Here is a 67,026-nt window from a genome sequence, read left to right as displayed (position 1 = left end):
TAATCCCTTCTCTACTGTCTGTTTTGCTTTGCTTTTGATTTCAAGGCTTCTATCTTCTTGACCAATCTCTGTTAAATATGGTAATGTATTTCTGTATATTCAAGCACACTTACAACTGAATTACAAACCTGCTCTTATAGAGCTCCTACAAGATTATAATATCAGCATTGTAGCTTGAAAGTTCATATTTACATTCTGTCAAGATGAGTGTGATCCAGCTGATGTGAGGCTGGAAAGGTTAGTGGCTACAGCTCACTTAACACTCCCCCTCAAGTTGGGGAATAGATGTCTCGCATACCCAACTTGTCTAGTGAGCTGTGGAACACTTTTCCAGAAACTGCTTTGGTCAGGATATCTGCAAGTTGATCTTCAGTACGCACATGTGGCATGTTAATGGTTTCTGACTCCAACTTCTCTTTGATAAAATGTCGATCCACTTCAACATGTTTTGTTCTATCATGTTGAACTGGATTGTGTGCTATATCAATGGCTGCTTTATTGTCACAATACAAATTCATAGCATGCTTGGGTTTGAACCCTAAGTCTTTCATCAAATGACGAAGCCATAGCATTTCGCATACTCCATGAGCCATTCCTCTGTACTCAGCTTCTGCACTGGATCTAGCAACCACTTTTTGCTTCTTGCTTCTCCACGTGACCAAGTTACCTCCCACAAAAGTAAAGTAACCTGAAGTAGACCTTCTATCAGTGATAGAACCAGCCCAATCTGCATCTGTGTATCCAGCTATGTCTGTGTGGTTATTCTTGGAAAACATGATCCCTTTACCGGGATTTGTTTTCAAATACCTCAGAATTCTATGTACCGCATGCATGTGATCTTCACTTGGTGCATGCATGAATTGACTTACAACGCTTACAGCATATGCAATATCAAGTCGTGTATGTGAGAGATAAATGAGCTTGCCTACTAACCTTTGATATCTCTCTTTGTTAGTAGGCACTTGGTCTGGATATTCTGCTAATTTGTGATTTTGCTCCATCGGTGTATCTGCTGGTTGACATGCTAGTAAACCAGTCTCTATGAGTAAGTCAACCACATATTTCCTTTGAGATAGGGAAATGCCTTCTTTTGATCTAGCCACCTCAATGCCCAAGAAGTATTTCAATCCTCCAAGATCTTTCATCTCAAAAACAGATGATAGATGTGCTTCTAGTTTCTTGACTTCTTCTGGGTCATTACCTGTCACAATCATATCATCAACATAAATGATAAGTGCAGTAAGTTTATCTTTTCTGTGTTTCAGAAACAGTGTATGGTCAGAGTTGCTTTGTTTATAACCAAATTGTTTCATAGATTGGCTGAATCTCCCAAACCATGCCCTGGGGGTCTGTTTTAGTCCATAAAGGGATTTTTTCAACTTGCACACCATTCCTGCTTGTGAAGGTAGAGAATAGCCAGGAGGTAGATCCATGTAGACTTCTTCCTTCAAGTCTCCATGTAGGAAGGCATTTTTTACATCAAATTGCTTCAGAGGTCAGTCAAGGTTAGCCGCTAATGACAGTAGTACTCGAACAATATTCATCTTGGCCACCGGGGCAAAAGTCTCTTGATAGTCAATACCATATGTCTGAGTATACCCTTTAGCAACCAACCTGGCTTTATATCTATCCAATGTACCATCAGCTGCGTACTTCAAAGTATAGATCCATCTGCACCCTACTATTCTTTTCCCTGCTGGTTTTGGCACTAGTTCCCATGTTTGACTCTTTTGCAAGGCTTCCATTTCCTCTTCCATAGCTTTAGTCCACTTACGATCTGCTAGAGCATCCTGTACTTTATTTGGAATGATAATAGCAGATAAATGAAATACAAAGGATGCATATGACTTGGATAACCTATGGGATGACATGTAATTGCTTATGGGATATTTGGCCTTGGCTTTAGGATCTGGTTCATATTGAACCTTTGGTTGACCTCTATTTTTTCGAAATGGCAATTTATGACTTGGTTCCGTTTCAGTGTTAGGCTCAGAATTTATATTATCATGAAATTCAAACACAGGGTTATTAATTACCTCTGGATCATCCTCAGGGAGCATTGGTGTTGATGGGATAGTAGAAGGGGAAGAAATCTTTCTTACTGGTGATTCTGGAGTTGGCAGCTGATTTCCATTTTCAACGATTCTAGAGTTTGCTTCTGATGTCGGTAACTGGTTGCTCCTTTCAGTATTTCCATGTTCTTGGATGTCCATGGGTTCCAAGGGTGGACACAAGCAATCCCTCGAAGACTGCTCTTCCTTAATATCATTCTCCCCCTGAAGAGTAGTCTTCGGGGAAAAATGTAGATCATGTTCATGGAATGTAACATCCATGGAAACATAGGTACGTTTAGTGGTTGGACTATAACACCGATATCCCTTTTGAGTGGAAGCATAGCCAATAAAGATACACTTTTCAGCACAAGCATCCAACTTGGTCCTCTGGTTTCGATGGATATGTACATAAGCTACACAACCAAAAATCTTTGGATCAAGGGCATGGGTAGGTGGTAAAGGTAAATGACTGGCAAGAGCTTGAATTGGTGTTTGTGGTGGTGGACTGGTTTCCTTAGATGTAGACTGAAGGGCTTAAGTAGGAAGTCTATTTATGAGGTAAACAGTAGTTAGGATGGCATCCCCCCAAAACGATTCTGGCATATGAGCTCCGATCAACATGGAGCGAGCAACTTCAAGAATGTGGCGGTTTTTTCTTTCCGCCACACCATTTTGTTGAGGAGTTTGTGGACATGTGGTCTGATGAATGATGCCATGGGTAGCTAGATACTGGTGAAAGAGATGGTTCACATATTCTCCACCATTATCTGAACGAAGGACTTTAATAGGTGTTTGGAACTGAGTTCAGATCATGGCATGAAAAGTCTGAAAAACTGGGAAAACATCACTTTTATTTTTCAGCAAGTAGATCCAACTCATTCGGGTGCAATCATCGACAAATAAAACAAACCATTTCACTCCAGAGGGCGTTGGTGGACAAGGTCCCCAGACATCAGAGTGAACAAGATCAAAAGGGGCAATACTTTTTGTTGAGCTCAATGGATAGCTGACACGGTGACTCTTGCCTAAAATGCAAGTGTTGCATTTAAAGGCGGATGGTTTATTATGTTGAAACAATAAAGGGAAGAGAGTTTGAAGATAACCGAATGATGGATGTCCCAATCTCTTATGCCATAACCATATCTGTTCTTCATTTGTGGAAGTTCCTTTTGAATCTGATGCACTTCACTTACACGATGATTGCCAGCAGTGGTCATCTCCATATAGTATAATCCCCCCTTCTCAATACCCCGCCCAATGATTTCCCCTGTTAGGATGTCCTGAAATATACAACACCACGGGTAAAGAATTACACAACAATAAAATTGTTTTGTTATCTGTTTGACAGACAAGAGATTATGAGATAGGGAAGGAACAAGTAACACTGTATCAAGGGTAATGGAGTCTGTAAGAGTGACAGACCCAGCACCTGTAATTGGATAGGAATCGCCATTGGCATTAGTTACGCCAGACCGGTGAACTGAAGTTAAATGTTGAATATTGCTAGAGTTATTAGTCATATGGTCCGTTGCACCTGAATCTATTATCCACATATCCTTCCAATTAAAGTCAGAGTGACTCGATAGCAGAGAGTAAGGTTTACCTGAAGTGGTCATGAAGGTAAAAGTGGAGTTACCAGAGTGATTCATGAGAACTGAAAAAGGTGCTTTCCTGGGTGATGTAGATGAAGAAGGCTGGAAGTTACGAACATGCGGCAGTCTGTATCGAGCAGCCATGGATCAGTACTGACTAAGTAAAGAGAAGAGAAATCGGATCCTTGGGTGTTGCCTATCGCGCAACCTTTCAGTAACTCCTTTTAATGTAGCCAGGTAGTAGAGGAACGATTTTGGCGGAGCTCAGCTCACTTGTTTAGCAGGGGACGAGACCCTTTGCTAGCACTTCTCGTATCAAATCAACCTAGACACCACATTAATTGGATAGACCTATGTGGTTGAGCGAGTAAGCTCGACGTTACAAGGATAAAATTTCTAATTTTTTTTTTTTTTAATGTGAAGAGGAAGACAAGAAATGTGGGTTTCTTCTTGGATTCTCCTCTGCGAGATGTTCCTATGCAAGATTCTCTCTCTCTCTCTTTTGTTTTGTTTTTTTTTTTTTTGGTTGTCAAAAACTTTCTTCACGTGGTCATCATCATCATGCCTTCAACTTTTTTTTTTTTTTTTGTCTGTAGCAGGCTTGCAATAAAAGGTGGGGCTTTTGGTGACTAATGTCTGCCAAAAGGTGTGGCTTTAAAGAAAAAAAAAACGGTAAAGGGTATTAAAGAAAAAAAAATGGTATTAAAAAAAGGTGATAGGTGCCAGCACAAAGCATGTCCCCTTTTTTTTTTTTTTTTTCCTTTTTGGAGAAAGCTTCTCTTTTTTTTTTCTTTGCTTTTCTTTTCTTTTCTCCGGACCTTGCACGCCTCCTTCTTTTTCGAGAAATCTTCTCCTTTTTTTTTTTCCTTTGCTTTTCTTTTCTTTTCTTTTCTTCCTTTGAAACTCACTCCTCTCTTCTTTCTTCTCCTGCTTTTGCCGAGACCAGCCCTTGTCTCTCCCTCCTTTCTTTTCTTCTTTCTTCTGTCAGCTGAAACTGAAGTGGAAGTGCAGATCGGAGAATGGAGTGGAAGGCGCGGTTCGATCGGAGATGTTGCAGATCGGGCTTCGTTGGTGGGAATGGAGGTGGTGCAGTACGTCCTGGGTCGAAGGAGGATCCGAGCGGCGGAGAGGGTAGAAGTTGACCGGACTGGAATCGGAAGGTACTTCGACTTGGTTAATTCTTATTCGAGCTTCGATCGAGTTCGCTGAGGATTCGCCTCTCTGCACGGAACCAATTCCCAGGTGGTCGATTCAAGAAACTGGTGAGTACTTGCTTTCGGCTTTTGAAGCTATGGAGGTCGATAATTGCAGGATTGAGAACTCGGATTCCGAAGAGGTATGGTCAGAAAGGTGAGTTTTTGGTACTGGTATTTTTGTTGGGTAAAGCTTCTGCTCAATTGGTATGGATATATTTTCTGGGTAAAAAGATGAAGAACAGAATTGGTTCTTGGTATTTTTGTGAGCTTCTGTTCAATCTTTGAGCAAAAAACTTGGTTATGGGTAATGGGTAAGATGAAGAAACAAGGTTCTTCTTTTGATATTTTTGGCAGCGGAGTATGGGTATGGGTAATCTAGATTTCTAGAGGTGGGTATCAGTCTCAAGAGCAAAACTGCTCTGATACCATGTTAAATATGGTAATGTATTTCTGTATATTCAAGCACACTTACAACTGAATTACAAACCTGCTCTTATAGAGCTCCTACAAGATTATAATATCAGCATTGTAGCTGGAAAGTTCATATTTACATCCTGTCAAGATGAGTGTGATCCAGCTGATGTGAGACTGGAAAGGTTAGTGGCTACAGCTCACTTAACAATCTCCACCATTTTTCTTTTTTGCCTTATTGTCATCTTGCTACCACACCGTCAAGTGTTTATCTTAATACTTCTCGATTGCCATAAATTTTTCTCTGTCTTTAGCATTCCATCTAAAAAAATTGCTCATTTTCAGGAGAGTTCATTAAGCTAGGATCACAAGTCAGTGAAAACAGTTCCAGTTAGATGACGGGTGAATGGACAGTATAGACCATATGTGATGAGCAGAGTTCTGTAGAGTACCGACCATGAGCTAGCTACATACTGGGAGCGATAGATACGGGATATCTCTTCACTCTTAAGGCGCCTAACATGCATAACTTATTCACCTTTGTTGAGAAAGCAATTAGATTTCACAGGTCAAATCTGTACTGTAGAGTAGAGAAATATAAAGAAGCTGCACAAATAAACAGATTTGGGTCGGGATTCCTCCATATATGTGGTCTGAGATGCTGTGTTATATATAGAAAGCAGCTGGAACGTCAAATATATCAGGTGCAGGAGTGCATACAGTGCTGGATTCAAGGTTTAGTTTTGTCACAAAGATTATATGGGTTATAATTTGTAATGTGTCTTATAATGCTAGCTGCTACGGCTAATTTCTCTGTAAAACTATGACCCATATTGGCCATATATATATATATATATATATATATATATATATTAAGCCACTAACTAGAGCGTAATTGTCCTCATTTTTGAAATGAAAGCGTGCTTTGAGAATTAATGACCATCCCATATATGTGTAGTACATTATTCATTATTTCCTATATAGAATATGCCTATTTTTCCTCTCTGGTTTCCTCCAACATCCACTGTAATTGCAATTAGTACTAACTGTACTATATCATCAGTACTTTGCATAACCTCATGTTTGAACAGCAATTTCCAGCAAACAAAGAATCAAATAGGCAAGGCATCCAGTCCCAAAATGAATAACTCTGCTTTCAAAACTCAAATTATGTATCATCAATCAATTATGGTAACACAACTGTTAAGCTTCTAATATGTCAAGGATTATTTCATAGCCTGTAAATGTTTCTGTACCATATAAACCACCTTCACACAAAGATTGTGAAGATAAATACCCTCTAATTCACACCAATCAATTCTTGGTCCATCACTGCTACGTTGTTTTAATTTCTTCATCAGAGAAGTAGGGACGAAGACTAACCAATCCAGTACACTTTGTGAACACCAACTACCCATTTGGACAGAGCAGCAGAGCTTGCATGTGCCATAGTTTTGACTGAAAATTTTCCCAACTTTGCTTTGAATTTCAAAAAACCCCTCTTTTTCATCTCAAGCCTTCTTCTATATATACCATGAACTTTCTAGATCTGATATGTTCCCCATTGTGCCACCAATTCAACACCACCTTTGTTTCCCCATCCGCATATAACCTTTGCTTGCTTTTGCCTTATAATGTTGCCACCGTATCCATCCAAGTATCCGGTATCTCCTCCCCCACCGGAAACTATTCTCCATGTTCAGCTTGCAACATTTTCTTCTCATCTTTGCAAACTCTGCTCCGTCTTGAGAAATCCTGATTTTCATATGTAAATTAAGCTAGGGTCACAAGTTAGAAAAATCCGATGGAGTGTCACAGGTGAAGGCCATTTAGAGAAGGAGAAGTGAGAAGCAAGTTGGAAGTTTGATCAAGTTGACCGGATAATGTCTGCTCAGGCTCACCTCAATCCTATTCCGGCGGTCAATATAGCCTTGCTACTGTTTGTGGTTGGGCTGAGCATGTGTACTTCATTTTTAGCTGAGCCTTGTCCACACTCCACAGAGCCATCAACACAATTTTGGGGATGGTTTTCCAGATCCAGCTAAATCCAGAGGTTCCCAGCTACACAACTAAATAAAAGGTTTATTATTTAAAGAATCTTTACCTTTCAGACCAGAAATCACAAATCTGCCGCCAAACAAGTTTATTAAACAAATCAAGCTTTGCTTCCTATTTCTTGTTCACACACTACACAATTTGTTCTTCTTTCGGTGTTGTAATATTGGGGATCTGAATGTTATTTGGTTATTTGGCCATAAGTTGGTCACTAGATGCAAGTGCCAACAGTCCCAACGTTAGAGAAGGAAAAAAAAAAAACTGCTGAAATGAAGAAAAACGAAGACAAGGATGAGGAGTTCGGTCCTTGTTCATTACATTTGAATTTAAACTACGAAACCTTAGCGTTCTTATCAAAACAGAAGATTTTGGAGCTTGATTTGGCTTATATGCCTCTTACGACAACTATGTGGAGTTGCTGCAATGCAAGGTGCTCATAGAGAATATACGAGATAGATTAATCAACTGATTCAAAGCGTTTGGTTCCTTCAATAGTAGTTCAAAGGTATACAATTTGCAAATATGAAAATTGGAATTATATTTCAAACGTTGTTCGGAACATAACAAATAAAATCAACCCCGACATAAAAAACAGGGGGTCTCGAAACTCCTAAACTAAAACTTGAAAAAGGCCTCCAAAGTTAATAATTTTGGGAAGACCAAACCAAAATACTAAATGCAATCAATTTTTTAAGATCAGCCCTATATACTTCTTATGTATAGGGTTAAATCCCACCAAGAACCAACAGACACTAGGCAGCTCTTGGGGCGGTAACAAAACGAACATCGCCAGCCTCCGACAGGGCTGCCACAAATGGCCGCAGGTTCACTTGTTCGGTGCCATTTCCAGACTCTGCAGCACCAATGCAATTCTTGTAGTCCAAAGACTCGTCATCATAAATGTCCCACCATTTCTTCACCAACATCTTGATGTCTTCTCGCTCCATGTTCTCCCCTTCTCCATTGTACCTCCATGGCTTAGAACCCTAATCACAATAAAAACGACCATTAATTCATTGTTACAAAATCAATCAAATTGGTGATCATAATGTACTTGGTGGATGGTATACTCACATTAGCACAATAGTGGACAACTTTAACCTCCTCTAGCTTAATGTTTTCAGGGTGGCGCCAGAGCATAGCCAACACAAGGTTGTAGTTTGAAGGGATAGGCACGTACTTGTCCCTAAAGAACACATTTAAGAAATCCTGCGAAGTTCCAAAATGGTAAATTTACTGTCAGATTAAAACCCAATTGAGCAATAAATAACCAAAAATTTACTGTAATGACATTTATTTACCTGCTCAGCAAACGAAGTCGGAGTAGAAGTCTTGAGGGTGCTCATGAGATCATGGTAAGTAGACAAGTTTGGCTCATAGACAAACATGCCAGCATTGAAGTATAGAGGAGGCTTGGGACCCAAGCTGTTGTCCCAATGTACCCTGTCCGGGCACTGCTGGCAGTACCCAATCTTGAACTGGGGACTGTCCCTCCAATTCGACTCACAAAAGCAATCCATCACAGCGTAAAAGTAGTTGTCAGGGTAGTCAAACAGGTGGTCAATGTTCTGAAAGACTTGGATATCTCCATCCAAGTAGATCATCTTGCTATACTCCACAAACTGCAACAGAAATAACGATCACATAAGAAAACATCAAAACCATAACAATCAAAGGAACGGACACGTGTCAATAACCCATTAAAGGATACAAAGGAAAAAAAAACTTTACCTCCCAAATTCGAAGCTTGGAGTAGTTGATGACGTAGTACGCCATGGCGTACTGGGTCTGGTTCTCAGGAGGGTGAACAGGCTCAATCTCTCGGACTATGCAGCCCTGGGACACTAGGATCTGACGGTGCTCTTCAGGCACATCAGGCAAGATGGCCACAACTAGTGGGTACTTGCTCTTCACCTTCCTTAAACCCTTGGCCAGACCAACCACACCTTTGACGTAGTCGCCGTTCCCGGCCAAGAACGTCACATAGGCCCGGCTCGGGGCAGGGGCGGCCTTGGTGGAGAGGATAGTGGTGGTAGCGGCGGTGGTGATATCATGAGGAGCCATGATGAGTGTTTGTTTGGGATGGAAGAAAAGGATTGGTGTTAAGAATAGAGATCAGCGAGTGTTTACAAGAGGGAGTGGTGTATGCTTTGAGAAGGCTTGTATGCAATGTTTTGGATGATGAAGTTGGTGTTGGGGTTGGGGGGTTTATATAGAATTGGGGTGCGTAATAAAATAAGGAAAATGGGGTCGGGTTGGTTTTGATTATGAAAAAGAAATGGTAGGTTTAGGGTAAATCCCGTAAATCATTAACTAGTACGTGTGGGTCTTGGAGGAAAGTAATACGTGGATGGGTCTGAGGAGACTGATGAGTCTCATTTTCCCACTGATCAATGGTGATTAGAAGCATATCTAATTCTGTCATTTAAGTCAAATTGATTTCGATTTCGATTTTAATTGGACAATTATAGAAAGGATTGTTGGTTTGGATATTTCAATAAACTGGATTATCCTCCAAGCCCACCATGCTTTTTGATAGGACTATAATATCCTTGTGATCTTCTCATAATATCGACTTCAAATCACCCTTGATCTTCTGAGGGTTAACATGTAAAGTAGTAAATCCTTCATTTCCATATTAATATCATAAGTTAAAACCACCATAAATCAAAAGATTACTACAAGAAATCGTTCGTTAATTTTGGTATTATTGTTGAAATTTTAAAGATTAGTGAATCACTTATTTATAAATTTTAATGAAAATTAATTATGTCGCTTAAATAGTGATCTGGATCATAAATAAATATTTAGGTTCATATTTGATTTTAATTGGACAATCCAAACCAACAATCCTTTCTATAATTGTCCAATTAATATTCAGATCGCTTAAATAGTGATCTGGATCATAAATAAATATTTAGGTTCATAAGCAGTAGTTGAAATTAGGAGGCTAACTGAATTACGAGCTCATTCTTTTTTTCTTTTATTTTTAAACACATAAACCGTTCGAATTATTAAGATCAAAGGTAGAATTTAAACCAAAAGAGAAACAAACATCAAAAGTAAAATTAATAGGATTTACTTGCACAAGAGGATGATGAACACGCATGTAGTGGTTGAACCTAAGAATATCCGAAACTAAAAGGGCGAAGCGGTAATTACACAAAAAAATGTTAATCTACAGCCTCCCTCTAATAACCACCGACAAGAGGTGGCTCGATCTTCCTACCTGAGGCGAAAAAGACTGTACTAGCCTCTGATCCCCATACACGGAAAGTCCCATCTCAACGCCACGTACACAACTCCAGACACGTGGCTCCCTCCCAGTCCGCTAGATACCAAAGTGCGGGCACCGATGGCTTAAGCTCCACGGAATCAAACTAACTCCCCCAAAACCCGGTTCACTTTTTGGTCTATTCTAATCGAGTGGGACCCCTGCTCCCTCTTAGCTGTCAATCTACTGACTGGTGTGCGACCACGTGGCCGCATCTGGCTCAATGTAGTAGATTGTCGCCACTTGGCGTAACGGAGATGCCCCCAGAAGAACACCCCATGCATTCGAGGAACGGCGCTTTCTTTTTCGGTTTAGTTAGTTGGTTGGGCCGAAATAAGACGCGTTTAACTTTAATTACGGAGGTGGACGGCGTCGTATTAATTGTGTTTCTTAATATTGGATAAGTAACCCGACCGACCAGAGGTCTTAGTATTGGATAATGTGTTTCTTTGACTCTGGACTACTATGGTAGTAGGTATATTCCGTTTAATATTCTTGGAGAATCTTCTAATCCTTAAAAATTTGGTAGTATGATTCAACCGTCAAGATTCTTGGGATTTCTTTTTATTATTTCCATCATTTTGAGCCATTGATTGTGTCGATTCTTTTACGTAATTCCCTTAAAAGTTTTATTCATTTCCCGTACGAATTTTCCATCCATGGAGGATTTTTCCTTTCAGTAATTTTGGCTATCAAGAATGATCATCTCTAATTATGGAAAAAGAAGATGAACCGAGAGTTTGGGTAATTAATGTATGTGATTCTTGTGGAGGCAATCTACGATGTTTAGGGAAAGAATTGGAATTGGCACATCGATTATAATCTAAAATTAATTGGAACAAATTTTGGGGCCGGGTCATTAGCTAGGGTTTACGTGTTAACATACCTCGCCTCTTCGATCATATTTCCTGAAAAGGTAATGGACTAGTCTGTTAGGGCTTAATCCATACTAATACTTCAGTTTTCCATTTTGGATATCTGAAACCTGGAGAAATTTTTCTATGCTACAGCCAAACCAAGTGTCAATTACACGTGGTTTGACGCTTTAATTAGATTTCTCCATCTGTACAATCATTACACATCAGTCATTAATCGGCATCCACAAGTTTCTGCCGGTAGCATAAGAGGTTAGCAAAACTTCGCCGTTAGTATCATCAGTGGCTAGAAGAACAATAATTTATAATGATCTTGAAAATTTTTGTCAATAAGATCTTACATCTATAGTTTTCTTTTCTTCTTCCCATGTTCTTTAAGAGAACTTAAGTTCTCAAGTGAGAGAGCAAGAAGGAGAACCACAAACTGTAATTGAAATGTTCTGAATGAAAACAAGGATTCAAAGTAACAGGGAAGGAGTTTAGGTGGATTCTCCTCTTACATACCTTAAATCATGGTTAAGATTGGATTCTAATGCTTTGTTTTCTATTGTATATTCTAAAAGAGAAAGTTTGAGTGTACCCGGGACAAAATGGATGCTCAACATTAGGGTTTTTCCTTTGAATGAAAATTCCATTTTAACGCATAATGATGGTCCAATTTTAGTGCTCATTAGGGTTTACGTGATTGATTCACTTCTACCATTTCACAGATGTGATATATATTAATGCAATGGGTGGAAAATCTCACATCTTCCACTATAAAAAAATAACTTGAATCTTAATTAATTTCAGGTTTTACTAGTACTGGAGTTCTTTGTTCTTGGAGGGATATGTTCCAATTTGTTTGGTTTCAATGATTTCTTGTTTCAAGAGGGAAGGCTTGTCTTCATACCGTTCACCGCCGGGGGGGGGGGGGGGGGGGGGACACTGTATTTATAGCAAGTGCAAGTTTGTTCTTCTCCTATGAATGAAATTATCATCAAATTTGTTCTGGGAGAAACAATCGATTGATTGCAAGATTGATCTGTTGAGGAACCAATTAAAGATGTAATTCACATCACATATACATTAATACCCATAAAACCGTCCCAATAAAAACAAGGGACTCAAAAGTACCACTTCAAACTCCTAAACTACGTACTATACTCCCACCAAGACCAAAAGAAAACAAACCAACACGTACGTACTCTTATTTAGAACACTCTCCTATATATAGTTTTTCTATATAGGAAATAATTCTCGAGCAATTAGAATTCGGAGGCACTAAGCAGCGGATGGGGCGCTAATATAATCGAGATCACCAGTCTCCGTTAACAGCGCCGTCTGGAAGGGCTGTAGGTTCACTTGCCGAGTTCCATTTCTAGCCCGAGGAGCCACAGTGTTGTTGTAATCCAATGACTCATCGTTATAGATATCCCACCACCTCTTCACCAGCATCTTAATATCTTCCCTCTCCATGTTTTCCCCTTCTCCATTGTACCTCCATGGCTTGGAGCCCTAAACAAATAACAAATATTTAACAGTTCAGTAACTAGGATTTTCGATGAAAATAGTTGATCCTTAAGTAAATGATTAAAGTACCAATTAATACTCACATTAGCACAATAGTGGACAACCTTGACCTTATCCAATTGGATGTTTTCAGGGTGGCGCCAAAGCATGGCCAAAACAAGGTTGTAAACTGAAGGGATAGGCTTGTACTTATCCTTGAAGAAATTGTTCAAGAAATCCTGCAAATCAAACCAGCAGAATTTCACGTCGTTTTATGACCTAACTGGGTAGAAAAACAAATTAGCCTTCAAAAAAAGAAGTCATATATTCATTTTACCTGCTCAGCAAATAAAGTAGGAGTGCTGGTCTTGAGGGTACTGAGGAGTTCCTGGTAAGTAGACAAGCAAGGCTGATAGACAAACATGCCTGCATTAAAATATAGAGGTGGCCTGGGACCCAAGCTATTGTCCCACTGAACCTTATCAGGGCACTGCTGGCAGTACCCAATCTTGAACTGGGGACTGTCCCTCCAGTTGGGCTCACAGAAGCAATCCTTGACAGCATAGAAGTAGTTGTCTGGATAGTCGAACAGGTGGTCGATGTTCTCAAACACTTGGATATCTCCATCCAAATAGATCATCTTGCTATACTCCACAAACTATAACAAAAAATGAGGATTAAGATCAACATAAGTAAACGGGCAAAACCCTAATAATCAAAATAAATGGACACGTGTCAGGGACCTAATATGGTTCACGTACCTCCCAAATACGAAGCTTGGAGTAGTTGATGACGTAGTAGGCCATAGCATATTGGGTCTGGTTCTCAGGAGGGTGAACAGGCTCGATCTCTCGGACTATGCAGCCCTGAGAAACTAGGATCTGACGGTGTTCTTCAGGCACGTCGGGCAAGACAGCCACAACTAGGGGGTACTTGCTCTTGACCTTCCTTAAACCCTTGGCCAGCCCAACCACACCTTTAACGTAGTCACCGTTTCCGGCCAAGAAGGTCACATAGGCCCGGCTACGAGCAGTTGAAGACTTGACGGTGGAGACGGTGGTGGCAGCAGTGGTGATACGAGGAGCCATGATGGAAAAGTGAGGTTTTGTGAGAAAGGAAAATGAGGCTTTTGGAGATGAAAGGAACTGTTTAGAAAGAGTCCTGTGTCTGCTTAAAGCTTTTGAGTTTTGAAGGTTGATGGAGTAGGGTGGAGGGTGGGGGAGTATATATAGGATTTTGAGAAACAGCAATTTCCATTTTTGTTTTTAAAATTTATTTTGGGATTGGAAAATGGAGTTGGTCGCTTCATTACTGTTTGATATTGTAGATGTATACACGTCGCTTTGGAGAAAGTGTAGAAGTTGATGGGTGTATTAGCCTATTAGTTCATTTTCTGCCATTACAAAGATGTGTGTTATTTAATTCTAATTAAATAAATGCTTTTTGATTCATTCTTATAGTTTACCTTTCGAGTTATGGATAGCAAATTAACAGATTAATGATTCATCACCGGATTTGGTGGTGGATCCGGTAAATTTTGACATTGGAGCTATTTACGGTCAATAAAATGTTCCTTTTGTATAGAAAAATGCAGGGTCACATGGTCGTAAAACGTTTGTTAGATCCACCACCACCGACTAAAGCATGAAAGCAAACATGACTGACCTCTAATCTCAGCACACGAAATGTCACTTCCTTTTGCCACGTTCACATATGCAAATACGTGGCAAGCTTATAGTTGCCTAAGTATCAAATGTGGGGCCTCTATCGATCACCTTGCTAACACGTCCGCACCGATAAAATTATAGCGAGATCAATTGTGTCACATACCACATTACATTAAACGCAATAATCAAATGCAATGTATTCGATCTTTGTAGGAAAAAGACCCTCAAAATGCACGTTTTCAGTAAATCAGAATTAAGTCTATATTAATTTCAATTCTATTTCACCTAAATACCGGATGCAGGCTCAATTAATCGTCATGTTAACACGTACAAGATTACAGTGAGAACGGTCATGTAACGTATCACATTACATTAAACATGACAATAAAATACAATGATGTTCGACCCTTGCAGCAAAAGCAGCTTGAAAATGCGTGTTTTATGTAGATCAGAGTTCTATTTCTATTTCATTTCTAAGTAAATATCAAATGTGGGGCCTCAATTGATCGCTTTGTTAACGCGTCCGCACCGACAAAATTACACTGAGAACGGTCGTTCCACGTATCACTTTATGTTAAATGTGACAATAAAAAGTAATGACTTCTGACCCTTGTAGCAAAAGTACCCTCAATATGCACGGTCTCCATAAATTAGTGTTACGTTTCTACTTCAAATGCATTACAGGTAAATAATAAATGTAAGGCCTTTATTGAGCGTCTTGTTAACACGTATGCAACGAGAATGATCGTGCCACGTATTACGTTATGTTAAACACGACAATCAAATGCAATAACTTTTGACCCTTGTAACAAAAGAACCCTCGAAATACACGTTCTCAATAAATTAGAGTTTTGTTTCTACTTCAAATTGATCCGTTAAAGCTCAAGATTACATATGGGGCCTTCATTAAGAGTCTTGTTAACACGTCTGCACCGACAGGATTATAGCGAGAATGGTCATATCACATATCACGTTATGTTAAATGTGACAGTCAAATACAATGACATTCGATCTATATAGCAAAAGAGCCCTCGAATTCCACGTTCTCAATAAATTAGAGTCATAGTTCCACTTCAAATTTATTTAAGATAAATATCAAATAAGAAACCTTCATTAAGCCTCGTTAACACGTATGCACCGATAAGATTACAACGACCACTGTTGTGCTACGTATCATTTACGTTAAACACAGCAATAAAATGCAGTGACCTTCGAGCTCTGTAACAGAGAAGTCGTCGGAATATACGTTCTCACTAAATCAGAGTAATGTTTCTATGTCTTTCGTATGTATACTCGTCTGAGCACGCTGGCACGCTTCAGTTTACTTTTGCATATGCTTATTGCAGTGGGCCCACTGACTCCATTACGTGTCCTGCTCCTGCACGGGGAGGGAACAAGTGGCAGCATCCAGTGTTCACCACTGCTTTCTGCCACCCGGCATAGATGGAGTTTCCTAGAAGTAATGCTAGATCGCTCTGTGTGTAAACCTTAATTTTCCGGTTTTGTTAGTTGGTCCAAAATGACGCGTTTAACTTTAATTCGGTGGGGACGTCATGGTATTAAATTTATGATAGCGGGTCTTATAGGATAAGCTAACCGACCAAATCTTAGTTAGTATTATGACTATTATCCAATATCCAATACTACATTTTTGGACCAAAGTAGTAAATATTTTAAGATAATCTTACAAATGGGTGACCTACCTTAGAGCAAGCCCACTGGTTTGCTCTTGACTGGGCATAGTCAAGAAAAACCTGACTATATGACCTTGAGATGGATTTTGCTCCTTCCACCGATGGTTTTTTGCCCGGGCAAAACCAACCCTTTCTTGACTACAGCCAAGAAATAAGTCACATCCATGACTATTTTCCTGACCGGTCAAGCCCAGATGCCAGCGGTTTCCAAGCCTGATCGTGGCTGACGTGAGGAGGAGCTCAGCAATGATCGTGGGCGACGTCATCACCAGACCCTCCACTGCGCCGCAAGGATTCACGTGGCTGGACGATTTGCTCTGCTGGGTTGCTTCGATCTCGGCCTAGGGAAGCTTCTGGGCGGTTTGACGCCACAGAGCGGCAGGACGAGGTGAGGCGACCTCGGGGGGGGGGGCCGGGTCCTTGGCCGGAGGACGGAGAAAAATCCTGGTCGGGTCGGACGAAAAACAACTGGTCTGGTGCAGCTGTGAGAGAGAGAACCGGAGGGGGGAAAACAGAAAAAATTAAAAATTTTCGTCCTTTGAAACAAAATAAATTTTTTTTTTTTTGCTATTTATAGAAAATTTTCAGATTTCAAAAATTCATAATAAATTCATACGAACTTCGAATATTGCGTTCCATGTATGCACGAGATCGTATCGACGATCTCTATAACTTTCATGAAGGAAGTTTTCCCAAATTATATATGTGTAAAAAGTCGATTTTCGAGACCCCCCTAAAATTATATAATAATGAACATTGTTGACCGGGCAAGAAAAACAACAGGTGTAAACTCATGTCCAGTGGCAGTGAATACTAACTTGACTGGTCGAATTCTTGACTTCTCGACTTTACCTTTTCTTGACTACGGGTGCACTTGCTCTTAGGGTTAAAAAAGTGACTAATGACTTTTGCACTTTGGGAATATTCCCTCATATATTCTTGGAGAATCTTCTATTCCTTAAATTCTGGACCAATCATCTATGATTCACTAGTCAAGATTGTTGGGATTTTTTTATTTTATTTTCCCTAATTTTGAGGTGTTAGGAGCCATTGATTTGTAGCTACTTTCTTTGTGTTTAAATCTTGGGATTTCTTTCCATTTTCTTAATTGTGACCTAAGTCCTAATCTTGAGGCTAAAGTAGTGTTTTTTGCTGTCGGCGAAATCAAATTCAAAAGGAATGTTCTATTCAAATCTCTCAATTTGTTATTTAGAACTTTCAAATAATTTTTTTCTATAAAACTTCCTATATTACCCTTACACTCACTCATACAAGATCCACCTCCACGTTCATCACTATCTTCATCTTCACACCATTGAAATCTTTCTTTTTTGGATGAAAGCACCTGGAAATGATGTCTTTCGAATTTCTAAACTCTTTTGGGATGAACCCACATCAAGCAAGTAAGCAACAAATAGAGGGAGGGAGGGAGAAAGGAAAAGACTTTTTTTTTTTGGTGTTTTTTTTTTTTTGTTGTTGCTGTTTTGATAGAAGGGTAAAAGAGAAATGAAATTTTAACAAAAATTATGTGAGGTTCAAATAGAAAATTAAGAGGCTATGAATAAAACCACTCAAATCAAAATAGAGGTATCTTTTTGTTCATAATTTATTCAAACTTGAGACCTCATCATCAACTATTGTGGAGTGATGAGGGTAACGGTTCTTGAACTTTTTGTTCACAGTTTATGTTAGTCAAGTTTGACATTGCTTCTTCCTTGGTTAGCAGTCATTTCATAGACCTTTAACTTTGCCTCAGAAATGGCAGTTAAATCTGGGGAATTGGTGATCTTGTTGGTTCAACTTGACAGATTGTATATATTTATGTCCCAATCCAATCCATTGTATCAAAGAAACCGTTAGTCATAGAGTTTACTTTTCAAAACAATGTATTGGACCTCTAGAGCCAATTTGCAGAGGGTACCTGGACTAAGCACTAAATATTCCAAGATAAGGTTTGGACATGTGGAACTAAATGCTTCAAGCTCTGAAGTAACATGGCTTGCTATTGACTAGCGAATTTGCATTGAGCCATTGATCAGTAAGCTAAGAGAACTTTAACATGGAACAAATTTATTTTTCTTGTATTATAGACTCGAGATGCAACAACATTACAAAAAGAAGGAACTTGATTTCCTCTTGATTGGATGGAAATTGATATACAAGGGAAATTACAAAAATCAAGGGAGGAAAGAGATCAGAGGACTAGCTTTGGAGAACAAGACTCTTGCCAAGAATGATGTCATCTGTTGAAAAATCTGCTGCTTTTTTCCTGAATGTCCCTCTGCCAAAGTCTAGGTTGTAGGAGTCTGCAAGACCTTCGACCAGGCCATATTCGGGTTTCCACCCAAGCACGCTCTTCGCTTTATCAATCGATGCAAAGAAATGATGCATCATGTCAACAACAGAATGTTAGCTTCATGAAGTTAGGAAAACTACATTTTCTTCAACTCATCCATATTCTTCAATTCTTATCCATATTTGGTTTGCAAGCTACACTGTGTGTATCCAGAAGGTAAACGTCTACACATCAATACTCACCCGGTCACGAAATGGAAATGCCTTCTTCTTCCCAAAGTCAAACTCCTTAGGGTTATAGTGAACAATCTCAGGCTCAGGAAATCCAGCAGCCTAGCAAAATCAAAGAGAAATCAGAAACTTAAAATTTCAGAAGATAGCGATTTCTCTTTCTGTCAAAGACCAACAATATCACCTTTGCACATGCTTTTGCTAATCCAACAAAGGTGACATATTTTTCTCCAGAGATGTTGAACACTTCCTTGTTGGCCTTTTCATTACCAAGAACCTTAATAAATGCGGTTGCTAAATCCTGCAAAACAAAGAAATCTTGGGGTTTAAATATATGGTTGTTGGTTGTCTTTACTTCGCAATATTCGGAGGAAAACCTAGGGTTGGAAAACAGAGTTTTGTTGCTTTGGCTTGTCTGGCGACGTTCCCGCGTCGATGGTGGCTTCTGGTTGCATCGGCGTGTGGTGGACGTTGCCTGACAGGTGGTGGACTTATTAGTTTCTTCTAGGGTGAGAGAGTTTCGGCGATTGCAACATCGAACGACGACGGTTTTCATTCTCAGGCCTTTGGCTGGGTCACGACAGGGGTGGAGGGTCCTGGTTATGGATCTGATGGGTGTGAGCGGCTGGGATGGTTTCACTCTGAGGTGGAAGGGTATAGAAAGGTGGAGAGTCAAAGGTTGGTGGTGGTTAGCAGATCCAGGCCTATGGTGGCGGCAGTGCAGATTGCTCGCTCTTTCATGGTTTTCGATATTCTTCTTTGTCAATGGTCCAGTTTTGATCCTAGATCTGGTCGGAGACTATGTAGAGAGTGGAGGTGGAAGGCCACACGACGGGCTTGGGTGGCTACAATGGGGTGAGATTGTGCTGCTAGGCTTAAGGCGGTAGTTTGCTGGTGGTTGGGGTCTGATGTTGAGAAAATTGGAAGTGTGTTGCGGTGACCGAATTCTCTTTTCTATTAGGTTTTTAGTTTGTGGTTTTTGGTTAGGTTTTTTAGGTTTTAGTTTTTGTTTAGGTATAATAAGTCCCTCCTCAATTGAGCGAGGGTTAGGTTGTTTTGGTTTCATGGGTGTGCCATTGTTATGGTGTCATCTCCAGGGACTAAGTGTTTTAAATTTGATGTTTTCTTCTTGTCAATGTAATGGGGAGATAGCCCTACACGTATAGTGGCGGTTTTGGTATATGGTGTTGGAAGGGGATTGTCTCTTCTTGAGGTTGACTGGAAGGAGGTATCAAGACTCCTGGGGTAAGTGGTTTGTTTGTAGCCTAGAAAAAATGGCAATTCATATGGTTGAAGTTGAGCCCCTTTCAGCTCATGATATCTTTAACCGTTGGTTCTATTTTAGGGGTATGAATAGATCATCTTCTCTAGTTGGAGTAGTTAGGATATTACAGAGTCATCCTTGTAATCTTTTGATTGTTTAATGAAATTTCATATCTTCTAAAAAAAAAATAAAAAAATCTTGGGATTTCTTTCCATTTTCTTAATTGTGAGACACTGCTTTGTACCTAAGTCCTAATCTTGAGGTGATGAAGCTAAGAGCATCTCCAACAGTGATAGCTATCTTGATAGCTAAAAGTAGCTAAAATTAGAATATAGCTAGTTGAATATTGAGTTATGCTCCAGCAAATACCTAAAACTCAAGTTAAATTTAACTTTTAGTTAAATTCTCTCTCCTCTCTAGCTAAATATAGCTAGGTCTTTTAGCTAAAGCTAAATTTAGCTAGTCTGTTGGAGATCAAACTTAGCCTCAAACTAGTTAAATTTCAAATTTTTTTTTGAAATAAGTATTCTGTTGGAGATGCTCTAAAATAGTATTTTTTGCTGTTGGCGAAATTAAAATCAAAAGGGAGGTTTTATTCAAAGCTCTCAATTTGTTTTTTTTTTTTTTTGAGGGGAAAAACGAACTGATTATATTGACCAATCAATGGGTACACTGGGAAGCAATAAAGCTTCTAATAGCTGGAGGGACATGCCCACTCCAAGATAAATTGAAAGAAGAAAGTAGAGCAAGTTTAGCTAAATTGTGGGCAGCAGTATTGGCCTCACGGTACACATGCCTCAAAGAAGAGCCAACTAGCACCTGTAGAAAGGAATTGATATCCTCAATAACACGACCCAATGGTGAGGTTTCTTCACCCCCAGACTCAACAGAAGAGACTAAGTGCTGACAATCAGTCTAAAAAATAATGGGAGAAAGATGATATTGGACTGCTAGGGAGCAAGCAGCCCTGCAAGCCATGGCTTCTATAGCTTCAGGAGAGGCAACATAATTAACCTTGATGCATGCACCGCCAATAATGTCACCCAATGCATCACGTATAACCACTCCTATCCCACCAGATTTAGATAACAAATCAAATGCACCATCACAATTGGCCTTAAGCCAGCCTGAAGAAGGCGGGGACCAAACCGGCCTAATCCTCCCAGAAGTCCTCCGAGTAGTAACCAAATGAGACTGAACCAACATAAAGGAGGATCTTATCAGAAACTGCAAGTGGGTCAAAGAAACAAATCTATTTGACCACACTCTCTGATTACGCTCCTTCCATACGAACCATCCAACAAACAGTAAAAGGGCCACATTCTTTTTAGAGAGAACCTCAAAACAAGATGCCAACCAAGTACCAATTGACGTACCTTCACTGCAAACAATCTGTAGGACGCCATGCAACTCAGGGAAGAAAGAAAGCAGATCCTTTACAAACTGACAATCCCTCGTAATGTGATTAATAGATTCATCCTGATCATTGCAAAACCAACAACCATCCTGGACCAAGACTCGTCTAGTGCGTAGAGTAGCAGCTGTGGGAAGGATAGAAGAGCAAACTTTCCACCAATGAACTTTAACTTTACCAGGAATTTGAGCAAACCAAATCTGCTTCCAAAAAGAAGAAAGATTACCCGGATGAGAAGTAGCTACCCCACTGTCATGAAGCTCACTAAAAGCCAAAGCATAAGCGCTTTTAGTAGAGAATCTTCCCCTCTTATCATAATGCCAAATAAGACGATCGGGTACATCACGCTGACTAAGAGATATGGAAAGAATCAAATCCACATCCTCAGTTGCAAAGTACTGATTAACAAGAGCCTGATTCCAAGTAAAACCTGGAAGTAACAAATCGGAAACCCTCTCTGGGCCATCCACACGATGGATAATAGGAAGAAAAGTAAAGGGTCTTGGAATCCATGGATCCTCTCAAATCCTTACTGACTGCCCATTCCCAACCTGCCAACGGACACCCCTCCTCAAAATATGTTTTGCTGCATGTATACCCCTCCAGCATGCAGAAGGTGATGAGGAAAGCTCACTAGACCAGAAGTCACCATTAGGGAAATACCTAGCTTGATACAATCGAGCCAAAAGAGAACCCGGATTACGAATTAACCTCCAACCCTGCTTTGACAAAAGAGCCAAATTATGTGAATGCAAATCCCGAAAACCCATTCCTCCAAGCTCTCTGGGTTGACATAATCGGTCCCAAGACAACCAATGAATTTTCCGATTCTCACCCTTACTGCCCCACCAGAACTTAGCACACTTCTGGTGCATTGAATCACAAAAAAGCTTAGGTAATAAAAAGCAACTCATAGTATATGAAGGAAGGGACTGAGCAACTACCCTTATAAGAAGATCCTTCCCTGCACTACTTAGAAGTTTGCCTTGCCAACCCTCAAGTTTCTTGTTCAAACTCTCCTGTATATAAGCAAAAGTCTCAGTTTTATTCCTCCCCAAATAAGTAGGTAGACCCAGATATTTGTCATGTTTGTCCACAATAACCACCCCAAGTGAACCTGCAATCAGTTGCTGCAAAGAAGGGCACACCTTCCTACTAAAGACTATGCTGCTTTTAGAGAAATTAACTTTCTGGCCCGAAGCTAACTCATAATCCAACAAGACATCTTGAATATGAGAACATTCCTCTAAAGTAGCCTTACCAAACAGAAGGCTATCATCTGCAAATAACAGGTGGTGGATAGTAGGAGCCCCTGAACAAATCTGAACCCCTTGAAGTTGTCCCTGAGTAACCTTATTCTCCAATAGAGCGGAAAACACTTCAGTACAAAGCAGGAATAGATATGGTGATAAAGGGTCACCTTGCCTCAAACCTCTGGTGGGTGCCAAGTAGCCACGAGGCTGCCCATTAATCAAAAAAGAATAACGGACAGTCTTGACACATTGCATAATGACCTGTATCCAGGACTCATCAAATCCCAACCGAAATAAGACTGCCTCCAAGAAAATCCACTCCATGCGGTCATAAGCCTTACTCATGTCAAGCTTAAGAGACAAAACTCCATCATTACTGGAACGGTTATTATGAATGAAATGAGAAACCTCATTAGCAATAAGAGTATTGTCAGATATTAAACGCCCAGGAATAAAAGCACTCTGAAAAGGAGAAATAATCTGGGATAGGATACCCTTCAATCTATTGGCGATCACCTTAGAGCAAATCTTATAGATGACATTACACAGAGCGATGGGACACAAATCTGACATGCAAGCAGGGTTTTTAATCTTTGGAATAAGACAAACGTGTGTGTAATTAATCGAAGCAAGTAACTGACCAGAGTGGAGAAAGCTCTGAACTGCACACACAACATCAGATCCAATAGTATCCCAATATTGCTGAAAAAATAAAGGAGGCATCCCATCCGGACCGGGAGCCTTGGTGGGATACATCTGAAAGAGAGTAGCCTTAATTTCAGTTGCCGTGTAAGGAGCACAAAGCTTGGAGTTCATTCCCGGTGTGACCTTTGGCTGAACCAGTGCCACTACAGATTGCATATGAGACAAATCAACCTCACTTGCACTGAACATCGAACCAAAATAATCCATAACCACAGCCTCAATACCCCCCTCCGTGGACTGCCAGACTCCCTGGTTATCAAAAAGCCCAAGCAAACGATTTTTTGCTCGTCGATTGGACGCCTTCCGGTGGAAAAACTTAGTATTGCGGTCACCTTCAGCTAGCCAAGTTATCTTCGCCCTTTGCTTCCAGTAATCGTGCTCCTGCGCAAGCAGACCATCCAATTTTGAGGATAAAGACAGACTCTCCTGTTGGTTAGATTCGGAAGCAGGTAAATCAAGAAGAGCCTGGAGTCTGCCCCGCAAGACCTCAATCTCCCTTCGTCTACATCCAAAAGTATTCCTCTGCCAATCATTAAGGGCGAAATGCGTATGCATAATCTTCCTAGAAACTTGGGACATAGGTTGGTTCCGTGGCTCACACACCCAACCAGATTTCACTACCTCTGCACAAGCTTCATGCCTTACCCAGAAGCTCTCAAAACGGAAGCGTTTACGCCGACGTTGAACAGTGGCTAGGGGAGACGGGTACACCCCCAAGAGGATGGGAACATGATCACCATGAATAGGTTTTAGATTAGAAACCCGAGCAGCTGGGAATATATCCGTCCAGGACGCCGTCCCCACTGCCCTATCTAGCCGGCATCTAATGCCAGCCCTACTCCAGGTAAAAGCCGAGCCTGAGAAACCCAGATCAAATAAGTCGCAGAAGGCAAGAGCATCACGAAACTGTTGCATCTGTCCTTCACGACGTACACTGCCCCCAGCTTTCTCTGCCACATGCAGAACTTCATTAAAATCACCCACCACAATCCATGGAAGCGCAGACTGCGTAGAGAGCTCACGAAGGAGAGTCCAGGTCCGGTGACGCTCACAGGTTGTCGGGTGTCCATAGAAACCCGATAGTCTCCAAGCAATCCCAGAACCATCTCTTTCCCAGACTTCAACATCAATGTGATGATGCGACTTTGACCGAAACCTAACATCAATTCCATCACTCCAAAACAATGCCAGACCACCGGACTGGCCCCGGCTAAAAACAGCTTCACAGTTGAGATAACCTAGCTCCAGTCTCAGCTTTCTCATGTACTCCGGGTCAGAGACCTTTGTCTCGCTCAAAAAGATAAAAGATGGACGATGTTGGGTAATCAATTGCTTCATAGCTTGCACCGCGGAGTCGTTGCCGATTCCACGACAATTCCAGGCTAGAACATTCATCTGGACCGATACCAGAAGGAGATACACGCACAAAATGGCGCCTAGGATCGCTAGAACAAGCGATCAGTGTGCTCTCAGAGAGAGAATAGCGCGGCTTGCACCTGAAAAAGCTGCAGCGCCGCCGTCGCAAAAAGCAACCGCCAAACTAAGCTAGAGTTTTCCTTGAGAGCTTTTTATAACCTGTAAAGCCCTGTTTGTTTGGTTCTCAATTTGTTATTTGGAAGTTGAAACTTTTAACTAAATTTTTTCTATAAAACTTCCTATATTACCCTTACACTTTACACTTCCACCTCCCACTCATACAAGATCCACCTCCACGTTCATCACCATCTTCATATTCACACCATTCAAATCTTTCTTTTTTGAGTGAAAGCACCATTGAAATCTTTGATTATAGGTGTAGAACAACTTCCTTCTTTGTCTTTTACGTACACAAAGAGAACAAAATGACACTAATGATGAAGAACTCATTTAACCAACCTATTATAATCCCTGCAATAGCTATCATGACATATGGCTAGTATTTACTCCCAATTTCAATCCCATTGTAGGTCATCACTGACAACGTACATAGGTGCAAATCCCTTGAAAAGCGTTGCCAAATAATTAAGCCCAGGAAACATTTGGACGAAAAACTTATCTTGATGCATCTTGAAGCTTTGCAAATTGAAGATAGGATCAAGAATTGACCTGGAAATGATGTCTTTCAAATTTCTAAATTCTTTTGGGATGAACCCAGATCAAGCAAGTAAGCAACAAATAGAGGGAGGGAGGGAGAAAGGAAAAGACAATTTTTTTGGTGTTTTTTTATTTTTATTTTTTTCTGTTTTGATAGAAGGATAACTTTTTTTTACAAAAATTATGTGAGGTTCAAATAACAAATTAAGAGGTATGAATAAAACCAACCAAATCAAAATAGAGGTATCTTTTTGTTCACAATTTATTCGGACTCATCAACTTTTGTGGAGCGATGAGGGGAACTGGTTGTCGGACTTTTTGTTCACAGTTTATGGACCTTTAACTTTGCCTCAGAAATGGCAGTTAAATCTGGGGAATTGGTGATCTTGTTGGTTCAACTTGACAGATTGTATATATTTATGTCCCAATCCAATCCATTGTATCAAAGAAACGGTTAGTCATAGAGCTTACTTTTCAAAACAATGTATTGGACTTCTAGAGCCAATTTGCAGGTGGTACATGGACTAAGCACTAAATATTCCAAGATAAGGTTTGGACTGTGGAACTAAATGCTTCAAGCTCGGAAGTAACATGGCTTGCTATTGACTAGCGAATATGCCTTGAGCCATTGATGGTAAGCTAAGAGAACTTTAACATGGACCCTTGCAGTTATGCAAATTTATTTTCTTGTATTATAGACTTGAGATGCAACAACATTACAAAAAGGAATTTGATTTCCTCTCGATTGGATGGAAATTGATATCCAAGGGAAATTACAAATCAAGGGAGGAAAGAGATCAGAGGACTAGCTTTGGAGAACAAGACTCTTGCCAAGAATGATGTCATCTGTTGAAAAATCTGCTGCTTTCCTGAATGTCCCTCTGCCAAAGTCAAGGTTGTAGGAGTCTGCAAGACCTTCGACCAGGCCATATTCGGGTTTCCACCCAAGCACGCTCTTCGCTTTGTCAATCGATGCAAAGAAATGCTGCATCATGTCAACAACAAAATGTTAGCTTCATGAAGTTACGAAAACTACATTTACCTCATCTCATGAAATTCTTATCCATATTCTTCAATTCTTATCCATATTTGGTTTGGAAACTATACTGTGTGTATCCAGAAAGTAAACGTCTACACATCAATACTGACCTGGTCACGAAATGGAAATGCCTTCTTCTTCCCAAAGTCAAACTCCTTAGGGTTATAGTGAACAATCTCAGGCTCCGGAAATCCAGCAGCCTAACAAAATCAAAGAGAAATCAGAAACTTAAAATTTCAGAAGATAGCGATTTCTCTTTCTGTCAAAGACCAACAATATTACCTTTGCACATGCCTTTGCTAATCCATCAAAGGTGACATATTTTTCTCCAGAGATGTTGAACACTTCCTTACTGGCCTTTTCATTACCAAGAACCTTAATAAATGCGGTTGCTAAATCCTGCAAAACAAATGACCAAATGAAGATCCAATAATGCTACTCCTCAGCCCTCAAATACACATTAAAATGAAATAGGTAGAACTGAATGTGGAAAGTATGGAAAAACATAAAGAAGATAGGAATATTTTGACATCAGTTTACCTTAACATGACCGAGTTGTGTTATCTGTATTCCCGAGTTTGGAACTGGAATTGGGCGGCCAGCTTTCAACCGGTGGAAGAACCACTCTTCAACAGGATTGTAGTTCAACGGTCCATAGATGTAGACTGGCCTTATAGAAGTCCAATTTACACCCCGTGATTCGAGCAAGCTTTCTGTCTCAAGCTTTCCCTTGTGCCTGCTCTTTGGATCAACTGCATCGGTCTATCACCGGAAATAGGAAAACATGAATAATATAGAGCAGATCCACAATAGTTGAGCCGGAAGAGTATCAATAAAATAATTGAGCTGGAAGTTCGCATTCCCATAATAAGAACTGACCTCCCTATAACTGATATGTAAGCTATTTATAACATCAGGCATACCTCAAAGTGAGGCAGTTGATCAGATTTGAGATAAACACCAGCTGAAGAGCAGTATATGTACCTGAGAATCAATAGAATTCTTAAATCATCCAAAAATTTGCTAATATAAATTAGAGGAAATAACAGTTTGGAGTCAAAACATGAGTTCCGCCATTTTAGTATTTGAGCAAGTCTAAGAGCTATCTATCTCATCAAAGCAGCAGCAATTCATAATTCCGAAAATCACTTTTTCAGTTCATGGTTGATTTCTTAGTTCCATTGTGTCACAATTACATTTCTCTATCTATGGAGTTACCATTGATCTTCTCTAAAATCCCAACTGTGTCAGCTGCTTACACTATCTTATAACATGTTTGACAATAACCAAGCTTATTCATAATTCCTTACATGTTTCTGAGAACATAAAAATGACAAAGTCAAAAAAATGGTGTCTGATTTTACAACAGAAAGATAGTAGAATTTCAATCTACTGACCAGTTATCTTATGACATCAACAAAATTCAATTCTTATTGTTAAATAAGAAGTCAATGATTAAAAAAAGAAAAGAAAAGAAAAAGCATGCTTGTCAGTTTAGATTTAACTTGTACTTCAGCTAGTCCTGATCTAAAAGTATAAAACCATATCTTGAACCAAAGATCATCCATAAACAAAAGAGAGAAGTTTAAAATTTCTTCATTAACCGATCATCAATAAAAAAACTGAATTGATATAGTCATCAGTCGGGTTTCTCGGAGCTTACTGTTCCAACTTCGGAAGTCCATCCAATATGGGCACAATCTCCTCTGCCTCTCGTCCTGAAAATTTCCGAAGACGTTCAGATTATGAAGCAGAAGAATAAGGAGCAGTAAGGCAAAACAGTGATAACTGTAGTGGAACAATTCAAATAGACACCAAATGTAAGAATGCTACATACCATTTATGTCATAAACAACATCAAAGCCTTCAGCTGAAAGACTGGACTTCACAAAATCAAAGTCCTTTCTGTCTCCTTTCAGATGCAAAATCTAAAACGACAACGTGAATAATACATGATTATTAAACAACAAAAAATTGTGAAACTATATGAAATGATTATGAGTTAATCAGCATGCAAAGCCTCAAGCAAACTATCATACCTTGGAAGCAAACTCCGTGTAGTCGCTATCCGATTCACCTGGCAACTGCTGAGTGATGGGTGCTTTTCCTCTGGTGAACAAAGTCACCTGCCAAAGTAAACTTTATGTTACCAATGTTTCAAAAATAATAAAAGCTGATGACAGCTCAACTCCCCTCACGCCAGCTTAGTCAAACTAATGTACCATTATTACAGAAACGGTTTTACACCCAAACTCTGATCTGTTAAACCGTTACAGCTATTGCAACTGAAACATTACAATCTCATACAAAGCTCACATTCTAGCAACCTCCTTATGTAGGAATAAGTTTCATAAAAGCTTGAAACTCGATAAGCAAAGTTCAAGTTAGAGCAACCTCACACCTAAAGTATAAGTTGTTGCAACTGAACCACCCCCATCCTAAAGCTCACATTGCATCAGTTTCATTATAAGACAATGAAATACAGAATTCTCAAAAGTCTCTCTAAGCTGTCTACCACTCCCAAACACACTATTCCAATTTTTTTTGGTTTAAGTTGGAAGACATAATGGGAAAATGGAATAAAGGAAAAGTTGGAATTAGGTTTGACACTTGGAAATGAAGAGAATAAGGATGATACCTGATGACCCTCCTTGACAAGGAGCCTTGACAAGAAGATACCAATGAATCTAGTCCCACCCATTATGAGAATCTTCTTGGCACTCGAAGCCGAAACTTGCAATGCACCTTTTGGCTGTGAAACCCTTCTCTTATACTGCAAAAATCAACACATGGGTACTAAGCATTTCATCTAAAGCATTGAACTTGAATCAAATTGAGGTAATAAAAAGAGAGAGGAGAGAGAAGAGAGAAGAGAGAAGATAAGAACCTGGACATGAGAGTGGAGTAGCCTGGTGCCATTGAAGTCGGAGAGAGAAGAAGGAGGGAGGAGAGAGAAAGAAGGGTGTCTCTGGGCAGACACCAATTTCGCCATGATGAACCACTCTTCTTCTTGTTTCTGGGTTTAGCTTGATTGGTAGTGTTGGGTCTGAAACTGATGAAGAAAGTATTCATCTTTTTGATCTTGATGTTTGGCTCTTTCTCTCCGTCGAACGTTCAGTCCGGATAAGGCGACTATGACCCACTCACTCCTTAGCCTCTCATCTTCTTCAGCCACTCCTTCAAAACGGTGCGTTTCACTCGGGCGTCGTCATCATCATCATCCAAAGCTCTCGGCTTTTGGCGCCCTAAAGCGGCCAATTTGGGAATTAAGGCCCCAAACGACGCCGTTGGTGGATTTTAAATGTGGGCTGGGTTTGGGCTTTTGGGTCGGGTAAAGTTTTGGGCTTTTTCAACGGTGACGGTTAGAAAACCCGGTGTGAGTAGCCAGCAAAGCTATGAAGGAAGAGAAGACGAAGAGAACGAAGAGTTCTGCTGGTGAAGATTTTAAGCAGGTATTCCTTTTTTTCTTTGGTTTTTTTCTTGTTAAATTTTATTGCTTTAACATTGAAACTAAGGAAAAATTGAATCTTTGATATGGAAACCGAGCAATTTTCAATCAAATTAGCCAACATTTGAATCACATTGCTCAAGAAAATGGTTTCTTGATTTGATTAGTCTGCTATTTACTTCAATAAACCAGATTGTGTGCAAACTCTAGAGAGTTTGGTGCTGGGATCTTAATGCTAATCTCGGTTTAAACTTCAAATAGCTGTTGAATTTCCATGCTTTTGTTTTTGAAGATGTTATTTTCAGTTATGGTTTTGTTGTTGAAGGCAATCTTGAGTAGATTCAGTTTGGGTTCTTGTTTAGCTAGGCAAAGCTGCTTTGGTATTAGAAATGGAGAAGTTTATGGGTTTGTAGATTTGTATCTGCTGCTATAATTTTGTGAAACAGTTGGTGTTAGTGCTGCACAATGTATGAGGGTAGAGTTGAGAGAGAGATGGGTTTATAAATCGTTGTAGTTATTTGTTCACTCAGGAATTTTTTGGCTAATGACCTAATCTACGGTTATGTTCCTCCCCAGATGGTATAACTGACAACCTCAAGGAAAAGAGAGAGATGTTGCAGTGCATATTTCTGCTATCTGATTCGGGGTAACAATCTCTTTGGCTCCTTTTGTATCATCATATAAAACCCGCTAGTATTTCTATAGCTCTCTTGATTGTCGCAGGACAAAAAAGATTTTTATTTATTTAATTTTTTGGAAATTACAGTGAGGTAATGCTGGAGAAACAGCTAACTGGGCAGCGTGTAGACCGTTCGATATGTGTATGGTTCTGGGAACAAGCCATTTCTCAAGGTGATTCCTCCAAGGTAGCTGTTGCAATTTGAATGCTGACAAACTATATAATTTGTTTCTCATTCTTAATTTTTCAACTTATGGGATTACCACAATCATTTTTGTTTATAAACTTTAACTCAAGTTCAGCACCTTCCTTGTTGTTATGCTTCTCAGTCCATATATGATTGATATTTAATGTACCTTTTAAAAGCATTGGCTTCATTACAAATTGTTATACTGGTTCACTCATATTTATGAATACTTAGAGGGGAAATTTTTTTTTTGTCTATTTTTGTTACTCTTTCTAGATTTTAGTTGTGTATATAACTTATGGCTCTCAGTTTGCCAAAGGAAAACTTAATGTATGCGTGTTTTTCTTACTTCAGTTGTGAGTAAGTAGATATTTTCTTGAGTTGTGCATTTTGTGCCTTTTCTTACACTGTATGCATTGTTGTTATCAGCTGCAACCAGTAATTGCTTCACCAACACATTACCTTTTCCAAATTCTTCGCGAGGGGATAACATTTTTAGCTTGTACCCAAGTTGAAATGCCACCTTTGATGGGCATTGAGGTGATTATCATTGCTGAATCTACGTTATGTATTTCATTATGTATGCGTTGAACTGACTGGCCTCTAACCGTTAGTTATAGTTCCTTTGCAGGGTAGCTGATGTCCTCACAGATTATCTTGGCAGCTTGAATGAAGACTTGATAAAAGATAACTTTGTTATCGTATATGAGGTTATTGTCTTAATTATACTTCTGCTGCTTATTATGTTCTCGGAAGTCAATGCTTAAATTTCATCTGGTGGCGTACTTATATTTTCTCCTAGAATGTGTCTGTTGTGAGGGACAAGTTCAGTCGTTGATGTTCGTGATTGTTGTGTAATACACTTGCGTTACATGCAGAATGCTAACAAAAAACTGAACACGTGTAACATCTTATCCTCCATGGCTGTGATTCTTTAGTAACTAGGACCTGGCTGCTAGTTAAATCATTTAGTGTTTTCCACTTTGCCATATTCCATCAGTTTGCTTGAAATAGACTGACCAAAATATTTAATGCAATTTGCAGCTTCTGGATGAGATGATTGACAATGGCTTCCCTCTCACTACAGAACCTAACATTCTGAGAGACATGATTGCTCCACCAAATCTTGTTAACAAGATGTTGAGTGTTGTGACAGGCAACAGTTCTAACATGAGTGATACACTTCCAGGTGCAACATCATCTCTGATTCCATGGAGAACAACAGATCCGAAATATGCTCACAATGAAGTTTATGTTGATCTTGTTGAAGAAATAGATACAATAATAAACAGGTCTTCTTCTCAATCTTATTATTATTATTATTATTATTATTTTAATGAACAGGCCCATCTTGGAAATTTGATTCAAACACCATTTCTCCATGTTAAACAAATTGGCATATATGAGTATTTGTCAGGATGTTAGCCAGTTGAGGTTTTAAATTATGATATTGCAATATATATATATATATATATATATATATATATATGGTATTTCTGCTGTTCCCCTCTCTCAAAAGACAGGTTGATATTGTTGCCTCTGGTAGGGATTTAACATTCCATGCATTAATGCCTGTCCTTTTGGTAATTGGTGACTCTTTACAACCTCAAGAACAGACAGATACTGAGCTATGGACATGCCATTCATTTGTCAAACTGTATATGTGTCATATGCGTTTTCAAGTGGACTTCATCCTGCTGTCTCTGCAATATTGTTGAATAAGATGAATCTGAATAGTAGTGACTAAGTTCGAAGTGAAAAATGTAGTTGAATATAGTATTTGCATTTCTAGGGTTTTATGACGTATCATTTATGGATGGTGAAAAAAAAAAGGATATTTGCAGGACTGGTAGTCAGTATTTAGTGTTTGATATCTCAAGCTTTTGTGCTCACATTAGTTGTTTTTATGCTGCTTAGGGATGGGGTCCTGGTGAAATGCGAGATATATGGTGAAGTTCAAGTGAACTCCCATTTATCAGGTGTACCTGATTTGACTCTTTCCTTTTCAAACCCTTCTATTCTTGATGATGTAAGATTCCATCCATGTGTTCGGTTTCGGCCTTGGGAATCCCAGCAAATTCTGTCGTTTGTGCCTCCTGATGGACAGTTCAAGCTAATGAGTTACAGGTATGGTGTTAAACAGACACGTGTGATTTACGTTGTATGAAGTTTAGGACATACTAAAACTGGATAGGCTAATATAGTCAATTACTGTGATGCTTAATATCTATACAGGGTAATATGGTTGAGTTCAGCGAAAATTACCAAGTTTACAAATTAGAGTGTATAGTGTTGCATGATTTCTGTCCTTGTCTTATTTTAATTCTAACAAACCTCATGTGCCCTTGTGCAGGGTTAGAAAGTTGAAAAGCTCTCCAATCTATGTAAAGCCACAGCTAACCTCAGATGCTGGAACATGTCGTCTTAGTGTGATGGTTGGAATACGAAATGATCCTGGAAAGACCATTGATTCAATAACTGTGCAATTTCAACTGCCTCCATGCATTTTATCAGCTGATCTGACTTCAAATCATGGAACAGTAAACATTCTTTCAAATAAGGTACTAATATAGTATTGCCGTATTGGCATATAACTCATTACCTTGACATGACATCTACCCTTTTAAAAATGGTTTTAGGTAATCCACTTTAGAAAATGCTTTTTCGCTGCTGTTGTGCTTTCTCACTGCAACATCTGCACTTTGCACCCAAAACTGCTGATGAGTATCTTCTGGTTGGGTTTTGATTTTATATTCTTGTTTATGCAGACCTGTTCATGGTCAATTGGGCGTATTCCTAAAGATAAAACCCCTTCAATGTCTGGAACATTAGTGCTTGAGAAAGGATTAGAGCGCCTTCATGTGTTCCCCACATTTCAAGCAAGTTTTAGGATCATGGGTGTTGCTCTCTCTGGCTTGCAGATAGATAAGCTCGATTTGAGGAATCTACCAAATCGACCGTACAAGGGCTTTCGAGCACTCACTAAAGCAGGGCAATTTGAAGTTAGGTCGTAATTCAGCAATACAATTTTTTTTCTTTTCTTTCAAAGCTGTGTGAAATGAGATCAATTTGTGTACATTTGGTGTGGGAATGCTCTGAGAATGCCACTAATAGTTTCATCTGTAAATTTCTTTTTTGTTATAGAAAATCTTTGGTCTGAGATCCTAAACAGTGCTGATGATTAAGGTGAAATCCAGATATAGTGATTTTGCCCTGTACTGAAAATTTACAAAATGACAAGAAAATAAAAGAGAAGTCTGTTTCACATAATTGGAATTAGAATTTGTTGGCCTACCTCATGTTAACTTAGTATGCTTGAAGATGAGAAGCATCAAACATGGGAGAAATGCTGATAAATTAAACAATGAATGTTCTTGAACTCCAAATTGGTGGAAGAAGAAAAATAAACTAGGGAAGTGAGCCTTGGATTACAAAATTTTGTACAATCTCACGGTACTTAAGCAGCCACCTTGTTCACTCTAAATGATTCCATAACCCGGCGAAGATCACTTTCTTCTTCCACAAATACATTTTCTGGTGTCTGTAATCTCAACGCATACAACTGGTTGTTTTCAACTCCTAGAACAGTTAGGTACCTCCTGTTCCATTCCATACTAACTACACGATCTTTCGGCATAACAGCCAGTTCATTGTTGCTTGCATATGATTTTATGTTCACCTAGAAAAGTAGAAAACACATTTCAAAACACATTGTAATGAAATATTTGTAATAATGCACACAACAAACATTTACAACATCAAAACCACCTCACCTCAACTTGGTAATAAAGCTTCCCATCGTCAGCAACTCTTGAAGATGTAGAAAGAACTTTCCCCTCACGCTTCACCCCGAGTCTTGTAGACATGAACTCTGTCAGATACTGCCTAAGCACTTGCTTTGCGGCTACTTCTGGCGGACCCAGATCTTCGACGCTCTTGTAATTCGAGGATGAAGGAGAGGACAAATCCACAGCTAGGTTTTCATCAAGAATATAAGGGTCTCTGAAGAAAATATCAGCTCCAGCACCTTTAACTTGAATCCAATTCTTAGGGTACTTGAATGAGTAGCCATCAAAACTATCTATGTACTCCCTCAACGCAACAGTTTGTTGAGCAAATGCAGGACTTTGCAAACTGACTTGAGAGAAGATGCAACCTGACAAGATTAAGGCCATTGCATTCCTCCTAGGAACTGCAAAATCTTTAGTCTGATTATATATTAGAAATATATAGCAACAAGATTCATTTTTTCATGTCAAATTTATAAATGTGTGGTATAGAGGACCTATATGTGACCCCTAGCATACCTTGGATGAAAAATCAGCACTACCCTTATTTGATTTGCCTGACATTTGCTTAGTGAGGCTCACCTGCCATTGTGGTGATATGGTATCAGAGATGGAAAACTAGGACAAAATCCAAAAGACATATATGGAAAAGGAACAAAATTTGAAGGCAAATGGTACAAGAACTATATCAAATGAATAGGGTGCCACTCACTGTAAGAGTCTTCTTTACATTTGATGCTGCAACATGTAATGCTTCTTTTAGCTGTGATACCTTTCTCCTATACTGTAAAGTATGTATATATAAGTTGAGAAATAACTAGTCAATGAAGTTCCTAACATTTTGAAACATGGAGAATAAAGTAGAGCAAAATTTGTGAAAGACAGAATCACAGAAAGAGAACCTCGAGTTGAGTTTGGAGTTTGGGGCCATTAAAGTCAGAGAGAGAAGGAAGAGGAGAGAAGGAAGGTGGACTGTGCTGTTGGTGCTGCTGCATCATCACCAACCTTGCCATGTTTCCCTATCCTGCTTTCCTTTTCTTGCTTTCTGTTGGTTATATCCACAGCCTATCATTCATAGCATGTTATCAGCAACAATCTTCCTGACAGTGAGTCTAATCATATAGCCAGAAAGAAACAAGAGATGGACCTTGAGGCCCAGTACCAAAGGCAGGCCAACAATGATGGGCCATTCCTTTTCCTTCATATCTATTTTCACTGAGGCTTCTTTTGGTTAAAGAGATTACTGTGTAAGACTGTAAGCTATTTCTTTAATTATGACGTTCACGGAGCTAGAAAATCAAGAATCTTACTACCTTGTTAAGTAACATGATTTGCATTCCGGCCAATTCTCTTGCATACTCAACTAAGAGTCTTCTAAACATCAATTTCGATAATACTTTCACTTTGAAGACCAATATGACTCATTGGCTCATCTCCTTCCGAAAAATAAAAATCATCAATACAAACTTGATTAATCATCAACTCGCTTTTTATGTCTACATATAAAATCTCTACGTCATTACATTGCAATTAAGAATATAGGTAATCAAACCTGCTTTTTTTCATATCTCTCGCAACATGTTCATGTGAAGGGTGACATGGTGTTATTTTCTTTTGGTTGTTTTAGCTTGTAAATGGCATGATATGAGTGGTGGCGTGGTGCCTAAGAAATTGGGCTGCCGAGAATTTGGGATACGAAAAGTAGTGGATAGTGTTCTCTGAACAAGTGACCAATCCTTATCCACTGAACTCTAGACACGTGCAAATGTCTGAAATGCCCTTGCGTTCACGCAATAAACAGCCATGGCCAAAGTTTATGAATACTAATGTTAATATTTAACTAGATTTATAATTTGCCACGTATACCACCGCAAGTTGATTACAGGGAAGGCGGCGGCTCCCAAAAGCGAAAATATATACTTCAAGAGCATATTATTTTTCTTTGGAGAATTTTTGGATGATTAAACATGTTTTTTGGATGATTAAACATGTTTTGGATGATTATGACTAAACATGTTTTGGATGATTAAATTTTAGAGTAATTTCAATTATTGTAGTTAGCCTATCTATAATATGAGGATTTAATTCGTATTAAAACATGTTAAATGTGCTAATTTATTGATGATGGTTTCTACTTAATTTCAGTCGATTAATAATTTATAAAATAATTATTTTTATGGTCTCAAACTGAATGGTTTCTTTATTAGTTTCCAACAACCACAAAATCAAATATTAATTTCATTGCACTAAAATGTCTTTAAGAGAGTTGAACAAATGACTAAAGTGAAAGTTGCGTTAGTCCTTATTTAAAGAATATATAACATCTATGAATACTTATACCATCATTTATAACTTACTTGCTCAAAGAATGTCCCGACGGTTGAAAACATGAGAGTTTGTGATTTGATTGTTCACGAGTCGAATTTCAAACTTTAAATGCATAAAATAGAAAATATATAGACAAAATACATATCACTCTGAGGCAGATACTTGAAAAGTAAATATATCTTTTTTCTAAAAATACAATTTAGTTCTAAATGCATCCACTTCGTTAATTATGGCAATATCATCAAACGCATAGCAATTAGGGAGTGCTTAAGTAAATCTAATAACCCTTTAAAAAAAATGTAAATCTAATAACCAATTAAAGTATGTCATCTGCCAGGGTTGCCCTTCCTTCCCTCTCTACACCCAAACAGCCTATATATAAAACCACAACTTCCACTATTTATACTTCCACCAATTTTGTCATCCAAAAACTTTCAGACACCGCCATTTCTTGTTGCTACAATTTCTCTCTTCCTCCGATGATCGTCTTCCCTCCTTGTAAGTTGAACGCAAATCCCAGCTCTCTATCTCAATCTTCAGAGGCCTAGAATAGCTGTGTATATGCATGATATAGTTACAATATTAAAGATTTGAAATTTGCTCATCAATCGTACTTGTTATTGTTGGATATGATTTCCCTTAGTTTTCTTTGTCATTCTACAATGAAACCCACTTGTAGAATCCTGAGTAGTATTCGAAACTCTGCGTTTTTCGGGTTCGCGCCTGTTAAAATCCACAATGGGTCAGCAAAGAATGGAAATTTATCAAAGTTGTGCATCAATTTTGAGCAGAAAAGCCAATATCACACATACCCTTGTCGTGTATTAGGATTTGGGAGTGTTTTGAGTGATACCCAGAAAGCCTTTTCGGTACCCAATTGGAGTTTTGGCCAATCTGGGGTTGTTTCTAGGTCATTTAGAAGTAGGGGTGTTTCTGTTATTGATAGTATTGGACCCAAGGGTCGTGATTTTTCGACATCGGTGGAGACCCGGGTGAATGAGAACAACTTTGAGAGGGTTTATGTTCAGGGTGGTATTAATGTGAAGCCTTTGGTGGTGGAAAGGATTGATAAGGATGAGAATGTTGTGGGGGAGGAACAGTCTAGGATAGAGGTTGCTGATGAAAATGTGGAGGGTTTGGATGAAGCTAAGGTTCTGAGTTCTGAGAGGGAGCTTTCGGATATTGAGAAGGAAGCTTGGAAGCTGTTGAGGGATTCGCTTGTGATGTATTGTGGGAGTCCTATTGGGACTATGGCTGCAAATGATCCGAATGATAAGCAGCCATTGAATTATGATCAGGTGTTTATACGTGATTTTGTTCCGTCAGCACTTGCTTTCTTGCTCAACGGAGAAGGAGAGATTGTGAGGAACTTCCTGCTTCATACATTGCAATTGCAGGTAATCATTCACATTTATTCGTCTCTCTGTGGTTTTTCATGTTGTGTTGTTGATCTTCAAGCCTTCATCATTATGCATTTCCTTCTTTTTTGTGGTGGAGCTATTCTTAATATATGATTAACTGATTAATCTTGAATGAAAACCTTGTTCAAATTTTGTTGTGGATTAGAAATTATTAAATAATCAAGAGTTCCTTTGTATTACATTTAAACATTGGTACTAATGGAGTTCAACAAGTGACATCATTCTTTTTTTCTGTTTTTTGCCAAACCAACATTCCATTGATCTTGGTGAAGTAGTAATATATAGTCAACTGATACCTATCTATATATTCTAAGAAAATGTTACTCTAATCTCTTTTTATGTTTTGAACAAATTTTTTTTTTCCCAAACCTTTCATGCTGTTGTTGTTGACATAATGTACCATAAATTAAATGTTTTGGGTTTCATGAAATTCTTATCATAGGTTTCTTTTATCTTAGAGTTGGGAAAAAACTGTTGATTGCTATAGCCCAGGGCAGGGATTGATGCCTGCAAGTTTTAAAGTCAGAACTGTGCCTCTCGATGAGAACAAGTTTGAAGAAGTTTTGGATCCAGATTTTGGTGAATCAGCTATTGGCCGAGTTGCACCTGTGGATTCTGGTAAGTATTTTTGAACATTATATATTATGTTGCTAGAATGCTGCACAGTCTTTTGTTATTGTTGTCTTTAGTCTGCATTTTTGCACATGCTCCATACAGGGAATTTCTTTTTCCAATAAATTAATTTGCCCAGTTATGGTTCTGATGAATAATGATTTTTTTTGTTGTGCCATTAACTTCTCTGACAGGTTTGTGGTGGATTATTCTATTGAGGGCTTATGGAAAGATAACTGGTGACTATGGATTACAGGAAAGGGTGGATGTTCAGACAGGCTTGAAAATGATCCTGCACTTGTGTTTAACTGATGGGTTTGATATGTTTCCTTCTCTTTTAGTCACGGATGGCTCCTGTATGATAGACCGTCGAATGGGTATTCACGGTCATCCCCTCGAGATCCAAGTGAGTTCTTCAATTCCATAGTTCAGAAAGCTGCTTTAAGTCGTTGAGTTTTCATATTAGGCGTGAATAGAACTGCTTAATTTATGTTATTTCTTTAGTCTATATTCTTAGCAGCTGCTTTCTTTGATTTTACTGCCATAAGTTCAGATTGAATATTCCATTTTTGATGTACCTGAAATGAAAATATCTTGCTTGGTAGGAGGCCGGTAGGGTCTAGTTGGATACATTCTTAATGCTTTCTAGAGGTTGTAAAAAAGGACGTAGAACATATAGGGCCAAATCATTGATGGTGGGTTTCCTTCTTGAACTAATTGAGAGCAGCTACTTCTGACTTTTAACTTTAGCTAGCTGACCCTAAGCTTTTCTGAAATCTTGCGTTGTATCCTGGTCATGGCGTTTTATTTGATATCAGACCAGTTCTGTTGCGGTCCTATCTATCTTTTTCACGATCATATCAATTATACTTCATCACATTCAAGTTTATTTATATGTTACCTCATCTTTGGCTAGTATGATTTATATGAAGTTTGATTCTTCAGGCCTTATTTTACTCGGCTCTAAGGTGCTCCCGTGAGATGCTTGCCGTAAATGATGGATCCAAGAATTTGGTAAGGGCTATCAACAACAGACTCAGTGCTTTGTCATTCCACATCAGAGAATATTACTGGGTGGATATGAAAAAGATTAATGAGATATATCGATATAAGACAGAGGAGTACTCTACAGAAGCCACCAACAAGTTTAATATATATCCTGAACAAATTCCTTTATGGTTAATGGACTGGATTCCAGAGGAAGGTGGATTCTTTATTGGCAATCTACAACCAGCTCACATGGACTTTAGGTTTTTCACTCTTGGAAATCTTTGGTCCATTGTTTCATCTTTGGGTACTCCAAAGCAAAATCAAGCTATATTGAATTTGGTTGAAGCCAAGTGGGATGATCTTGTGGGGCATATGCCACTTAAGATATGCTATCCTGCCCTGGAATATGAAGAGTGGCGTATAATCACTGGCAGCGACCCAAAGAATACGTGAGTTGGCTGTATAATCCTGTTTGTAGGTTTTGGGGTGTGTTAGATTTTTCTATAGCTGTACTAATTTTGTTATCGGCTTCTGCAGCCCTTGGTCGTATCATAATGGTGGATCTTGGCCCACACTTCTGTGGCAGGTACGTTTTGCCTTGATGGAAGTATATATGTTTTGTGGAATAAAATGAATTGCATGCGTGAATGATTTACATTTCTTCCTATTTGTAACTAAGCATTCATTTATTTATGGGTGTGCATGATATAAGCCGGTTTTCCCTATAAAAAGCTGTAACTGTTCGATTTCAGTTCACATTGGCATGCATCAAGATGGGCAGAACAGAACTAGCTGAAAAGGCAGTTGCTTTAGCTGAGAAGAGCCTGCGAGCTGACCGCTGGCCTGAATATTACGATACCAAAACTGGGAAATTTATTGGAAAGCAATCTCGACTTTACCAAACGTGGACCATTGCCGGGTACCTTACAACTAAGATGCTGGTGGAGAATCCAGAGAAGGCGGCCTTATTATTCTGGGAGGAAGATTACGAGCTTCTGGAGATATGTGTTTGCGCACTTAGCAAAAGTGGCCGGAAAAAGTGCTCCAGAGGTGCAGCTAGGTCTCAGATTCTTATATAATGAAACGCATTCTTTCAAGGGCAAAATACTCTGCCGTTGAACTGTACAGCAACAACTTTAGGATAGGATACGAAAATAGTTGGATAGAGAACAGTCGAAGACTGTTGAAGCGGATATCAGAGTCTTCGTGTCATATGTTCTACACAGTAATGATTGGTTTTGTCATCCGATTAATTAGTTGAGTTGATCGGAATGGACACATAAAATGATTAGTATGGAGGGTGCCTCTCATTTGAATGTAAATTACTTATGACAGTTATCACTTGTCTACTTGAGTTGATTTATCTTATAGGTATATTTGATATTAGTACTTGCCATGGATTCATGGCACCTGCTCTTCATCATCCTATTTGACCTGATTGAAACTTCTGCCTCATCAAATTCTGCATTTGGTAGTTGAATTCTCCTTCCCCTAGCAATCAATTACTATGACAAATTTGACCAATGGACTGAAATGTCGGAAATAAAAACCATAGCCATAGCAAGGTTTAGGTAGTTAGTCCAACAAAATAACAGACTAGATGCATAAAAGTTCCCGCCAAATAGACAAACATAACTTTACAAAAACATACTTGGGTGGAGCATAAGGATTCAGAGAAGCCCTCTTCTTCTCTTATAGTCACTAACTGTCAATGTCAAAGCATGTCTCCTGCCATCATCCTCCGGGACTTGGTACCCTACAGTTGCTTCTATCTTTTGTTTCCTCGCCAAGTATGCAGCCGGAGCACCATGAGGTCCACCAAACTTCTGAAGTGCAGCCAACGAGATTGGCAGCTCGAAATTGTGCAGTGTATATGACTCTGTCGCTCTGTCCACAGGAGCACTTGTATCAACCAACTTCCCTGCACCTGCTGCAGCTTCCAACGCTGCCGCTGTTGCTGTCATGCCAAACTTTCCCATTACTTTTGCTTCTGCCTTGTTATCGGTTGTACCTAGAGTTCCATTTGCTGCCTCAGCAGTTTCATCTTCAGCGGCTTCATCTCCTCCTCCAGTCTTTCTAACAAAGTAATTCCTCGATCTAGTCCATCTTCTTGAGAAAGGATCATAACCAGCCTCCCCAGCTTTCAGATTCGTATTTATTGGTTTCAATCCGGAAGCATTCTTAAAATTCTCAAACCTGTTCTTCCTGTTCATCTCAGCTAACCTAATAGCCTTGGAATCTTTCTCCTGGGATTGCCTGGATGCTTCCAATTCCAGGAGCCTTGTCTTAATCCTCCCAACTTCCTCCTCATCACACTTGCTTTCTGCAACTTCCAACTGCCTCCTCAACCTATCCTTCTCAACTGCAATGTTCACCGGTCTTGCTGAGGCTTTTTTCTCCTGCAACATTTGCTTCACAGTTGTTGCTGAGTAAACAAATGTGTTGGATTTCTGTAGGGTCTCCCTCTTTTCTAATACATCCTGTTTGCTTGGCATGTAGCCAGCACTACGCTTCACTTCCCTAACCCAATCGTTAAACTCCTCCTCCTCCGGAGCAGAATTTGAGACCATAGCCATCTGCCACTTGGAAGCAGAATTTTCACTGCCCCAAACACAGTTCAAATATTTATGTGTCATTTTTCCCTCTAGCTGGTACCGCCGGTTAAAATCAGTGGCATCCACATTCTGAACCATGCAAAGCCTGTAGACTGGACCACTTGATGATTTCCCAAATCCAACCCTAACAAAGCAACCCACAATTAACTCCTCAAAAAATGGTTCCATACACCATTTTGCAAGTTTCGACCTTGGAATGGTAATGTCCTTGATGTCCTGATATGTTGGCGGCTCTAACCTTTCCTCATCGCTATCCAACGAGTCATCATCCCAAGCTGATGCTACTTCTTCAGTTTGTAACCCCTCAGCATTCTCATTTTGATCAGAGTCAATCAGACTTGGTGCAACAAGAGATTTACGCTTGATTGGTGAAATATCCTGGCTACCTACACTTCCTTTTGATGAGTCCCTCAGATTATAGCGAGCCTTCAAGTCTTGTTGCTTCAGACGCTTTTCTCGTAACTGACTCAATGCATCATCCAAAGCAGCTGATTTCTCAGCAGTCCTAGCTGATGAGCGTAAACCACGGGACAATGGGACAGAAGAAGTTTCTTTCTTTGATTGGATAGATCTTTCTTTGTCTCTCTTTGATCTTAATTTTTCCATAAACTTCTTACCATCTTTCTTTTCTGCTCTATTTGTCAAGATCATCTCTCTTTCAAGTTCAGTCAACTCTGAAAGCCGTCTCCGATCAGCATCATCCTTGTAGAGATCAGGGCCAATATCAGATTCATCACTGTTTTCGCTCTCATGATCAGAATCATCAACGTGCTCTTCGTCACTGCCTCTTTCAGCAGGGTCAAACCTCTTCTTCAGAGGTACTTGAGAGGGCTTCTTGCTTGCATAACTACGACCACCATCTGAGTCTTCATCCCCAGAGTCACTTTCATCATCAGAGAAGGAACCTCCATGTCGCTTTCTAGAATGTGGAAGTTGGTGCCGGTTTTTCACAGCTGCACTGGTTCGTCCTGCTGCCTCAAGGAGCAAATTTTCCAAGTCTGCCATGGTCTGCTGTCTGCCTTGTGCTACAGTTATGCTTCTCCAAAACAGGGAGTAATGTATAGACTGAGTACTGCAACCATAAGAGAAAAGATCATAAGATACATGCGAGACGTATCACAAACAGTTGACAAAAGAAGGATTTAAAAGAGCGACTTGCAGAAAAGTCATATTCAGTTTAAAAGCAATGATGGTTTTCTATCTCAATGTAGGAAAGCCAACTTAACAAAAACTCATAATCGCACACAGAATCTTTCTCAATATTATTGGATACCAATTCAGTTCAAGAGTTTATGCCATAATGAAGGAACATATTCAGTAAGATTTCCATGCATATATAGTTGAATCCTCAATTCTCCAATTTAAGAATTGATCTTAATAATTCCATTATGACACATATACAATCGTTGAATAGGTCTTACAATGCAATTAATTACTTTGCAATTCAAGAATAGCTCTTAGCATTTTAGGAAATGACCAGAACCTATACGAATGGTAGCAATAAAAAAGAACCTAGAGTCCCAGGAACACGCTTGCACAGGCGCGTGCAACAAAAATATAGTATGCAACATGTACAACAAATAGATGGATCGAGAGTTCTACAAGGTTCAGAAGGCGTTACATCACCAAGTGGTTAACCAGTAGAACAACAATCATTAGAGACGAGCATATATTTAATTTACTCTCTATTTGGACAATATCCCACATGAGTATGAACAATTTCATGCATTTTACACGCTCCTTCCTCTTATAAATAAACAACAAATTCAATTCATTTATGAAAAAAAAAACGATATCCACTCGTCTGCATGCTCTTTTCTGACACAGACAATTACAAACTTATCTCAAGAGATATAGGACAAAGCACGTCGAAATACAACAACCCTACCTCATTCAAGAGTTCAACTGATGAACTCCTACTATCTAATATCTCCAGGCAACTTCACTTTTGACAAAGTTTTCTGCTTTAAGTTATTCCAAATCAAAATGGCCCTTACAAATATTACTGAAAGACTGAAAGTAAAGGCTTCCCAAGGACTAATCAAAGTACCATCTACACTTCCAACACTAATAATAAGAGGAGAAAATAGAAACAAGAGCTATAATTGCATGGATGTGAGGATAAAATACAAGAAAAGTAAAAATATCCAACCTTTTTAGCTAGAAAGTTACCCAGACCCAAATGTGAAACCCCAAAATTACACCAAAAACCTAAAGATCCAACCTTTTTTGCAAGAAAGTTTCTAACTTCATGATCTAAACCATAACAATAACACAATGCATTCACCAAAAACAAGAGAATGAGTGTCAAGATTAAAAGGCCTAATTTTGCTCAAACAAGACAAGAACAAAAGTAAACAATTTCAAACACAAAAACCTAACAATGTAGTACAATTGAAGACTGATGCAACCATTCATGTTAGCACAATCAAAGGAACAACCAGAAGACCAGAAACAACAACAAATTCAACATCTTGAACAGAAAAAAACCTAGAAGTCTTTGTTTGATCGCCGAAAAAGTAAAAATAAAAAATTGAGAGGAAGAAAAAGACGTCACCTTTGTGATCAGGGGGGTGACGAAAATTGGGGAAATTTTGGTAAAAAAAAAAAAGCAAACAGCAAAGTTGTTTGGAGAAGGCAGAAAAAAAAGGGTGAAGCTAAACGGCGGTGATGAGTGGTGGCCGGGAAAGTGCGGGAAGTGATTTGGAGGTTGGGGAGTGTAGAATGTGAGAGAGAGAGAGACAGAGTCTAGTGTATAATGGTTATGTGTCAGTTTGGAGCACACTTCTGCCCTACAAGTGTGTCGTGTATCTAGGAGGAGTTTGTTAGCCCTTGCCCTTGGGATTCTAGGATTTATCAAATTTTTAAGAGAAAAATTCAGTCACCGTCCCCAAACTATGCTGCCAAGGCCAATTTGATACCCGAACTCTCAAAAGTATCAATGTGATACCCAAACACGTATTTTGACATCAATGTGATACTTCCGTCAAAAATTCCTAACGGGGCCGTTTGTTTGCTGACGTGGCAAGTACGTGGGCAAAAAAAAAAGGGCAAAATGGACTTTTTACCCTCTTTTTTTAATTATTTTTTTTCTTTTCATTTCTTTTTCTTTTCTTCTTCTTCTTCAACCTGACTCTTCTTCTTCTCTCTCCACCTCCCCTCTCTCTCCTCTCCTTCTCCACCACCCAAACCATCACTAACCCCGCCGATATCCTCTCCAATTCGGCTCCGCCATCGTCCGCAAGCTCCAGTCCTTAGGTTTCAGCAACCTCGTCCTCCGTACCCACACCAACCTCGACCTCACGCGCTAAAACGACGTCGAGTCCTTCTTCGCCACCGAAAAGCCCCAATTCGTAATCCTCGCCGCTGCAAAAGTCGGCGGCATCCGCGCCACCAACACCACTCGGCTGACTTCATCGCCCTCAACCTCCAAATCCAGACCAACGTTATCGACGCCTCGCACCGATTCGGAGTCAACAAGCTCCTCTTCCGGGGATTGGTGTAAATGCAAGATGAGCTGATAACTTTGTCGGCATTGCAGTAAACGGGGGGGGGGGAGGGGGGGCTGGGATCGGTTCTGTTTTTGGCATTTTTTGCCTGAACCGAAACCGAAACCAATATATTTTTTCCGGTTCGGTGTCGTCCCTTTTTTTTTGCCGGAACCGTTTTGGAACCGGAACTGTGTTTTTCGGTTCGGTTATAGCTTGTAACCGGTTCCTTTACAGAGTAAGAAAACAGCAAAGCTATCTAGATTGGGGAAGAATCTGGGGAAGAAATTGGAACTGAAAATTGGGGAAGTGATGAAGATGAACTGGAAATCCCGATTCGGGATGAACATAGGGAGTTTTTTATTGTTGGGTATTTGTTTATTGTTTTTGGGTTAAAAAGCATGGGCTAGTGGGTAGTGGGGCTGATGACGTTGTCAGGTAAGGAAATGTGGTGGCGGAGCTTGCAGCGGAAGTGGCGGTCGTTTGGCTAGAGGAAAATCCCAGAAGAAGAAGAGAAAGAAGAAAAAGAAATGAGAAGAAGACGAAGAGAAAAAAGAAAAAGAAATGAAAAGAAAAAAAATGAATTAAAAAAGGGTAAATTGGTCATTTTACTTTTTTTTTTACCCCACGTGCTTGCCACGTCAGCAAACAAACGGCCCCGTTAGGAATTTTTGACGGAAGTATCACATTGATGTCAAAATACGTGTTTGGGTATCACATTGATACTTTTGAGAGTTCGGGTATCAAATTGGCCTTGGCAGCATAGTTTGGGGACGGTGACTGAATTTTTCTCAATTTTTAAGTATGGTAATTTCATTAGTAACAAAGTGGGCGCGTGCCTCGCGTGAGGGTGTTACCAACTTGGTTAATTTTTCATACAAAATCTTAATTACACTAATCATATAGGGTTATTATGGAATAAAAATGTTTTGGGGTTATTGTCTTCTTTTTGAGGATTTCATCAATCCCTAATAATATACTTATTAAATGCGTAATGAGGTGACAAGACACTCTTTGTTGTCATGAGAAGTCGTTATTATTATTATTTTTTAAATATTCTTGAATCATAATATAATTGGTGAGCGAGCATGATTACATGTTTTTTTTTTCTTTTTCTTTTTTTGATAAAGAAAGAAATTGTAAACGCTCTAGAGCAACAACCTTCAAATATATCAAACTAGAAGGCGGTGCTAGAGGAAAGGGACAACTAAGAGTGCCGAACATAATGAGAAAGAGAAGGTAAAGAGTGGCCTAAAGAAACAAGGTTGTTAGCCAAAAAATTGGCTTTATGCCAAACATGGCGGAAAGTGATTGAAACAAAATGGTGTGTGAGCTCTTGAGTATCTTGAAGGATAAATTTGATGCGCCAGAGAATAGAAGATGTCTAATTGAGGGCGTCGATTAGGATCTTGGAATCACCTTCAACAATGAGAGCTTGAGAAAAAGTATGTGACGGATGAAGTAATCCTTCACGAAGGGCCCTAGCTTCAGCTACTAGTATGTCCGTATGACCAAGATTTTTACTCAGAGCAAGCAGAGGATAACCATCAGAATTGTGAACCACAAAGCTAGCAGCTGCTCGATTGACCATTAACAAAATATCAAAACTTTGAACACTTTATTTTTTCAGGGGTGCAAATGAGCCAAGTCGGAGCGAATACCGAAGTGATTATGTTTGGCTCATTTGTTTTTTATCGAGCTCAAGTCGGGCTAAAGTTTAAATTTTTTTATCCATGCTCAAGTTCGGCTCGGCTTGAATGTTTTTCTTAGACTCGACTCGGCTCAATTTATTGGACGAGTTCGAGCTTAAATAGCCTCAGCTTGGCTCGGAAGAAAGAAAATTTTGATTTAAACTTGATGTCTAACACTCTAACTATCACACAAATTTCTTTTGACTTTATTGTAATATATTTTACTTAAATTCTCAGATTCTCTTCTAATTGAAAATGAATGTAATAAAAAGAATTAAATATTTGAAATTAGAAAAATTATACTTTTATTGATACTATAAATTTTCATGAGTCGAGCTTTAACAAACCTCGAGTGTTAACAAGCTCGAGCTACTCATGAGCTAGACAAGCCGAATATATTATTGTTCAAGCTCGGCTCGTTTTTTTGTCGAGCTTAATATTGAGGTCATAAAACTCGGCTCATTTATCTTATGAACACGAGTCGAACAAGCTAAAATCGAACCAAATACGAGTCGAACACGAACTGCATCGAGCCTATTTACAGCCCTATATTTTTTATAAATTTTATTATTTCTAATTTAAAAAAATTGTAGAAATAAATTTGTGTCGTGGTTTTTGACTTCCATCACTTTAAAAGCTAAAAAACACGTGTTATAATGTACAATTTTAAATTATAATAATGATTTATTTTACTTCGAAAGAACAGGACTTTACATGATAGTGATGAAACTAGCCTCTCATGAACATGCAATGTTCAGGATTCAAGAAATAACCAAATAAGTTGTCAAAAAAAAAAAGAAACAACCAAATAGCAAACACATGGCTAATCACATGAACAATGCTAAAGCTGCTGTCTTACCTTTGGTGAGTCTGAGAGCGAGCAACTCTATAGCTTGCAACACCATAAATAGTAGTTTGAAAGCTTGACCATGTGCAACTGCAACAGAGATGACCTCAAGAAAACTACTACCCAGATCCCACTTCAACCCCATCCCACCCATAATCAGAAACTCACTTCATTGGTCCCAAGAACCCACCACCCAATCAAACCCACCTTTTTTATCAAAGGGCCCCAACCTCTTAGCCACAGACTTGATCAAGTCCTACTTTGAAAAGGGCTCTATCAAAGAGGCGCGTAAGGTGTTCGACGAAATGTCTGAGAGAGACGTGGTTACGTGGACTGCCATGATTGCTGGGTACGCTTCTTGCAGTCACCACAGCACTGCTTGGGCTGTGTTCTGTGAGATGGTGAGGGTTGATATGGAGCCGAATGCTTTTACGTTTTCGAGTGTGCTTAAGGCTTGTAAAGGAATGAAGGCTCTTTCTTGTGGTGCAATGGTTCATGGGTCGGCGGTTAAGTATGGCATGAAGGGATCTATGTATGTGGAGAATGCACTTATGGACATGTATGCTACTTGTTGTGTTAGCATGGACAATGCATGCAAGGTGTTTAATGACCTTCATGAGAAGAATGCTGTGAGTTGGACTACTTTGATCACTGGCTACACTCATAGAGGTGATGGCTATGGCGGGCTTCAAGTTTTTCGGAAAATGCTGCTGGTAAGTGGCTGAATCATCCTCCTACATTTTGTTGAATGAATTGGGTTTTACAAGATGCTTACTTTAACTTTATTGGCATACAGGAGGAAGTGGAACCGAACCCTTTCAGCTTTTCAATTGCGATTAGAGCTTGTGCTTCGATTGGATCGCATGCTTTTGGCAGGCAAATACATTCGGCAGTAATTAAGTATGGGTTCGAGTCCAATCTTCCGGTCATGAATTCCATACTGGACATGTACTGTAGGTTTGGTTGTTTATCAGAGGCAAATCAGTACTTTGATGAAATGAGTAAAAAAGATCTGATTACCTGGAACGCTTTAATTTCTGGATATGAAAGATTGGATCCCAGGGAGTCCCTACGTATATTTTCTCGTATGGAGTTAGAAGGCTTTAGTCCGAATTGCTTCACATTAACTAGCGTTACAGCGGCCTGTGCTAACTTGGCAGTTTTTAACTGTGGTGAACAAGTTCATGGTGGAATCATCCGTAGAGGCTTTAACAAGAACTTGGCATTGGCTAATGCACTTATTGACATGTATGCCAAGTGTGGGAGCATTACTGACTCGCACAAAATATTTAGTGAAATGTCTGATAGAGATTTAGTCTCCTGGACTTCCATGATGCTTGGATATGGGGATCATGGATATGGAAAAGAGGCTGTTGAATTGTTTGATGAGATGGTAAAGTCAGGTATAAGGCCAGATCGAATAGTGTTTATGGCAGTTCTGAGTGCTTGCAGCCATGCTGGACTTGTCGATGAAGGCTTGAGGTATTTCAAATCAATGATAAATGTTTATAAGGTTACTCCAGATAAGGACATATATGGTTGCGTGGTGGATTTGCTGTGCCGTGCTGGGAGAATCGAGGAAGCTTATGAGTTAATAGAGAGCATGCCATTTAAGCCTGATGAGTCTGTTTGGGGTGCGCTTCTTGGAGCGTGCAGAGCACATAAGCTTCCACATTTGAGCAGACTAGCTGCTCAGAGGATATTAGATTTGAGGCCAAACATGGCGGGAACATATGTGATGCTGTCAAATTTTTATGCCGCTGAAGGTAAGTGGGGAGAATTTGCCAATATGAGAATGTTGATGAGAGGAATGGGGAATAAGAAAGAGGCAGGACAGAGTTGGATTGAGGTAAGAAATCAGGTTTATAGTTTTGTTGTAGGAGATAAGATGGGTTCTCATATAAAGTGGGTGTATGGAGTTTTGGAATTACTGATTTGGCATATGAAAGAGGCAGAGTACTTAACTGATTTGGATTGCTCTGTACATGACCAAGATGATGGAACTTGAACAGAAGCTTTAGTGAAGGAGCTGGAACACCTTGTTGAGACAAACATGAGGATATTAATTGGATTAACATTCCATTGTTGTGAACAAATGTCATACTGGACAACATGGCAAGGAAGAACACAACATTAGTTCCCAGCCTCTCTTGCAAAGAGTCAGTTTTGGTTAGTTCGGGCCACAGAAACATAGGAATTGTAAACAAGATGAAGAATTCATCTTTCACAAAGTTTCAAGTTCAAGCATGAAAGACGGGCACGGGGCGAGGGAGATAACCATTCTTTTGAACTCAAAGCTAACCATTATGATAATACTGCTAACAAAATTCAGAACTGAAAGTAAATGCGATTTTACTTGCTCTCTTAGGCTGCTGCTGAATATATTTCTCCAAATTACCAAGTTGAATTTCGTTCAATATCTGTTTACCTCATGATTTCCAGATATAACAAATGCAATTTCCATTATTAATTAATACATTGGCTGCCAACATAAACAAATCAAATGTATAGAATAACGGTAAAATATGTTTGAGAACAAGTATGAAATGATAAACAGAGAGAGAGAGTAATGTTTCTGTGAGAATAGAGATTCAAGTGTGTTTATTCATCTCACACAAAGAGGTATTTATAGGAAAATATTACAAGTGTGAAAGCTCAAAGAGTAACTCAATTTGATAACCTCTACATTCACAGCTGCAGCCTTCTATGGTGGCTGTGATGATGATAAAATGCCATGCTTGTTGCCCTTTGGCATAAAGCTTGTCACACAAGTCACAATACCTACATTATACACTCAAGTACCTATTTGTATACATGATATAGACATTTATACTATGACTCATGTTTTGTACATGTGAATCATATATACTACAACACTCCCCCTTGGATATTTCATGTCAAATAGTATTGTTTAGGTCGTGCGCTTCGAAATTGCCTCGTTAAAAACCTTGCCAAGTAATAAAACCCTGTGGGAAAAAACAACCTTGGTCGAAGGAGAAAAAGAGCACAACGCGCGTTTGAGTGTGGAGTATGTAACTGGATACTCCCCTGATTTAGACTCCCCCTGAAGATCGTGGGAGTTCGGATAGCCTTCTCAATCCGATACTCTTCACATGTTTCTCGAAAGGGGATTTTGGTAACGACTTAGTAAATAAGTCCGCTACATTTTCCTCTGATCGGATTTGATTTACTTCAATTTTTAGAAGTGTTTGTTGTTGCTGATTGTAGAAGAATTTTGGCGATATATGCTTGGTATTGTCCCCCTTGATGAAACCTAATTTCATTTGCTCAATACAAGCTGCATTATCTTCGTAAATGCATGTAGGTTCTTCTGTGGTGGACTTCAAACCACAGGTTCCTCGAATGTGTCTGTTTACAGACCTTAGCCATATGCATTCACGCACAGCTTCATGTAGAGCAATTATCTCTGCATGATTTGAGGAAGTAGCAACAAGGGTCTGTTTCGTGGATCTCCAAGATATCGCGGTGCTTTCCATGGTAAAGACATAACCTGTTTGGGAGCGACCTTTGTGAGGGTCAGAGAGATACCCTGCATCAGCAAAGCCCATCAAAACATCATTATCATTTTGATGGAGGGGAGGAGGAGAACGTCGGCCACCATGGAAAGTGTCGCCGGCGTTCATATTGCGGAAGGTGGCTTTTTGCCATGTGGGATCTAATCCCATACTTCCGTCCTTTCTTTTCTCCCTGTAGGGATAAAACAAGCCCATATCAATCGTACCTTTTAAGTATCGAAAGATTGTCTTTATACCAATCCAATGGCGGCGTGTTGGCGAGGAACTATGTCGAGCCAACAAGTTCACTGCGAATGAGATATCCGGTCTTGTGCATTGAGCTAAGTACAATAATGCACCTATTGCACTTAGATATGGCACTTCAGCCTCTAATAAGCCTTCGTCCTCATCCTTTGGACGAAATGGATCTTTTCTGGGCTCAAGGCTACGGCTGATCATGGGAGTACTCACAGGCTTTGCTTTATCTTCATTAAAGCGCCTTAGTAATTTTTGAGTATATGCTGACTGATGGATCATAATCCCATCACTACGGTGCTCGAGTTCTATTCCGAGGCAAAACCGTGTTTTCCCAAGATCTTTCATCTCAAACTCGGATTTCAAATATTTAGCAGTTTCTTTTAACTCATTTAGAGTTCCAATTAGATTCATGTCATCGACATATACTGCTATAATTGCAAATCCGGAACTTGTTCTTTTAATGAACACGCATGGGCATATTTCATTGTTAATATATCCCTTCCTAATCAAGTAGTCACTTAGACGGTTATACCACATCCGTCCGGATTGTTTCAATCCATATAGTGAGCGTCTCAATCTTATTGAAAACGCGCTCCGTGGTTTAGAGCCATTTGATTTGGGTAATTGAAGTCCATCTGGAACCTTCATATATATCTCTGAATCTAGATCCCCATAGAGATATGCTGTAACCACATCCATAAGCTGCATGTCAAGTTTTTCGGAAACTACCAAACTGACAAGGTAGCGGAACGTTATAACGTCCATTACGGGAGAATATGTCTCCTCGTAGTCGATTCCAGGGCGTTGTGAGAAACCTTGTGCCACAAGGCGGGCTTTGTATCTAACAACCTCATTTTTCTCATTACGCTTTCTAACAAAGACCCATTTATGGCCAACAGGTTTTATATTTGGTGGTGTCAGCATTATAGACCCAAATACCTGTCTCTTTGTTAGTGAATCCAATTCAGTCTGGATCGCATCTTTCCATTTAGACCAATCTGCTCTTCGTTGACATTCTTCAACGGAGCGAGGTTCGATATCATCGTATTCTATAATTCCTTTTGCAATATGATATGCAAAAGCATCATTAATAGTCATAGAATTTCTATCCATCACCCCATGTATACTAGTGTAATTCATGGAGATCTCTCTATTCTCTGGAATTGGTTCTTTTATTGGAGCGTCCTCCAATGATGTCTCTTTGACATAACCATAATCCGGAATATTTTCATGAGAGGGATTAATTGTATCGATGATTAATGGATTATTTTGTGCCAAACTCGCTTTCTTTCTTGGGCGAGAATCCATCGAACCAATGGGCCTCCCGCGCTTCCTGGCGGGAGCCATGGGTCTAGCCACTACATCACCCATATAGGGGACGTTGGCGCCATTCTCATGTATTCTTGAGATGGCATCATGTCCTCTAGTGTTAGGGACATCAATCCTTGCAGGCACATTTGCAGCAGGTATATGTGATCTTGTCACTTTAGCGATATCAGAAAACGCATCAGGCATTGATTCTGCTACGTTCTGAAGATCGAGAATCCTCCGCACTTCTATTTCAGATTGTGCTGTTCGGGGATCAAGATGAGACAGAGTGGGGACAAACCACGACAATTCCTGTCTTTTCTGTTGAACATTACTGTTCATGTCTCCCCCTAATGATGGGAAGACTGTCTCATCAAAGTGACAATCCGCAAATCTAGCGGTAAATAGATCGCCTGTCAAGGGTTCTATATAGCGGATAATGGTGGGAGAGTCATATCCAGTATAAAGACCTAATCGTCTTTGAGGACCCATTTTGGTGCGCTGTGGCGGCGCAATTGGCACATAGACTGCACACCCGAATATTCGTAAGTGTGAGACATCGGGCTCATACCCAGTGACCATCTGGGAAGCAGAAAATGGTTGGGTGGCAGTGGGCCTCAGACGAATAAGCACAGCTGCGTGCAATATTGCATAGCCCCAAGCAGAAATAGGGAGATTGGTGCGCATAACCAATGCTCGAGCAACCATTTGAAGTCTTTTAATGGCAGCTTCTGCGAGACCATTTTGGGTGTGTACATGAGGTACAGGGTGTTCTACCTCGATCCCAATGGACATGCAATAATCATCAAAAGTTTTTGATGTAAACTCTCCAGCATTGTCAAGACGAATTGACTTAATAGGATGATCAGGGTGGTGAGCCCTTAATTTAATGATCTGTGCTAGGAGTTTAGCAAATGCAGCATTTCTCGTGGATAATAGCATGACATGTGACCAGCGTGTCGATGCATCAACCAACACCATAAAATATCTAAATGGTCCGCAAGTTGGTTGAATAGGTCCACAAATATCACCTTGTATTCTTTGCAAGAATGGTATATTTTCTTTAGAGTCCTTTGCATAGGATGGTCTTGATCCTACCTTTGCTAAAGAGCAAGCCTTACAAAACGAATGATATGAAGTAGTTCTTTCGACCAATCTTTGGTTCGTACTTCTTTTCGTTTTGAAGAATGGATGTCCGTGTGAAGTTTTTAATATACGGAGCATCATATCACGACCTGGGTGACCCAAGCGGTCGTGCCAAAGTCTATATGTGTCAGAATCCCATAAATTTTCATTCATGACATGGTTGGATTCAATTACTCTGATAGTGGTTGCATATAATCCACTAGAGCGACACATAAGTTTCTCTAATACTCGTGTATTTCCGTAGTTATTAGAGGTAATGCAAAGGAACTCTTGTCCATTCTCACAATGTGTTTCCACATGAAGATCATTGGCTCTTATATCTTTAAAACTCAATAGGGTTCTTCCAGCCCTAGGAGCATATAGAGCTTCGATGATATTAATATTCGTGCCATTTGGCAACAAAAATTGAGCTGGTCCTCGACCATGAATCAATTGTGATGATCCTGCCATCGTAGTTATTGAAGATCGACTAGGCTTCATCCATAAAAATAATTGCCTGTGTCGTAATATAGTATGTGTGGTGCCACTATCAAGAAGGCATTCCATTTCTCCGGAAAACATACTGAAAAAGGAGTAAAGTTCGGAATATTAACACATGTCCATGACATTGAATGCGATACTTTATTAATAAGGAAAATAACCAATGATTACATCAAGGTTTCCAAAGTCTATTCCAAAGTACAATCAAACTTTATACAAATTGTAATTGCTCATTCCGTTTGGTAATTCCAATGAAATATGACCAGGGAAGTAGAGAGATGTTGGTGGAGCGAGGCTCGCTTAAATACCATGGTCTCAATTACTTTCCTAGACATCATATTTCATTGGGTACACCACATAAGAAAAAGTCAATACAATTGTTATTGATTAAGGCACATTTGCCCTTGGAAAATAGAAAAGGACTATTCTAATCAAAGTCTGCTGCATCCTCGTGCATTTGTTCAGCTTTGAAGTCCTCTATTGTGAGATTGACATCTTCACTATCTTCATTTTCGGCAAGGTTGGATTCTTGCTCCCTGTTTTGCCTATACTCTTTGTAGCTTGCAGCTAGTTTAGTACTTGCATGGCATTGTTTGAACCAATGCTCGATTGATCCGCATCTATGACACACGTCATTATGGTTGCCTCCTTTCATTGGAGGTGCAGTTTGTCCATGTTGTGGATATTCCCTAGGAGGGTTACTGCTACTACCACGCCTTATGATGCGACCTCCACGGCCCATATTGTTATTATATTCACCTCTCCCACGTGTGGAGTTGCCACCACGTGTGAAGTTGCCACGTGTGGAGTTACCACCACGTGTGAAGTTGCCACCACGAGTGTCCGCTTTAAAGTTGCGGTTTCTCTCTTTATTGGGGTGGTTATATGGGCCCGTACGCCTTTCTTGTCCCTTATTATTAGGGTATTGCTGCTTGCGCCCCTTTTTGGGTGCATTATAATTTGCCTCACGGACGCTCTTGGTTCCTATGGGCCTAGAATTATAATTCTTTACAAGGATGTTGTCGTACTTTTCAGATACCGACAAAATATTAATAAGCTCATTAAACCTTGTAATTCGTCCAGCATTGACTTCTGTGCGAAATTGCTTTGATATCACAATTGCTGAGACGGGAATGGTGGAGAGAGTCTTCTCAAGTAGCTCATCTTCTGTGAGAGGCTTTCCACAGAACTTCAACATAGCTTTGAGTCGAAGAGCTTCCGAATTATATTCTGCAACAGACTTAAAGTCGGAGAAGCGTATATTATTCCACTGAACCTTCAAGTCAGGGAGGAGGGTATCTTGGATATTACCAAAACGCTCTTCTAGCGCTACCCATAAGTCTCGAGCATCTCTCATTGACATATACTCTAGTCTGAGAGCTTTATCCATATGGCGCCGCATCAAGATAATAGCTTGTGCATGCTTTGTAGGTGTTCTTTGGAACACAAGGCCTGGATTAGGAGCTTGAATTATGGGCAATATCCCTCTTGAAGTGAGGTGGTTCTCAACGTCGGTTACCCAACTATAGTATTCCGAACCCGTTGAGTCAAGCATTTGAAAGTCGAGTCTAGGTGCATTCGACATCCTGAAGATAAGAGAAGATATATTAGTTTCGGAGTTCAAAACTTCCACGAAATCTAAAATCAATAATCTTTAGACCAAAACAATGATGTTTTGCGGACACTCTTAGTCCGAATATTATGAACACTCTTAGTTCATAATTACGAACGCTCTTAGTTCGTTTAGCGTGAATTTCTTGGAATTCCGCTTTTGATTGTAAGTTCCCGAGAAAAATAAAGAGAAGAAGAATAGAGTAAAAACTCAAAAACGGGAACTTTTAGTAAATATTACCTTGGAATAATATTGCCGGAAAAAGTTGTCCAAAAATTGCCGGAAAAGTCGCCGGAAAGTTGTCCGAAAGTCGCCGGAAAAGTTGTCGGAAAGTTGCCGGAAAAGTCGCCGGAAAGTTGTCCGAAAGTCGCCGGAAAAGTTGTCGGAAAGTTGCCGGAAAAGTCGCCGGAAAGTTGTCCGAAAGTCGCCGGAAAAGTTGTCGGAAAGTTGCCGGAAAAGTCGCCGGAAAGTTGTCGGAAAGTTGCCGGAAAAGTCGCCGGAAAGTTGTCCGAAAGTCGCCGGAAAAGTTGTCGACAGATGTGTCGACAGCTGCTCGGCAGGAGCTCGGCAGCTGCTGCGCAGCTGCTCGGCAGATGGCCTGCAGGTGGCTCGGCAGCTGCTGCGCAGGGCTTCGGCAGGTGCTCGGCAGCTGCTGCGCAGGGCTTCGGCAGGTGCTCGGCAGCTGCTGCGCAGGGCTTCGGCAGGTGCTCGGCAGCTGCTGCGCAGGGCTTCGGCAGGTGCTCGGCAGCTGCTGCGCAGGACTCGGCAGGGGCTTTCGGCAGGTATCGGCAGGGGCTTTCGGCAGCACTCGGCAGCACTCGGCAGGAGCTTTCGGCAGGTCTCGGCAGCACTTCGACAGCGGTTCAGCAGCGGTTCGATTTTTCCGGTGGCCGGTTCAGGCTGTTTCCGGCCGGTTCTGGGCGTTCTGAAACCGGTTCTGAGCTTCTTGAATCAAGGGCTTTGATATGAGCTAGGGTTTGGAGGTTTTTTGCAAGTTTGAAAAAATGACTTCGATCGGATTATGAACTACCTCTCCTCTTTTCAATTTCGATTCTAATTCTAGAGCAATTTCGTGCTGATAACGTGTTTGAGAACAAGTATGAAATGATAAACAGAGAGAGAGAGTAATGTTTCTGTGAGAATAGAGATTCAAGTGTGTTTATTCATCTCACACAAAGAGGTATTTATAGGAAAATATTACAAGTGTGAAAGCTCAAAGAGTAACTCAATTTGATAACCTCTACATTCACAGCTGCAGCCTTCTATGGTGGCTGTGATGATGATAAAATGCCATGCTTGTTGCCCTTTGGCATAAAGCTTGTCACACAAGTCACAATACCTACATTATACACTCAAGTACCTATTTGTATACATGATATAGACATTTATACTATGACTCATGTTTTGTACATGTGAATCATATATACTACAACAAAATACACTTTATTAGGTGCAACCGTGCAATATAAACCAAAGTTCTCAAAATAGTATTCTGCCGATGAGTTTTGGTCTCAACTCTCAACCCAGAAACACGGTTATGTAACTGTCATATTATCATCTCATGTGCCTGATTTGCTATCCTTAATGTTGGAATTTTCAGTCCAGTTGTAATGTTTCTTGGTTTTGGGAGAGGTTTTGGTTTATGTCACCTTCTTCCATCTTATATTTTGTTTATTTTCTAATAAAATAAAATAGAGGGATGGGGGTGGGTTCCCGGGTGTAGTGGTCCCCTCTCTATTATGAGGAGGGTAGGCGCTTTACGCAATGACCGCTAACGAGAGGCTAATATCGCCTAATCCTCTATTTTAATTATAAAAAAAAAAAAAAAAAACTCATGTGCCTGATTAGATTTCCTCCATTGTCGGCCCACGTCAAATTCTAACAAAACTGCGTCTCAGCTTACAAGAGCAAGAGATTACTTAACCGCAGGCTCACAAGATTCAGACCATTGCAGTTATTTTGATTGCAATCTCTAGCAAAGTGGTGATACTTGACCATCAGATGGATGAGTTGCTGATGGATTGTTATATATTGGTTCCATATATCTTCAGCACCAGTGACCATGGAAGAAATAGAAACATCTGTGGCTGGCTGGCTGCATCTTCAACTTGTCTTGCCGCTGTGAGAAAAATCAGCCGTGACTTTACGTACCACCGGAATCATTCCATGAGATTTTCCCCATTGGTATTTGGTGCTTCTGAACTCCTAGTTCATCCTTTTCCAACCCAGCAAAGGCCAATGCCTCCTTTTACCTCTTGGAGGTAGTATATGCATCGATATTCAACCATGTGTTATTTGTCGTTGTCGCAACAATTAGCTTCAAAGCATCATATTGGTCTGTTGGTGTGCCATTTTATAACCAAGAACATCCACTAGGTGAATAATGTTCGAACCAACTTCAGTACTAATCTACTACCAATAGTCATTGCAGGAACAAGATCCCTGCTTAAAGTGGTGAAAGCGGTGCTTATCCCTCACCACAATGTCACGACCAAAAGCTTTCGAGACGAACTTTGCTGCCATGTGACAATCGTTACATATTCGCAAATTCTTTATTATTCGTATTGGTGATGGTGGACTGATAGCGATTAGCCCAAAGGCAATTGCCAGTTTCTCACTGTGTCTGAAAAGAACAGTTTCCTTTTCCTCTTCATCAATGTCAAAGGATACCTCATTTGTATCTGGTGCATAACCTTCCCTCTTCAATTTCTGAGCCATTTCATCTAGCATAACCTCAATATCTTTCATTCGAGGGTGTTTCTTATCTCCTGCTAGAAATTCATGAACTACACCATCTGCTTCGATCATGCTACAACCTGGGGTCTTTACCACCCCATGTTGCATCATTATTCCCCTAATCTCATGAACACCATCCCAATCACCTTTCGAAGCACATATATTGGACAACAACACATGGAACCCATCATGGTTAGGATCGAGCTCAATGAGCTTTCTTCCTATCCTCTCACCCCTGTCATGGTCCCCATGTTTCTTACAAGCCCCCAGTAAGGCACCCCAAGTAGCAACATCTGGTGTCATAGGCATACTTTCAATGAGGTCCTCTGCCTCCTTGAGCATACCAGCACGTCCAAGAAGATCAACCATGCATCCGTAATGCTTAACATTGGGTTCTATCTTGTGTTCCTGCATCATGGAATCGAAGTGGCGACGCCCCTCATCTACCAAGCCCATGTGACGACAAGCTCCAATAACTCCCATAAAGGTTATTTCATTAGGTGTCACACCCCTTGTCTTCATCTTTGCAAACATTTCAAGCGACTTCTCCACCAACCCATTCATTGCCAACCCAAGAATAAGAGCATTCCAAGTAGAAACTCCCTTTTCTGCTGTCTCCTCGAAAACCTCCAATGCATTTTCCACACACCCACATTTCAAGTACATGTTAATAAGGGTTGTCCCAAGAAAGACATTAACTTTAAGGCTATTTTTCCTTATATAAGCATGAATCCATTGGCCCAGGTCAAGGGCAGCCAAATGAGTGCAAGCCGAGATGACGCTCACCAAAGTGGTCTCATCGGGCCTAATTCCACACAGCTGCATCTCCTGGAACAATGCCAAAGTTTCTGAAAACCGGTCATGCTGAGCATAGCCTGATATCATTGCACTCCAAGACACTACATCCTTCTCAGGCATGGAATCAAATGATGTCTTAGCAGCTTCAACTAAACCACATCTCAAGTACCCCGATATCATTGAGTTCCAAGATATCTGATCCAGGTTGTAGGCTGCATTGAACAGTTTCTCGGCAACCATTATCTCCCCACAACTGGAATACATATGAATAAAAGCATTTTGAAGATTAACATAACTTTCAATTCCAATTTTCACAACTAACCCATGGATCAACTTCCCTGTGTGAACAGCTGACAAATGTGCACATGCCGAAAGCACACTAACCACCACAACCTCATCCACCATAACTCCATTAGCAACCATTTTCACAAACATATCCAAAGCCTCCTCATACATCTCATTTTGCTCGAAACAAGAAATCAACGCGCTCCACGAAACCATATCCTTCTCAGGCAGTTCATCAAACAAATGCCGAGCCTCAGTCACACAACCTCTTTTACCAAACAACACAATCATAGAATTCGAAGCAATCGTGTTCCTCACTGGCATCTGATCATATATACACTTAGCCTGCTTTACATCCCCCACCCTAACATAGCCAGCCAATATCGAATTCCACGCCACCGAATCCAACACAGGCATTTCATCAAACACATTGCGTGCATCCCTCATATTGTCACAAACTGAGTACATGTTGATCAATGTGTTCTGCACATACACATCTGAATCAAACCCAAACTTCAAAATATGACTATGCATCTGTTTCCCTTCAAACTCTGATGCTCTCATAGCACAAGCTTGAACTAGGATTGGGTATGTATAATTATCTCTATCCCCATTCTTACCCAACATCAATTTGTAAAGACTCAAAGTCTTTTGGGGACAGCTTCTTTGTATATAAGCTTTCATCATAGTGTTCCAAATGAACCCATTTGAGTTCTCAATGTGGTTGAAAATTCTTAATGACAAATCAATGTCACTCAAAGAAGAGTCAGTGGAGAACTTGAGGACTCTACTTGCAGCATATGTGTCCCTAATGAAACCAGTGAGGATCATCTGAGATAGTATTTGATTGAACTGCTTGAGATTCTTGCATTTGGGCAAATGGGTTTCTAAAATTGACAAGTTTATGGTCAATCTACCCAAGTTCATAGCTAAAGGTTTGAACTTTGAAGAGGACATGAAGTGTTTCAACTGCAAAGGTTTGGACTTTGAAGGCAAACCCATATTTCCTAATTGCAAAAATTAACTCCCGCCAATATGATTCAGCAAATCAAAACTTGACACGTTGACACAGTGAGTATTTTGGGCTGGAAAAAGCCCACAAGGTGAGTACTAACTACTAAAAACCAGTAAAATCCCTAAAACCAGTGGCAGTAAAATCCCCAAACTCAGAAATGCCTCGAAAGCCTCGAAGAACCAAAGTCTTCAACTTCAGTAAATGCCTGACTCCTGGTTTGGTCCCCATGCCGGAAACGCCTCCGCCGTCTCCGCCGCGTGAAGAATTGATAGAAGAAGTTGGAGAGGTCAGAAAAGTTTTGATCTTTCTTTGAAATTTCTTGCATTCTGATCAGCGTACATCGCCGGAAATGAAGTGAGGACTTTTAGTTTTTATGTGTTAATATTTTTTTTCAAAATTAACCGTAAGGTAAAATTAGGTTCTCCATTGAAATGGAGAATTATAGTTTGGCCTTAATTACTGCTGACAAGGGCCGATTTTTGCCAGAGTCAATGTGAGTCTAATGTGAAGGTTTAGAAAATGAGAATTTGCTTTTTGTGCTTTGTGTGAACAATTTTTGGACTGTAGCTGTTTAAGTGATCTAGTGTGGTTTGCTGAGGCATTTTAGTTTCTTGGGAAATATGATGTCATTTTTGTTTTGTTTTTTGTGAGAAAGAATGTGATGGTAATAATAAGATTTTGAAGTGTAATATGTTTTGAGAAAGAATCTTGTGGTGCAAATCCTGACCAGGCTGGCAAGTACTCAAAGACAGAAACTTTATATGGTTCTGCATTATCGTAGTTTGCTAATGTTGCTTGTTTTGGCTGCACATTTCTGTTCTTTTTCTGATTCGTCCTAGTGTTTTCGCCGCATTTCCTTCATGAGCTCAGATTTTTTAATTGCAGAATGACCCTAATGTAACTGATTCAATTATGAGCAATGAAATCTTCACCAAGGGAGCACTGGTTGAGGTTAGCAGTGATGAAGAAGGATTCCATGGTTCTTGGTTTGCTGCCACTGTAGTGAAATCTGTGGGGAAAGACAAGTTCCTTATTGAGTACAAGTGCTTGAGGACAGAGGATGATTTGGCACTTCTGAGAGAAGAGGTTGATAACATGCACATACGACCTCATCCACCAGAAAATGTTGTTGATCATTTCAAGCAACTTGACGAGGTTGATGCTTTGTACAATGATGGGTGGTGGGTTGGTGTTATTTCTAAGGTTCTAAGAGGTTCAAGGTACATAGTCTACTTCAAGGAAACCTGTGAGGAACTTGAATATCAGCACTCTGAGTTAAGGCTTCATCAGGACTGGATTGATGGCAAATGGGTTATCCCATCTCGGGTATGGCTCTATCTAATCTCTACCATTTTATTGACATATATCTTGTACTTTGCTTTAGTGTTCAATGCAAATTCTCTTAAAAACTGACTCCTTGGCTTCCAAGTGCAACATGTCACACTAAAGTAGCAAGCTTTGGGCAAAGATTGACTGTTTACCAACTGTAGTGACATTAAGATATTACAAATCTCATCTAAAGACAAATTCTTTGATTGCCTCCCTCCATTTTTGGGGAATGAGTAATAGATCATGATATAGTTGGAAAATATTTTAGAGTCCAACTTCTTCCTCAACTCTTTTACATGAGGTGAGACTCATATTATTTCCAAACTCACATAAGTCTCACATCTTGTATGAGAATGAGAAAGCCAGTTGGGGAAATAGTTGAGTTCTAGAGCATCTGCAAAACCTTTAGTCAGCATCAGACTATTTGTAGATGGGATGATGAGCCTTGCCAACCCAAATTGGGTATATGGCCTTCCAAATTTGGGTCTGAATTTGGTCCTCGTTGGAGAGCAACTGTAAGTGGCCTACAGTTGTTAGAGTCACTCCTGTAGGTAACTTTTCTCTATGGTAATTACCGTTTTAGGTTGCCATAAATGGAAAGATGCAGGACAGTTATAATGCATTGATTGTTAGAACTGCTTACAGTTACACCTTCTAGCTGAAAGCTACCCCATGGTTGTCTGTTGGGGGTTCAATTCAAGTGGTCATGAAGACTACATTGTGTGGCATATTCTGATGGCAACATTTATTCTCTTCTAGTTGTCAATGTCTAATTCTGATGATCGTAATTTCCAAAATCACACATCTCCTTCTTTTTAATACATTCTGTTATTGTAGTTTCATCTAATTGTTGGCTGATTCTCTATTCTTGGCAGGAGTTAAAGTTATAGTTCTGTGGAAAATGGAATTGCCTGAAAAAAAATGGAATTGTCTGAAGTAATTGGGAGACCTTATCTTATTTAGTCGATCACTTTGCCTGAAAAAAAACCCTCTAATCAAGCAACCGTGAAGCTGTTAAACCATGGCCGGATCTGTAAATTCCATTTTACCAGCTACTGAACTGTAGGACGAGTTGTTACAGCATTGTCGGTGCATACTGAGAATGGGGTTTTTGTTGACTCCTTGTCTTTAGTTTTGTGACAAGGTGTCAATAATTGATGGAAATTTCGTTTTGTAATATAAGTTTACAATTGCTAGTTGAAATCCCTTGAATTTGCATTTAAATGGTTATCAGATTTTAATCTATTCTTTTAACTGGATACAATTCTCGTAAAGTAGATTGGTAATCTACCCATTGAGGATACTATTTGCATCTTCAATTTTCCTTTTTCTTGTTTCCCTTCTGGTTGTGGTCCAAAATAGGAGCTTGTACTCGAGAAAACCGTCATCTTCATGGTTGATAGCAATCACTTTCAACATTACTAGGTACCCATTAGCAGGAGATCTATAAATCTCAATATTTGCAGTAGACTTGTTCGATGTGAACTATGTCCGTCTTTGGCCCATCAGAGTTGGAGCAATTAGGCTTTGTAGTTTGACTAGTTTCTAGACCATTTAAATTTTAAATTCAATAAAACTCCTTTTTAAGTTTGAGGGGTCCGGCATCAAAAACCAAGTTAGGTCCTGAAAAAGTGAATAGGAAATAGAACCAAGAAAGCACCTCTCTTTCTCATTTTCTGGTTGAAACTGAAGGAAAGCACCTCCCTTCATCAATTTGAAGCACTGTTTTAACCCCTCTTCATGTAAAGAAGATGAAAGCTGATGATAAACCAATTCAAAGACATAACATTTTAAGACCAAGACACCAAATTCTGAAAAAGACTAGTATTTTCTCACAACACAGAACCAGACAGATATTACAAACTGATAGAATCATAGAACAAAGAGCCGGTTTAGGGAAATGTAAATTTTATTTCATACGAAAGCTGGCACTAGTAAAAGTACTTGAATTACATATGGTCAAAATAGACCTAGAAATAAAGCAAAGCCTTCTTCTTGGCTCTGGTAGTAGTGCTCTTACAGATCATACACCTTGAAATCTAAAGCAATCAGCCTAGACCTCCACAGCTCCGGGGACGTCCTTGACCTTCATAGCCTTGCCACCATCAGGTCCATCAAGCTCGAAAGCCGAGGCAGGAAATGTCCTGAATAGGCCTGTAGGAGACTTGAAGGTGATCTTTCCAGTTGGGGGGTCATCCAAATAGATGTCACTGAGTGACACCCAGACCAAGAGCTCCTTGGTCTTGACTCCAGTCAGCTTACTGATCTTGCCTTTCTCAACAGTGGCTGTGATCTCAGTTGCATAACTCGCCAGCCTCCCAACCTTCTCAAACTTGTGGGTGGTGCTCTTCTTCTGCTTGAGCCAAACAAAGCCAGTGTCTTTGATGTAGCCACATTCCACCATGTCCTTCATGGGCAGAAGCCCATTGGGGAGACCCATCTCTGTGAGCAGGAACTTTGACTTCTCCTGGCAGATAGCATCACCGTGGTAGAGCTCATCAGCCTTGGCTCTCACCTCGTCAGTTATAAGAGACATTCTTGTGAAAACTTTGGAGCTTTTTTTTTGTGATGTTTGGTTTTTGAAATGTGCTCGAGTGTGTGAACAAAGGCGAGGATGAGATCTGTGTTGAGAAAGGTGGGATTCATATAGCTGAGGCGTTAGAACTTTGCCCTTGTGGGTTCTCCAAATTATCAAAAAAGCCACTCTAGTGTTGCCCCCCTGTGTCGCAACAATTGCTAATAAGCCATTTGGTTGTGTTTAAAGACGTGACCTTCTTTAGATTGGGGCATAGATGGGGCAGAGTACTTTATCCAGATAAAGACCTTTTTTTAAATTTTATTTTTTTCTTTCAAGGATTATTAATATCAGCTGCCCAATTTGGATTGCACAAATTTAATGATATTTATTAAAGTTAATGATACTTCGGTAGTTTGGTATCGTAATATCTTGCATTACATGTAGGAGGGCAATCAATCTAGTATCTACCATTCTAATGGTAGCTCTTGTTCTCTCTTTTTTTAGAAAGAAAGTTCTTAATGAATCTAAGATATGTAGGACAATTTGTAAATACTAAATACACTATTATTAAGCACGAAAACTAAACTTTAAAAAAAAAAATTTCAACTAAAATATATACTGTCTGATTATTATTTTTTGAATAAAGGGCTGGTGCGGCTACCCTCAAGTCTTGATTAATGAAACCGTCGAATACAAGGGGGGACATTGAGCCTAAACCCCTGATTACAATAGGCACCTAGAGTACATCATGAAATAATATCCTGAGTCTCTACTAAACAATTGTATTCAAATACACACCAACTAGCAAAGAACGCGCTCCAGACGGTTCTATTTGCTTCCCAGCGGTGACACAACGGAAAGATAACTCGGTCGACAACTCGAAGACAGCATAGCATAATATCCATTCTCACAGCTTTCCCACCATGTTGCCACTGGAAAATACTATCTGATTATAATTAAATGAGAATTGTACCATGTTGCTCAATTAAAGTCATGTAAGAGCAGTAACAGTTTGGCAAGTATTTGAGATATTTCTTTTGGTCCCCATGCCGGAAACGCCTCCGACGTCTCCGCCGCGTGAAGAATTGATAGAAGAAGTTGGAGAGGTCATAAAAGTTTTGATCTTTCTTTGAAATTTCTTGAGTTCTGATCAGCATACATTGCCGGAAATGAAGTGAGGACTTTTAGTTTCTGTGCGTTAATATTTTTTGGCAAAATTAACCGTAAGGTAAAATTAGGTTCTCCATTGAAATGAAGAATTAGAGTTTGGCCTTAATTACTGCTGACAAGGGCTAATTTTGCCAGAGTCAATTGATTCAATGTGAGTCTAATGTGAAGGTATAGAAAAT

The 67,026-nt window shown here is 39.8% G+C and overlaps 12 protein-coding genes across 17 annotated transcripts; 4 read left to right on the top strand and 8 right to left on the bottom strand.

The window, feature by feature from the left end:
* Positions 1–7,821: 7,821 nt before the first annotated feature.
* LOC112192137 (galactinol synthase 2) lies at positions 7,822–9,489 on the bottom strand. The gene is made up of 4 exons (XM_024331725.2): positions 9,040–9,489; positions 8,610–8,930; positions 8,383–8,517; positions 7,822–8,294 (listed from the first exon to the last, which is right to left on the bottom strand). Exons 1-4 carry the CDS (start codon positions 9,370–9,372, stop codon positions 8,061–8,063), a joined length of 1,023 nt encoding a protein of 340 aa, XP_024187493.1. The 5' UTR covers positions 9,373–9,489; the 3' UTR covers positions 7,822–8,060.
* A 2,987-nt stretch (positions 9,490–12,476) lies between these two features.
* On the bottom strand, positions 12,477–14,127 carry LOC112192962 (galactinol synthase 2). Its single transcript, XM_024332915.2, has 4 exons — positions 13,710–14,127; positions 13,286–13,606; positions 13,053–13,187; positions 12,477–12,954 (listed from the first exon to the last, which is right to left on the bottom strand). The coding sequence occupies exons 1-4, from the start codon at positions 14,034–14,036 to the stop codon at positions 12,721–12,723; spliced, it is 1,017 nt and encodes a 338-aa protein (XP_024188683.1). The 5' UTR covers positions 14,037–14,127; the 3' UTR covers positions 12,477–12,720.
* Positions 14,128–26,200: 12,073 nt separating this feature from the next.
* Positions 26,201–29,652, bottom strand: LOC112192421 (chloroplast stem-loop binding protein of 41 kDa b, chloroplastic). Its single transcript, XM_024332158.2, has 10 exons — positions 29,471–29,652; positions 29,222–29,356; positions 28,623–28,709; positions 28,421–28,511; positions 28,247–28,301; positions 27,507–27,567; positions 27,124–27,345; positions 26,866–26,982; positions 26,694–26,783; positions 26,201–26,529 (listed from the first exon to the last, which is right to left on the bottom strand). The coding sequence occupies exons 1-10, from the start codon at positions 29,573–29,575 to the stop codon at positions 26,350–26,352; spliced, it is 1,143 nt and encodes a 380-aa protein (XP_024187926.1). The 5' UTR covers positions 29,576–29,652; the 3' UTR covers positions 26,201–26,349.
* Positions 29,653–29,951: 299 nt separating this feature from the next.
* LOC112192420 (AP-3 complex subunit mu) lies at positions 29,952–34,057 on the top strand. 2 transcript variants are annotated; one of them, XM_024332156.2, is made up of 9 exons: positions 29,952–30,035; positions 30,608–30,677; positions 30,798–30,897; positions 31,327–31,437; positions 31,518–31,607; positions 31,942–32,189; positions 32,815–33,024; positions 33,251–33,458; positions 33,666–34,057. In XM_024332156.2, the coding sequence occupies exons 2-9, from the start codon at positions 30,643–30,645 to the stop codon at positions 33,909–33,911; spliced, it is 1,248 nt and encodes a 415-aa protein (XP_024187924.1). In that variant the 5' UTR covers positions 29,952–30,035; positions 30,608–30,642; the 3' UTR covers positions 33,912–34,057. The 2 variants fall into 2 exon arrangements, with proteins under 2 accessions (XP_024187924.1, XP_024187925.1); XM_024332157.2 differs by lacking the exon at positions 29,952–30,035 and having other exon boundaries at positions 30,624–30,677; positions 30,798–30,883.
* A 187-nt stretch (positions 34,058–34,244) lies between these two features.
* LOC112192422 (psbP domain-containing protein 1, chloroplastic) lies at positions 34,245–35,788 on the bottom strand. Of its 3 annotated transcripts, XM_024332160.2 has the most exons (5): positions 35,588–35,788; positions 35,398–35,469; positions 35,205–35,267; positions 34,671–35,105; positions 34,245–34,576 (listed from the first exon to the last, which is right to left on the bottom strand). In XM_024332160.2, the coding sequence occupies exons 1-5, from the start codon at positions 35,696–35,698 to the stop codon at positions 34,355–34,357; spliced, it is 903 nt and encodes a 300-aa protein (XP_024187928.1). In that variant the 5' UTR covers positions 35,699–35,788; the 3' UTR covers positions 34,245–34,354. The 3 variants fall into 3 exon arrangements, with proteins under 3 accessions (XP_024187928.1, XP_024187930.1, XP_024187929.1); XM_024332162.2 differs by lacking the exon at positions 35,588–35,788 and having other exon boundaries at positions 34,671–35,098; positions 35,398–35,475; XM_024332161.2 differs by lacking the exon at positions 35,588–35,788 and having other exon boundaries at positions 34,671–35,089; positions 35,398–35,471.
* A 1,617-nt stretch (positions 35,789–37,405) lies between these two features.
* On the top strand, positions 37,406–41,429 carry LOC112192338 (alkaline/neutral invertase A, mitochondrial). Its single transcript, XM_024332017.2, has 6 exons — positions 37,406–38,410; positions 38,893–39,052; positions 39,241–39,452; positions 39,992–40,485; positions 40,574–40,622; positions 40,789–41,429. The coding sequence occupies exons 1-6, from the start codon at positions 37,643–37,645 to the stop codon at positions 41,113–41,115; spliced, it is 2,010 nt and encodes a 669-aa protein (XP_024187785.1). The 5' UTR covers positions 37,406–37,642; the 3' UTR covers positions 41,116–41,429.
* Positions 41,391–45,461, bottom strand: LOC112192339 (protein RTF1 homolog). Of its 3 annotated transcripts, none has more exons than XM_040516279.1 (3): positions 45,209–45,461; positions 41,688–43,723; positions 41,391–41,527 (listed from the first exon to the last, which is right to left on the bottom strand). In XM_040516279.1, the coding sequence occupies exon 2, from the start codon at positions 43,654–43,656 to the stop codon at positions 41,707–41,709; it is 1,950 nt and encodes a 649-aa protein (XP_040372213.1). In that variant the 5' UTR covers positions 43,657–43,723; positions 45,209–45,461; the 3' UTR covers positions 41,391–41,527; positions 41,688–41,706. The 3 variants fall into 3 exon arrangements, with proteins under 3 accessions (XP_040372213.1, XP_024187787.1, XP_024187786.1); XM_024332019.2 differs by having other exon boundaries at positions 41,447–41,564; XM_024332018.2 differs by lacking the exon at positions 41,391–41,527 and having other exon boundaries at positions 41,571–43,723.
* A 3,107-nt stretch (positions 45,462–48,568) lies between these two features.
* On the top strand, positions 48,569–51,059 carry LOC112193579 (putative pentatricopeptide repeat-containing protein At1g56570). The gene is made up of 2 exons (XM_024333767.2): positions 48,569–49,390; positions 49,474–51,059. Exons 1-2 carry the CDS (start codon positions 48,779–48,781, stop codon positions 50,683–50,685), a joined length of 1,824 nt encoding a protein of 607 aa, XP_024189535.1. The 5' UTR covers positions 48,569–48,778; the 3' UTR covers positions 50,686–51,059.
* A 4,700-nt stretch (positions 51,060–55,759) lies between these two features.
* Positions 55,760–57,392, bottom strand: LOC112195118. Its single transcript, XM_024335474.2, has 2 exons — positions 57,237–57,392; positions 55,760–56,970 (listed from the first exon to the last, which is right to left on the bottom strand). The coding sequence occupies exon 2, from the start codon at positions 56,967–56,969 to the stop codon at positions 55,812–55,814; it is 1,158 nt and encodes a 385-aa protein (XP_024191242.1). The 5' UTR covers position 56,970; positions 57,237–57,392; the 3' UTR covers positions 55,760–55,811.
* Positions 57,393–57,676: 284 nt separating this feature from the next.
* LOC112191857 (pentatricopeptide repeat-containing protein At3g62890) lies at positions 57,677–61,885 on the bottom strand. Its single transcript, XM_024331302.2, has one exon. The coding sequence runs from the start codon at positions 61,815–61,817 to the stop codon at positions 59,409–59,411; it is 2,409 nt and encodes an 802-aa protein (XP_024187070.1). The 5' UTR covers positions 61,818–61,885; the 3' UTR covers positions 57,677–59,408.
* LOC112191858 (protein AGENET DOMAIN (AGD)-CONTAINING P1) lies at positions 61,851–64,137 on the top strand. The gene is made up of 3 exons (XM_024331303.2): positions 61,851–62,116; positions 62,716–63,156; positions 64,035–64,137. The coding sequence occupies exons 1-3, from the start codon at positions 61,988–61,990 to the stop codon at positions 64,047–64,049; spliced, it is 585 nt and encodes a 194-aa protein (XP_024187071.1). The 5' UTR covers positions 61,851–61,987; the 3' UTR covers positions 64,050–64,137.
* A 913-nt stretch (positions 64,138–65,050) lies between these two features.
* On the bottom strand, positions 65,051–65,778 carry LOC112192889. The gene has a single exon (XM_024332804.2). It carries the CDS (start codon positions 65,693–65,695, stop codon positions 65,213–65,215), a length of 483 nt encoding a protein of 160 aa, XP_024188572.1. The 5' UTR covers positions 65,696–65,778; the 3' UTR covers positions 65,051–65,212.
* Between the last annotated feature and the right edge of the window lie 1,248 nt (positions 65,779–67,026).

The sequence above is a fragment of the Rosa chinensis genome, chromosome 3 (assembly GCF_002994745.2).
Source record: "Rosa chinensis cultivar Old Blush chromosome 3, RchiOBHm-V2, whole genome shotgun sequence".
In the NCBI taxonomy this organism is placed as follows: Eukaryota; Viridiplantae; Streptophyta; class Magnoliopsida; order Rosales; family Rosaceae; genus Rosa; species Rosa chinensis.
The sequence above is the reverse complement of the archived record's forward strand: the minus strand, read 5'-3'. Positions and strand labels throughout refer to the sequence as shown.

What these genes read in the sequence shown, in the direction of transcription:
- LOC112192338 (XM_024332017.2), top strand. Translation starts at nt 37,643, where the DNA reads ATGATTTCCCTTAGTTTTCTTTGTCATTCTACAATGAAACCCACTTGT. An exon ending in GTCATCCCCTCGAGATCCAA is followed by an intron (nt 39,453 to 39,991) that starts GTGAGTTCTTCA and finishes TTGATTCTTCAG; the next exon opens with GCCTTATTTTACTCGGCTCT. An exon ending in GGCAGCGACCCAAAGAATAC is followed by an intron (nt 40,486 to 40,573) that starts GTGAGTTGGCTG and finishes CGGCTTCTGCAG; the next exon opens with CCCTTGGTCGTATCATAATG.
- LOC112192962 (XM_024332915.2), bottom strand. Translation starts at nt 14,036, where the DNA reads ATGGCTCCTCGTATCACCACTGCTGCCACCACCGTCTCCACCGTCAAG. An exon ending in CCAAGCTTCGTATTTGGGAG is followed by an intron (nt 13,607 to 13,709) that starts GTACGTGAACCA and finishes TTTTTGTTATAG; the next exon opens with TTTGTGGAGTATAGCAAGAT. An exon ending in TTGTCCACTATTGTGCTAAT is followed by an intron (nt 12,955 to 13,052) that starts GTGAGTATTAAT and finishes TTATTTGTTTAG; the next exon opens with GGCTCCAAGCCATGGAGGTA.
- LOC112192422 (XM_024332160.2), bottom strand. Translation starts at nt 35,698, where the DNA reads ATGGCAAGGTTGGTGATGATGCAGCAGCACCAACAGCACAGTCCACCT. An exon ending in ATGTAAAGAAGACTCTTACA is followed by an intron (nt 35,268 to 35,397) that starts GTGAGTGGCACC and finishes CCACAATGGCAG; the next exon opens with GTGAGCCTCACTAAGCAAAT. An exon ending in GTGCTGATTTTTCATCCAAG is followed by an intron (nt 35,106 to 35,204) that starts GTATGCTAGGGG and finishes ATATATAATCAG; the next exon opens with ACTAAAGATTTTGCAGTTCC.
- LOC112195118 (XM_024335474.2), bottom strand. Translation starts at nt 56,969, where the DNA reads ATGTCGAATGCACCTAGACTCGACTTTCAAATGCTTGACTCAACGGGT.
- LOC112193579 (XM_024333767.2), top strand. Translation starts at nt 48,779, where the DNA reads ATGACCTCAAGAAAACTACTACCCAGATCCCACTTCAACCCCATCCCA. An exon ending in TTTTTCGGAAAATGCTGCTG is followed by an intron (nt 49,391 to 49,473) that starts GTAAGTGGCTGA and finishes ATTGGCATACAG; the next exon opens with GAGGAAGTGGAACCGAACCC.
- LOC112192421 (XM_024332158.2), bottom strand. Translation starts at nt 29,575, where the DNA reads ATGGCGAAATTGGTGTCTGCCCAGAGACACCCTTCTTTCTCTCTCCTC. An exon ending in TACTCCACTCTCATGTCCAG is followed by an intron (nt 29,357 to 29,470) that starts GTTCTTATCTTC and finishes TGATTTTTGCAG; the next exon opens with TATAAGAGAAGGGTTTCACA. An exon ending in TGTTGTTTATGACATAAATG is followed by an intron (nt 28,302 to 28,420) that starts GTATGTAGCATT and finishes GGAAATTTTCAG; the next exon opens with GACGAGAGGCAGAGGAGATT.
- LOC112192339 (XM_040516279.1), bottom strand. Translation starts at nt 43,656, where the DNA reads ATGGCAGACTTGGAAAATTTGCTCCTTGAGGCAGCAGGACGAACCAGT.
- LOC112191857 (XM_024331302.2), bottom strand. Translation starts at nt 61,817, where the DNA reads ATGGGTTTGCCTTCAAAGTCCAAACCTTTGCAGTTGAAACACTTCATG.
- LOC112192889 (XM_024332804.2), bottom strand. Translation starts at nt 65,695, where the DNA reads ATGTCTCTTATAACTGACGAGGTGAGAGCCAAGGCTGATGAGCTCTAC.
- LOC112191858 (XM_024331303.2), top strand. Translation starts at nt 61,988, where the DNA reads ATGCCTCGAAAGCCTCGAAGAACCAAAGTCTTCAACTTCAGTAAATGC. An exon ending in TGATAGAAGAAGTTGGAGAG is followed by an intron (nt 62,117 to 62,715) that starts GTCAGAAAAGTT and finishes TTTTAATTGCAG; the next exon opens with AATGACCCTAATGTAACTGA.
- LOC112192420 (XM_024332156.2), top strand. Translation starts at nt 30,643, where the DNA reads ATGTTGCAGTGCATATTTCTGCTATCTGATTCGGG. An exon ending in CTCAAGGTGATTCCTCCAAG is followed by an intron (nt 30,898 to 31,326) that starts GTAGCTGTTGCA and finishes TGTTGTTATCAG; the next exon opens with CTGCAACCAGTAATTGCTTC. An exon ending in ATAGATACAATAATAAACAG is followed by an intron (nt 32,190 to 32,814) that starts GTCTTCTTCTCA and finishes TATGCTGCTTAG; the next exon opens with GGATGGGGTCCTGGTGAAAT.
- LOC112192137 (XM_024331725.2), bottom strand. Translation starts at nt 9,372, where the DNA reads ATGGCTCCTCATGATATCACCACCGCCGCTACCACCACTATCCTCTCC. An exon ending in CCAAGCTTCGAATTTGGGAG is followed by an intron (nt 8,931 to 9,039) that starts GTAAAGTTTTTT and finishes TTTCTGTTGCAG; the next exon opens with TTTGTGGAGTATAGCAAGAT. An exon ending in TTGTCCACTATTGTGCTAAT is followed by an intron (nt 8,295 to 8,382) that starts GTGAGTATACCA and finishes TATTGTGATTAG; the next exon opens with GGTTCTAAGCCATGGAGGTA.